Here is a 69,615-nt window from a genome sequence, read left to right as displayed (position 1 = left end):
GAAGTGTTGTACAGTGAAGCTCAAGCATCACTCTGACCTGTAAACCTGCAGGTTTGGAGCCATTAGTCAGATATTATTACTGGACCAAAGAGGAGTGAGTCAGCAGCACGGAGGCCAAAACAAAGACCAAAAATTACAGATCAGGGAGTTTTAATTTTGTAACATCAATTAAAGCTAAAAACACTGTTGCCAGTTTACTGAATACTGCACTGTCAGAAACCGGCTTATTTGACGAGCAGAGAACAGAGGCTTTTTATGTTTGTTACTTTACTTTCTCCAAATCCACAATAACGGTCCATCGCTGATAATTATATTACCGTGAACTCCATCTGATAGGATCTTATTTCTTTTTATGAGAGTGAATAAAGCTTGACAATAATAGCACACTGTAATAAGAAGATTACGTAACAAGGCACAATAACAGGCAACATGGACTCAACTGTCAGTTCACGGACCAGTAATGCCTGTGAGTACTACTGCTGGCACCAACGAGAAACCGAGTCTGGATCTCGTGCTCTGATATGGAAGTAGAGCAGCAATAAAAACTTACACTCAAGGAGAGAGGAGAGCTCAAATGTTTCACTGTAACCATTTGTATTTTGGGTTGTTTTTTTTAAATAATCAGATTTCTGTCATGAATTTGAATATTCATGTATTTATATATCGTGTGGTGCATTATCAGTAGTCAAGGATAGAGACTCACTGGTCACAGCAACATGTCGGTTAGCCTTGCCCTCATCGATCACATCCATAACCTCGTCGGGGCTGGAGACAAAACGCTCGGTACATCCCTGAGTCAGAATATGAAACAGATTTCATATCAGGAATCTGATGCAGCCCACAGACAGATTTTCACCGAAAAAGTAAAGATGTAAAGCACTACTTTCACAGACCTTGACATACGGCACCCTATTTTTATCTTCATGGACAGACAGGTTGGTCTTCGTCACTAAAAATAGAGAAAAATGAAAATGATCAGAGGTTTTTACAACTATTTCTGAATGAAGTACTGAAAAAGAAGCAATAACACGGGTGCTACATTAAATTCATTGTATATCACAGCCACAGCACTAACCATCAAGCAGGTCACGGATTTTGTCCATGTAGATTTCAAAGTAGGAAACCTGTTGGGGAAGAGAGAAAATAATGGACACAAAATAATATGAGATTTAAATGTTTTATAGCATTCAAAATTCTAGTAACAGGAGATGCAAGTTAGATTATTATTTTGCTGGTCAGAAACAAAACTACATATGTGCAGATACGAGAACACAATGGAGCATTTTTTAGAAAAATTATAAAAAAGATTTTATAAAGGCCATGTCCAAACACAAACCAACACAGTATAACATAAGAAACATAAGAAATTAACTCATCAAGTACCTTGATGTGGAATTCAAGGTTTTCATCCATAGCAAAGATGTGGTTGAAAATGTCCTCAGCGATGCGAGGAATAATACCCATCTGGTGAGGGTCGTGGAGCTTGCCCTGCAGCAGGAAGTCACAGATAAAAGTATGACTAGGTGTGAATGGGGACTTGATGCAATAATGCCATTAAATTTTCATAAAATGTGTGTTAAATCAAAAAAGGGACAATAAAAGGTTTGGGAGAAAAAAGAAAATTCTGTCCTAACCACAAAGAATCAACAAAATTTAGATGATGTAGTGTCATTAAAAAACAAAAATCCTGTGTTGGAGGAAGGCCTCACGGGTCACTTTCCAGTAGTTGTAGTAACATTGAAATGAATTTTAGTAGTGTAAACTGTGAAACAAAAGTGCAATGTAAACTCATGTTCTATATGATGATCACAAGCACATAAAACTACCATTGATAAACAGGACAAAAAATAACCACTGATTCATAAGAAAAACGTTACAGTGGTTGTAGAAAAACACTTTCTGAATATTTTTTTGTTAAATGTTTGCAGCACACAGATTTCCAAACTTGACTGACTGGTTAGATACAATGTAAGTTCATTTGAAGAAACTGTTTATTGCTCTGAAAACTGCACCTCCATGGTGTGAGTCTTCCCGGAGGAGGTCTGTCCGTATGCAAAGATAGTGCCATTGTAGCCACCCAGCACATCTATGAGTCAAAAAACAACAACAAATGAGACCGCAGAACAGGCATTTTTAAATAATTAAAAGTATTTTGAAGTGGGTTATTCATCCTTACCCTTGACAATCTGCTTGGCACAGGTGTTGTACACCTGCTCCTGGGTGGTGTTGGTTGGAAACACTCGGTCAAAAATGTAGGACTTCCCCTGTGAAGGCCGTGAACAATAACAAACAGTTAACAAAAGGCCACATGAGAGAATGCAATTGTGTATCACCAAACTGTGTTCAAAATTTCAGTTCGTAAGTAACAATTCAGAAAAAGTTCAGTATTTAATCTTATATGTTTTATTTCTTCTACAGAAAGTGTGGTTACCTATTATGTGATTAAACTAACAAGGCTACAATAATGACAATCAATTCAAAAAGTCCTGCAATTGTGATACTGTTAAATAATTAGAGGTATTCTGACACAAAATCTATAAAAAAAAATATACATTTTTGAAACACTTTGATTTCTTTTCCAACAGTGAGTCATCTGTATAAGCTTTGAGAAATGATTTCAGCCCTGAGAGGTGTTCAGTGACTGACTGAGGTGTCTGATGCTTGAAACTTATTGAGTCATGCCCACATGCCTGACCATGAAAATACCAGTAATAAGATCTAAAATGGGTCACTTTTAAACCTTTAAAAGTCATCCCTCTTCGGAAAATGCATATTTATTTAACAATCCAACACAACGTATTGCTGTTGTTGTGTGAAAACATAAAAAAACTATCTTTCTTTAAGGTTTTGAAAAATGTCTCGGGATGATAGCACGCTTTCAAAATGTTTGGAAAAACTTAAGAACACATTTAAGCTAAAAACAAGTCTGTTTTTTTAAAAAACTTGAAAACTTATCAACCAAGTTTTAAAAATTTACAAAACAGCCTTGATTTTAATTTTGACAAGTCTTTAATTGAGCCAAAGAGCCACAGAGGAGCACGTAACCCATCTCAGGTGAAAACATAAAAATGTGTTGATAATGAGTTGTTTTCATATGACATGACATATATTTTAGGGAAGCTACACCATTTCAATCTGGACATACAGGTGTGCTGAAATAGAGCTGCTACCGTTTTTATCGATGGTTTGTTCAACGCTGCTTTTATCTCCCTGACAGTAAGCACACAACAAAAGAAGATGATATCAGCACAGAGTGAGAAAGCTCAAGGCTGTTAAAAAAAAAATGCTCCTTCTCCTTTACCAGCTTAATATCTAACGACTTCAAAGAGACCAAAGTCATATGAAAGACAATACGGACCTTTCATTAGCAGCCGAGCATCCAGTATGTTGCTATTACCAGCTTCTCTGCAGTGCTCACAGGTGTAGCTTGTTAGTCCTGACAAGCTGTAACACTAGCATCTGTGACTCAGTGGCTTTTCTCATAGAGGATAAAGATAAATGAATACTTACTTCTCTGCTGTATTTTAAAATCTGATCAAATGTTTTGTTAGTATTTAATAATTACAGCACCCAGTTTTTAAGGGCTGCTATAAGATAAACACAAAGCGTATCTCCCAAATTGTCGAACTATTCCTTTAACAAAGTTAAATGATTATTTTAATGCTCAGTAAAAACATATCACATGAGTCTTGGTTCACTGTCAAAGCCTCATGGGTGCTGTATCTGTTAAATACTGACAAAACAATTGTTCTGTTACTGCTGTTAAGTTTATTTCCCAAAATGTTCCTTGCTTTAAAATGACAACATGATCAAAAGTACGATCCAGTACAGTAGTGGAAATCAATTAATTTAGAATATGAGCAAATAACTCCAGGAACATGTTTTCGACAAAACAATGCATTGACTTACAGGTGCACAGATAGTTATGTGAGGGTCAGGACTTTAGTGTCTCTCTACTTCTTCAGACAAAATTTCAGCGCTCAGGACTTTTACCACTTGCACACTACAAGAGCAGGTCAATAAAGACGGACAATGAAGCTCCTGCGCACTGTTTACTGAACGGAAACTTCCACAAAGCTCAGTAGAAAGTGCAAGAAGACTTTATATTTACTTAGTACTAAATGTTTGAAACATATAAACATAATGCTGTCTTTGAATGTGTATTTTCAAGAAAACATACTCCTGTTCTCCTCATAATGTATGATGTAGGCTAAATTCACAGTAATGTTTTTGTTTATTTCAAAATTAGTCCCCAAAATAGCTCAGCTCCTCCTAAAATACAAACAACCACTGTGTGACACACTGACGAGTGACTCAGCCCTGACAATCCTCGCTGCAGAAACCAGGCCGTTAAAACCCTGAATGTCACCACCCCGTCTGATACAGAGGCCACAATGCAACACAATAATGCGAGCTGCCAGAACATGAGCAGTATTAAATGTCATTAAAAAGTTGACTCATCTGCAGACCCGCCCCCGTGACAGGCTGATTTAACAGGAAGGGACATTCAGTCCCGGCGGGAGGGAGGGACGGACGGAGCAGGTACAGAAAGAGACATAAAAAATGAGGACGGATGAGCGAAGGAGAGAAAGTGACAAAAGCCCGAGAAAGAAGCAAGAGATTGAGGAAAAATTGAGACAGAAAAGCAGACAGACAGATGGACGCAGAGAAAAGAGAAAGCAGGTCAGTCAGTGATGTTCTAGCTCGCCGGATGATTATTGATCCTCTCTGTAGGCAATTAGAGAGATCAGTTTCTGACTCAGCTGTCCAATGTCATGCTGAGAGGAGAGAGGAGGGTCAGATCAAGATATTTCCATTATCGCTGGAGGAAGTTTCAACATTATTCCTCTGTTTGCACTCTACATTTGTCAGCCAGAGGAGAAAAAAGCTAACTATTCCTCTATTTTTTATCCGTCTATGTAGTCCTCATCTACTCCATTAATCTCCTTTAATCTTCTTCAGACATGAGTTGCTTGGCCAAAAATAAAACTCTACATCTAAAGAGGGACAACCAGCAACATACTGTATTTGAGCAAAAATGCAAATAAAATCGATAAAATGAATTATTAGAACTCTGATCACAGTTTACATGAAAAGCTGTTGTCATTTCTTACAGGCCGGTGTGCAGACCATGATTTAATGAGATCCATCTAAAAGCCTATGGCATTTTATTTGACCTCATTTACACTGAAGGTATTTTGGCTTCCAGGGATCAGAACAATTAAAAATTCAGTTCTCTGAATTCCAAATCTAATTGCGAATCACGTAGCATATGGCCAAGTCACCATTCTCAATCACATCTATGCAGCAAAATCTCAATTTCTAAAACCTTTTTGTCTATAATTGAAATACTAAAACAACATAAGAAGTGACAAAAATAAGAAGTGGGATTATTTCAGTCCATTTCCAGTAAAAGTCAACTTGTTCCAAGATTATTTTCAGGAAATGAGTGTCTCTTTAATTAATAATTAATTAATTAATTATTCATAGAATAAGGCAGATACAAATATATTGTAAAATGTACTGCATTCAAAACTATCACTAAAATAAGCCTACACTGGCAGCTCTTTCACTTTTGAGAAAATAAAAAAGTTTTTAAGAGAAAATAGTGTTTTCATAATGTAATTAGATGGAGATGTTTTGCAATTTTTTTTTGTTTTTTTGTTTTGTTTTTTTGCCCAGTTTTGACCAAAATCAGATTCAAGTTTCCTGAGTGAAACGCAGCATTCACAACCCATTATAGTCGGCAGCGTTGGATAGAAGCTCTCCAGCTGTTGCGCATTTAGAATTTAAAGACACTGTGTTATGGACTCTGTGCAGAGACATGCATCCAACCCTTACAAACATAAACAAGATCTTCAGAGTGCACGACGCATGCGGCATCATCAGATGTGGGTCCACCCAGCTCACCTGCGTGTGCTGCCATCATCTGCTGAGTAATACACCCGCAGCAGAGTGGGAGAGAATAGAAAGCTTGCATGTGCTGTAGGGCTGTCTCCTTCATTAAGGAGAGGTTAATTAGAGAGAGGGTAATCAACTTAAACGCCCGGTGTGAATGAATGGACCCGTCAATGTGAGCCTGGAAGATGCTTTACATTCATTTGCCTATGAAGGTTGCATTAGACGTGTACTTTGAATCAGGTTTACTCATATGGGGCCATGACTGACTGACATAGGCCAGTTTAAAACATCTGATGTTAGCGGTCCATTTCATAACATTCAAGTACGCAAAGTGCTAAAATGCTGTTAGGCAGAATTTGTATCAGTCATGCCACAGGGCGCAGACCTCAGTCAGCTGATGCAGAGGGCCAGCTTGCGCATTTTAACAACATTACGTGCATTTTTGCTTTGTCATCTTAAGTTAAAGGCAGATTTCGGGGGGGGAAAGGTGTGGTATTTCCCTGTGCTGCACCGATCATCACCCTTTCCCGCACAACCCACAACCCAAACAGACGGGTCCAGCGGAAGCTGATGATTTATTGATGGAGGGGCCTGTGTGCACAACAAAGCGCCTCCCTTTACTCACCGCAACGGCGACAGTGTCATCTCCTTGGAACTTGGGGAGAAACTGATCCCCGCGTAAAATCTCCGCCTGGTTGAGAGGGCGAAAGCGACACAGCACTTTTATGTTGCACTCCGCTGGGACATCGGCCATTGCGCAGATTGAATGAGGAGGAAGGATACTGCTTCTCTGCTGGCAGGAAAGATGCTGCTGAGGTTGGAGGCGATCGGACGCTGATCGGGGCCTGATCCGAGCGTCAAGATAAACGACGGGGAATGCGCAGAGACTTCGCCCGTCTTCGTCGACAGGACTCTGAGGGCGGCGGAGAGGGGGGACGGTTTTATCCCGACAAGCTGAGAGAGGAGGCAGTTTATTTATGCGCAGCTGGACGGTGTTTCCGTGTCGCAGTGAGGCGGCCAGGCTATATTAGATGTCAAACCGCAAAACGATGCCCTACATCATTAAAACCACCGACTCCGATGTTGCTCGATTTCCTATGTTGGTCGCTTTGATTTTCCTCTTCTTTTCAGGCGCGGTGGTGGATCTGCGTCCGGACGGTTGAAGGTGAGATGCTGCTGGAAGGACAGTGAGGTAAAGCCGCTGGTGATCGGCCTGCTTTGGTCGCCGCGGCGCTCTCTATCGGCGGGTGGAGGAAGGGCGTGGTCTGCATCCGTCTCTTTAAAGTGGTACCCAGAGCCTCAGCATCAACAGCTCAGCATCCTCATAAGCAGGCGGAAGCCAGAGCCCCGTGCTGCGGCGTCACATCCGGGCAGACGAATGAGGGCTAACTTCATCAGATTCTGTACAGCTGCCACCAGGCCCGCTGATGCAGTGACTAATCATCACAGCCTTACTCGAGCCCCTCTCCAGTGCCTGACTGTATTTCTTGGAAGGTACGAGAACCCTTTATGGGAAGGCAATGAGGACTATTGATTACAAGACGAGTTTAGGCCTCACCTTGAAAAAGCATTACAGTGTCTGATGAGGCAGGAATGATGCAGCACAATGTCAAACCCTGAAAACACATTATCACGCCGATTTAAAAAAAAAAAAAAAAAATCTCACACTTTCCGTACAATCTAGAAAAGCAGTCATCGAGCACGTATACAGTACATGAAGGCTGCACAATACCCAAAATAGAAAATGTAAACAAGAAAACTGGATAGTTATCTGCATTAAAACAGGTAACCTGACAGCAAATAAACAGAAACAAAACCCAACAGAACTGAAAACATAACATCCTTCACTGGGGTAATAAACTGGTTTTGTGGGTTTCTGAAGGTCAATAACGCTGCACTAATAATCGATAACTTAAAACACTGTTGTAGTTGCCCCTGGATTTTGTCATTGGCAGGGTAACACGAGTGGAAACCCAACACTTAAACCTCTACTACACCTGCTCACAGGTTAGGAATGACTAACTGCAGTAAACGGTTACTGTAACTCTGTTGTCCTCAAGTAGGCTCTCATTGGAACTCCTCTTGATTTATTGTAAAATTTGTAATCTTATAATCACTTAAACAGGGTACAACTATGAGACTTTTTTTTTTTTTTTTTTTAAAGATATCAATTACTACAAACGGATTTCCTGATACATTTTGTCCTAACAGCAAACAATGTTGTGCAACTGTCCAATATAATCCTTACTTTACCTGCGAGAGTTGAAGGCAAATTCAGATACTTACAGTATAAACAGCATCATAAAGTTGCTCACATCCTTCTGAACAGAAGTCAACACAAGGTAACTTTTCTGTAAATAGTTTAATATTAAATAAAAAAGACTCCCATATAAAAAAGAAAGCTACAGTCCACAATTTAATCGTCTTTTTAAACATAAGTTGAAAGCAAGGGGTAGAATGAGAAAAATACTTAATTACAATTCCCAGAAAAATTCACAATTCATTTTTTTCTCTCGTCTCTTTCTCTAACAATATAAAATCAAAATAAAACACATTAACTGTACATATGTACAAATCTCCAAGTGTAGAAATTGCATAATCTGCTTTCTTTTTCACTTTTCTTTTAAAAATTTTTCTTTTTTTTTTTCCTTCTTTTTTTTTTTTTTTTTTTTTGTAAATACAGCTAGAGATGCCAGTACTCTTGGGGCAGGGAAGTGTGTGGAGGAGAGCTCAAACAGTGATATGAGACAGAGGGAGGATATTACTCCAAATCCACAGTAACACACGGACTCAATAGATCCAAGTAAGACATTATCGCTCTCTGCATTTAGGTTTTCCAGCCATTCGTTCATACAATCAAAGGACAAACTGTACTCTCTATTGACTCAGGGTTTTTGTAAATGTTCCATCTCAAAATTCAGTCCTTTTTCCGGATATTTATCTCATGGCTGGAGGGTGAAAGTTTGGGTGGGTGTTATGTCAACAGATAATTACATAGTCTCCATCACACCACAGTTACAAGTAGTTCTTCACAGCGATAAATGACACAGCATGTGAAATGTAAGTGGGTTATCAAGGTGGGTTTTTCTGAACTGTACCAGATTTGGTGTGGACCTCGCAAATGTCAAAAAAACTGGGTGTTGTCAGATTCACTCACATAGTTTTCTTGGTCTGTTGGGAAACAGATGTGTTGTGACATGATTCAGAGAATTGTACGAAAAAACTTCATTTCTAAGTTCATAAAATTATTAGTGATATACAACCATTAAGGGAAATCTCACAGGATGTGGAATCAGGATATTTATAAAAAAAAAAAAAAAAATTAAAAACCAAAAGTGTGACAAGTGGTTGATGTAAACTGGCTAAGGAACCTGATAGGATGAACCACATTATTTCCTTGGCTTGTCCCATACAAAAGTTATTTCATAGAGAGGAAAAAAAAACATTACAAAAAAATGAAACTCAAGTCTGTTCCTTCTTATATTCTCTTCCAGCACCTTTCAAAACGTTTTCATGAAATACAACCGCTGTGTGTCTCTTTATCTTACTAACAGACAGGGTCTCGTTTACTAAAATGAAAATGAATTCAACTAACGGTTGGACAGTGAGGGGCTCAGCAATAGCACTGTTGTCCAACACACACTCAGACACATAAAAAGACACACACATCCATACACCTACAGACACACTTTCAACAGAGAGCATCGTTCAAGTAGATGGGCTTTATCCTGACTCACAGTTATGCACTGATGAGAAGAAAACAGTACTCTTATTATTTTTTGTTTTCTCATTGACATAATTCTAACACCAACCATAATTAACAGATCTCTGATCACAATGTCAAGCAACCATTATTTTGTGAACTAGACCTAAGAGAAGACCTAAGTGAAGAAGTATCCACAAACTCTTCTTTTTTTTTAAATTTATTTATTTATTTATTTTTAAACTTTTTATAAATTAATTTTTCAGACTAGATCTCTCTCCTATGTGTTTTTCATAGTGGTTGCCATAACAATGGTTGACATGACAACATAATATTAGTGCAGTTGAATTTAAAAAAAAATTGCTAAAGACTGGGGACGATGGTGGAGAGATGGGGGGGGGGGGGGGGGGCATCTAGCCACCTTTGATTGGTGAACAGCTCTGACTGACAGCTCCCTCCACCAATCACTGCCTCTGAGACCTGGCGCCTCGTCGCCTCCTGCCGCGGACTGACCTCTCAGGCTTCAGCAGTGCTGTCTGGAAGAGAGAGAAATTGCATTCACATCAGTCTCATCTCCTTTCTGGCCGCCCAGTGGTGGAATGACTTTACCACTGCATTCAGAACTGCACAATCACTCCCAGATTCCCAGCCTTGAGCAGAAACCTTTCCCTGTAGCAAACCCTTCACAGCTGGAGTGCAGAGTAAACTACAGAACACTGCCCCTCCGGTTTGCACAGATTCAGTGTCTTGCTTTCGCTGTTTTAGGAATCTAAACTAGAACCCCACTGCTTTTTGAGGTTAAAGGTTCATTCTCGACCTTGAAAAAGCAATCTCACTTCAAGGTCAGTTTAGGATTTTTTTCTCAACTGCTGTTTGGAGGATCAAGAATGTACCTCAGCTTTTTAGCCAACATGGATGAGAAGTCCTTAAAATGTTCAGACAAAAATGGAAAATTGGAACTCCTGCGTTTCTATGACAAATGGGCAGCTCAAGCTGCTAATGAAGGTCATGTGATCTTTATTAAAAAAAAAAAAAAAAAATTTTCAACTGCTGCTTTTGGATTTTTTTTTTTTTTAAACTTGTGAAAAAGATTATTGTTCTTTTTTTAAATTTAATTTCTTTGTGCTACACTGGGATTGCTGTGGTTTTTCTTCACTGCACTAACTCTGAGTTCCCTTGGCACAGGCAAATTAAAGCACTTTCACTGACTGTTACGTTCGTACAGTATATGAATAATCTAAGGGGGATGGTAAAGCAGCAATTTGATGATGTGAAACGGTCACATGATTCTACTGCCATGCTAGCAGCTATGAGGCTGTATTATGCTGAATGATGATTTTAGTATGCTAACACGCCCACAATGCTAATATGCTAATGCTTGGCAGGTTTAATATATAACATGTTCATCGTATTAATCTAATGTGTTAGCATGCTAACGTTTGCTAATTATTAATAAAAACAAAGTAAAGCTAAGACTGATGAAAACACCTTTTGCAGGTATTTGGTTATAAATACTGGACAAATTAAAACTTGATGGCACTAAATGAAAAGTCGAATGATCACCAAAGTGATAGCAATTAATCCTGATGGGTCTTTGGATGTGTGTACCAAATTTCATAATAATCCACTCAATAACTTTTGAGGCATTTAACTCAAAACCAAAAATGTCAACCTCATGTTGGCCCCAGAGGAAAAGTAAGGGGATCACCAAAGTCAATAGAATTCATCATCTGGGGACCATGAATGTCTGAAGAATATTTAATGGCAATCCATCTAATACCTGTTGACATATTTTAGTCTGGACCAAAGTGGTGGAGTGATTGACTGGCCAGCCGGAAGGCTGACCATGGCTAAAAATATGTCAAGCTGCTGGAGAGTAACAACAGCATATTCATTAACAGCCACTGGGGGTAAAACCCACCGTGCTTTAAAGTAAGACTGGTGGCTTGGAAAAAGTCTGACTCAAAGAGTTCAATGATACTAATGAGAGGTAATCAACCAGTGCTGCTGATAATTAAACCAATAGATCTGAGAGTCACTCAGGGGAAGCTGGGTCTTACCGTAGCCTTGGTTTCCTCTAGTGCTGTAGCATCCATGTCTCTGAAGTCTTCTAACACATTCTGTAGCCTAACAAAGTAAGAAATACTTTAGTACTCAGTACAGCACGATATAGCCAAACACACATGATAGGACAGTTGTAATGAAGCATCAGCGAAACTAAAAGCTTGTCTAATGTATTGAAGATTACAGTCCAAGCTCTTGTGACCTGAGCCATTCTGATTTTTACTGAAGATTGATTTATCCAGGTAAGTCCCCTGTCTAGTACATGTCTGGGAAATTAATCGTTAACAAGACAACTTACGTTTGTTTCCTTTTCCTTCCTCTTCTGGCTCCACCCGCTGTTCCTGCTTGATCCTTGGGAGGTAGAATCAGAAATCACATTACAAAAATATCATAATGAAAGCATCTATCAGTGATTTAAAATGTAGCCACTCAAGTACATCACAATACTACAGCCCTTTATTTTTAAAGTCTTTGGTCCATACAAAGATCCAAATTCTGAAGTCTCAGCAAGGTGATGATGCAGTCCCACTTTGTGATATGAAATTGTGCCTGATTTTTGAAGAAAACAGAAGACCCAGACACTCACCCTTCCCTGTTCGGTGTGCAGCAATGTCCCAGCTGTCTCCTCATTGGGCCTCCCACTGCATCCATCCCTAGGACTGAGGTACCCTGAATGGGGAAGATGCCCCTGCCTATCCCCCCCTGCCTCCACAAAAGGGCACGCAGCTGCAGCAGGCCCAGTACAGTCTGTCTTAGCCTCCTCCAAGTATATGGGTGGCATAGGAGGCTCTGGGTGGGTATGTCCCTCTACTATGACTGGCTTCCTTTGTAAGGGTGATGTAGACCCGTCCTCAGTGGGTTTGGGTGTCCCCTGGGCTGGGGAATGGGCTGCTGCTTCCAGGCTGAGTCGGGATAAGTCTGGGTTGCGGAGGGAACAGGCCCTACGTGGACTCAGGGAGACTGGGGCACTTGCCTGCGGCAAAGTTGGGACAGGGGTGGACGGGGTATGGTGCTCCACAGGGAAAGAAACTGGCGGTAAGGCACAGAAGGGTGAAGTGGGGTCAGATGGCCCCAAGTGGGCTCCGTCTTCCTGCTCTTTAGCACTGACTTGGAGGAAGGAGGTATAAATCGTGTCCATGAAAGAGGTGTAAGGATCGATAACAGACCTGCCCTCAGATTCTCGCTGGGGGGGTGGGGTGGGTTCTTGGGCAGGGGCCAGAGCTGGAGCAGGACTGGGGACCACATCAGGACTGATCTGACTGGCTGGAATGTCTTCCTGTGGGGCAGGGCTTTGTGTTTCCTGCATTGAGACTGGCTTTTCTCCCTCTGAGGGCGGTGCAAGGTTTAGCTGGAGGAAAAGGAAAAAAGTTCAGTTCAATCAGGCGGTCAAATATCCCAAAATAATATTTTTTTTTCTCATTGGTGCAAAACAATCAAAAGCAAATTATCCACATTTCCTGACATCAGTATATACTGTGCAAAGCTGGTAATAAGCCACAGACAATTTATAACAGCCTTTATCACTGGGTATCTGCCAATACAGTGTACGATCCAATGTATCTGACTCATTGAAATCACAGCTATAGAGTACTAAATTTGGCACACCTTTTTTCACAACACACTTAAAACAAATACTGAAGGACCTGGTTCAAAACCATTAAGTTTCCCAAGCTTAAATTATTGATTAGATATGAATAAAATTTTAAGTGGGAGAATTCAACTCGTAAAACTGATGTGATGCAATCTGCTAGAGAGAAGACGTCTCACTCTGTTTGAGTGGTTGGACCTGCAGAAACACATGCAGTTGTACTGTGGTGTCACAGAGCAGAGGTTCTTCCCTCAACAAAGATATCTGACTGAATACAGATACCAGCTTGCAGAGAACACTTTAACTAGACAGCAGACAAGTTTCAGTTTGGCCTGTCATTTGGCTGGTATGACCTGCTGCTGGAAAGATTTAGCATTTAAACCTGTAAAAGTGAGTCATTGCGGGTTAAAAATGGGAAGCTGCTACCTGCATATTTTGTAAACTGCTCTTTGCTAATGAGAAAGAGAGTTGGAGTAAGAGTTTAGCAAATCCACATTACATTATTTTTCCAATCTGGGAGTCAGAATTCAAGCATCACATACGCAGGTGGGCACAAATACATTACAAATACAAAACATACAGTCACAAACTCTTAATTTTCACTCGCATGTGCAGTGAAATGCTCCAAGTGTAGAGCCCAGCAGTCATAAAGGAGAGCAGTGTTGCAACACTAGCAAGCTGAGCTGGACAAAACAAGCTACAGTACAGTAAAGAAAGGATCTGATTTTGACTGGCTTTATTTCAGCAAATACCAATCCTTTATATGCCCACATCAGCCCAGATTCTGATCTTTAGGATCGGCTGAGGACATCTCTAGTTAAAAATTCAAAGCATCATTGAACAATCCAAGTGCATGCGTCTAAAATATCATCCCTTTTTAGGTGGGAGCCTACTGATATACTTTATCTGCTAAGCTATATCCCAGTTACCTACCTGTATGTTATTGAGCAAGTTGATGGCCCCATCAGGACCCTGCAACAGAGGCATGCCCAAAGCAGAGGTTTGGACTGGGGGTAGGAGGATGGAACCTGCTCCAATCCCCACCATGTTATGGAGGCCTGTGATGCCAGAAAGATCTCCTACAGAAGACACAGTTCGTAGATGCACTGATATAAGGGCTTATTGCTACAGAAAGCAATGTTTTAAGTTTTGATACTGAGAACAGATCATGTATTCCTGACTTACGGACTTTAAACTTGAGGAAAAAAAAGTGTTACAGGGTTGGCACTAACTCACCTAATACAGCAGGGTTAAGCAAAGTGGGAAGTAACTGTTGGAGGATGGGGTTGTCCTTGCCTTGGAGAGATAAGGGTATGAGTGTGTCAACACCAGCATCAGTAGGTACCTGGAGAGTAGAGTAGAGGAGAGGAGAGGATTTGAGTTTCAAGAAGAAAAAAAAAAAAAAAAAAAAAAAGGTAGAGACGGGGCCAGAGAAATACAGTCAAGACAGACAAATTCTTGTCTCTCTCTGTCAAAATAATAATGTTTCCAAAAATATGTGTATTCGCTACTCAAATACCTTAAGACAGACAGACTATGACCAACCCAAACTATGTAGTTTGAGGAGGGCTTCATTTAAAAGTAGTTCAGGGAAAAACATTTTTAGCAGTGAATTTTCTGTGTTTTTGAGATAAGAGACTAACAGGGAAAAAACAAAGGAGCAGTTAAGGAAATGGGCTCAGGTTTTTCAAGGGAAACTAGGAGGAGCTCAGAGGAAAGAGTTATAGGAGACAGGAGAGCCTACCTGAGGTTGGGTATGTTGGGTTTGCTGTGCAGGAGCTAATTGGGTGTGGGGAGGCGGGTGGAGCTCAGCAGAGCTCAGGGCAGCAGTGAGCAAGGCTGGGCTGAGGGGCAGGAAGGCGGCAGGGGGAGGAGGAAGAGTGGCAGGAAGGAGCAAAGACTGCAGGGCTTGGAGAGCGCCCTCAGCTCCTGGAGGAATGGGGAGAAGGCCCTGGGCGACCTCCAATAGCCCTGGGCCTGGCAGGGTAGATGGATCCAGGAGGCCAGAGGCCTTATCCAGAGTGAGGCCCTCCAATGTGGTGGGGATCTGCTGTGGATGCTGGAGGGGAACTTCTAAGCTGACCTGGCTCAACTGACCCAGCCCAGACAGAGGTAACAAAGGTGCCTGGTGTTGCCCGAGCAACAAGGAGGCCATAAGCAAAGCCTGAAGGCTAGGTTTTTCCGTTAGCCCTAAATCAGCTTCCTGTCCTGTGGTAGGGGTTGAGGCTGGGGGTGGGAGTGGGTTCAACAGGCCCAAAAGGTTCAGAGGCAACTCCCCTTGGGCACCACTCAACAAGGGCAACAAGGGAAACAGAGGATTGTTTATCTGTTGTTGCTTCTGTTGTTGATCCTGGTTTTGCTGCTGTGTCTCTTGTTGTTGTATCAGTAACTGCTGCTGCTGCTGCTCTGATTGCTGCTGCTCTGCAATATTCTGTGGTGTTTGTAGTGTAGCATTGGCAGAGGGTATCTGTGCATGTTGTCCTCCCAACCACACCCCACCTAGGGGCAATGAAGCAAGGACTGTAGGGTCCAGGAGGGATGGTAGACCTCCTGTGGATGACAGCAGCTGAAGCAGCTGCTCTTGGTTCATGAAGGGGAAGGCCTCTGCCAGAGGTAAAGGAGGGGTTGAGTCACCCACAGCTGAAGGGGTGGGGGGATTGTTATTATCCCCAAGACGAGAGGAGATGGCGGGCCCAGGGCTGGTGGCTGCTGGAGGTTTGGCCACTGTGGTGACCTTTGGGTCCACACATCCAGGCTCCTCTGGCCCTGCAGAACGAGAGACATGAATAATTCACCTCTGCTCAGGGTGACTCATCAAGTAATAAACCAACCTTTTTTTAACACAGGTTTTAACTGTGATGGCTGCCTCTTGGGCAGCAATGAGTGCTGATAGTTAGCTATAAAACAGCATTAGATTCACAAGCTAGCAATAACCATAGAGGGTGCAATCATGAGAAAAAAAAAAAACAAGTATCCCTTGCCCTGAACCATTGTAAGACACATGGGCATCTGTAAAGCCTGATTAAGGCTAGGCAGAGCTCATGACCATACACAAAACTAAGCAAACTAAGCACTAAGCACACTTGTATGAGCGGAATTTTTCAAAATCTTGATATCTTTGTAGGTACATTTTCAGTATATTGCAAATCTCTACAAACCATATTACTTCTATATGAATTCATAAACTTAGATTATATCTTCAAGACTAAAAACATACTTCAGACTCACAAATATCCTCACCTGCTGTGTGATTTCCTTGGGAAGACATCTCAACATCAGTGGTACGTTCGGAGGAGCTGCCCTCCCCCTGTGGCACAGTGGAAGATGCTGCGAGAAGGGCCAGGACATGGTTGCTAAGATCAAGAGGCTTTGGGGAGGTGGATATTGCCATAGAAACACTGTCTTGAGAATGACTCAGGTCAACTGATGTTGATATGCTGTTATTACTTATTTCCATTGCCACAGTGCCCTCTGGTGAGGCTTCCTGCAAAGGTGCCAAGGAAACAGAGTCTATTGTAGTAATGTGATTCTCAGTTGGTTGATGCTTGTCTGAAGTAGTTGGAGACATATGCTGAGATGGGCTGCTGCTGTTGTGTAAAGCTACATTTGAGTTGGACAGCACTGCTGAAGAAGGAGAGTGTCTTTGTAGAGGGCTTGATTTAGTAGACTGAGGGTGTGAATGAGACTGCAGTGATCTGAACTGAGAGGAAGTGGGAGGAGGAGAAAGCGGCTGTTGCACAGAGGGCAGAGAATTAGTGTCATTGGTTCGGCAGGGTGACCGACTCTGGGGGTGCCTGACGTTAGAATGATGAGGGGGAGAAGAGGGTGACAGTCTGGGGCTCTGTTTAGTAGTGTGTCCACCTCCTTCAACAGATACAGACCCTGGCTGAGCAGAAGCAGAGTTGGATGCTGAGGCTGCGGCAGAGGCCTGCGCATTCTGCACACTGAGCAGGTGTAACAGAGCAGACAGAGGCTGGGTTGGAGGGTCCAAGCCAAGAGGTGTAGGTGTCAGGCCTGTAGTGAAATCCAGAGCCTCATTTTGTCGAGAAGGCCTGGAAAGATGTGCTGTCTGTCGAGGAGCAGGGTGCCTAGGCATCTGCCCGGGGAGGAGATGATGATGGGTTTCCAACATGACAGCATTCTGGTTCTGCACAGCTGAGGTAGAGGAGGAGGAGGAGGAGTGCCAGGAGGAGGGGGAGGAAGACGAGGAAAGGTTGATAACTGTAGCAGAAACAGCTTCTCCTGGTGGGGTCTTCTGTGGCCCATTAGCCAGCTGCTGGGTGTCTCTTAGCATGCTGAGCACTGTCGGAGATCGCCGTTGCCTCTTCCTGTGCGACGCGTTGCGCTCTGCTGTGGGAGGCAGGTGGGGCAAAGAGGAAGCCAGAGACTGGGCCAGAGAGTGGGATGGAGGAAAGAGGATGGCGGAGGCTGCTGCAAGGGAGGGACGGGGAGGCCTAGTAGGAGTGATGGAGGAGGGAGGGTGGCTGTTATGTAAAGTGCTGTTAGTTACCTTTGTTGACTGTTGCTGCTGTGCCTCTTTCAAGACCTCCAGGGAAGAGGGCAAGCTCACTGCGTTGCTCGCCATATTGGAGCTCTGGCCCTGGGTTACCTGGTTAGCTAGCTGAGCCTTGGCAGCCGCAGAGAGCAAGTTACTTGCAGGGAAAGAAGCTGAGTGCAGCATTTTGCCCTGATGGCTGTGGTGGTGGTTCAGAAATGGCCCCAGAGGTAAATTAGAGGGGCCTGCGGAGTTCAACCCAAAACCTGGTGATCCGGCACTGGAAGTCTGACTCATGATACTCTTTGAGGGCTTCGAGGACAGAGCATGAGGGTTGCTACTGCTTTGGTTGGTCAGTAAGGAGGGGTTATTAGGGTTTAGGAGGTGGTGGTTATTAGTGCTGCTGTTGCCTGAGTTCTTAAACTGCTCCAAGATATCTTCCAGCTTGTACTTTGGGAAGTGGGGGCTGGGATTTGGGGAGCCAACAGGGAGAGGGGAGTGTGGAGAGGAAGGAGTGGATTTCCTCCTCTGAGGCAAGTTACTTCCCATCTGTCCTCCTCCTTCTGCTGCTGTTGAGCCTCCACCCTGCTCAGAGAGAGGGGAAGGAGAGGCTGAAGGGTGGCGGGTCCGCTGGTGAGGAGAAACACAGTTCATGTTATGGACAGAGGGTGAGAGAGAGGGAGACGGAGAGAGGGTGGAGCCTCCCACAATGACACCATGAGGATGACTGGCGTGAGTCTGTCCTCCTCTTCCTCCTCCACCAAAGGTCATAGGGGAAGAGGGAGGAGGTGAAGAGAGGGGCCCTAGCCGAGGAGAACCAGGAGTCTCTGGGGTTTTGGGTGTTCTTTGACCTTGACTGACGTTTTGAGGTGTGGGAGTGCGGGGTGACCTCTGGACAGCGCTGTAAGATTGGAATGAGGAGTTGGATGAAGAGGTGGAGGACGCAGGGAGAGGAGGAGGATGGTGAAGCCTTCTTAGAGTATCTAAGGGATGGTGAGAGTTTGTGCCTGTGTGAAGGATGGGGGAGGAACCATTATAAGGGTAAATAAACTGGTGGGGGGATTTGGGGCTGGCACAGGGATTTGAATGGAAGTTGTTGTGGGGTCGAGCAGGGACTGGATGGAGTTTGGGATGGTAAATGCCACGGTCCTCTTCTTCCCGCTCCACGAGTACCCCCTTTGGATCACGGCTGTCTACTCGACTGCTCACCTCTGGAAGTGGAGACACACACACACACACACACACACACACACACACACACACACACACACACACACACACACACACAAAGCTTGTTACTTAATTTCTCTACTTTCATAAATGGTCTACTATTTAGTTTATAAACTAATTACTGCGTATGAATATTCTTTCATAAATCACTGACTAAGTGAGCGCTCAGGAAAAGCTTGTGATGTTTAAATTTGATGCTTGAGGTAACTGGTGTTCAATCTCTTCACCATGCAGTGTGCTATGGAAATACTACCAAACAAAACCTCTCACTTTTATCAGCTGGTAGTTTTAGAAAAGTCTGTGGAAGCACAATTGGTGTCGAAAAATTGCAACACAAAAATATGGCACCTTCCCAGTAGATAATACTCGGTAAAAAGTGAGGGGAGTCAAATGCAAAAAAGGGTGAGAATTTATTATGCTTAATATGTGCACAAATAAAGGTATTTAATGGCATGAAAAACAGATAAGGCTTGGATCAGCAGCTACTCCCCTGGAGCCCACATACTTTCTGGATGATAAATAACTGCATACCTCAATTGTTCATACAAGTCTCGCACATGGTCATGAGGGTTGTTGTTGAATCTAACGGTTGGGCACTTGGTGCATGTCTGTCTGATGTAAAAATCAGTCGTAGAGAGAACTCTAACGACACTGTACTTAAAACAAAAAACACCCCAGTTTGTGGTAATTGGCAACATTCTTTTCAGACAAATAGTTTCACTCACTTGAGGAATTCATACACTTCTAAATCCACATGTAAAAGCTGATGATGATAATGTATTTGTTATTTTCCCAACAACTCATCTGAGCAAACAAACGCTAAATATCTCCTTCTCCCAATGTGGAAGTACATTACTGCTATTAAAATATCAGTGGTTTCAATTCTGTGTTGCTGACAGCTGCTGGACTGACTAGTACTCGTTTTTTTTCAATCCCACACCCACCTGCTCCCACATGATTTGAGACCATCATTGCCTGCTCCTACAGATTCCTGAAAACACTCCTGCCCAATCCCATTGTGATTCTGATCACACGCAATCAACTGTTTTTTTTTTTTTAATTCAAATCGAAAATCTGTCTAGCCCTTCCTACAGGGAAAGTAAGACGCATACAGCACTTTTGTGGATTTTTCTTGAGGCAGCAGGATCTAAAAATGTATCTAAGAATTATTGATCATTTCACTGTTTCTCTGATATCTAATACTAATTGTCATATTAACAGACACAAACCAGAAAGTAAAACGTCAGACTTCAGAGTAGCAGTGATGGTGTTATTGTTTAAAGAACTGATTTGGATAAGGGATGTTAAACTTGTGTAACTTGAAATCTTGTATCCAACTGCACAATTAGTGTGATTAAGCAAACAGAGAGACAGCAATGAGAGAGAGAGAGAGGGCAGAGCGAGAGACAGTTTGTGGAAGAAATGTATTTGGAGGCATGTGGTTTACTGGAAGATAGAGTATTTACAATATAATGACAGCCTCTCATACTTTCATTAATGAAATTTCATCTCTAATTCATCCCACGGTAATGACGATACTGACCATGCGCTCCCACACACATTAAAGTAAATTTGTGTTGGGTCCTGTAGGAGCTTCGAGACCATAGTCCCATTGCAGCCCCCGACATGAGGTTACCATTGTGCGCACAGCACACTCAACCCCAACATCACAGATCAACAGAGGTCAAGATTTTGTTACAATCTGACAGACATGAAGTGGAGACACCTTACAGAGAGACATCATCCACACCAAATTAAAATGAGCATTTCCTATGTGATGCTGATCAGCATATTTTTTAGTAAATCTGTAGAATTCAGTATAGAGCAGTTATTTCAACAGTTTTTATTTACAATTTATTAGAAAATGTTTGATATTACAAAGCTACAGGAGTAGCACGTCTCATTTGTAGTGTGTTTCAATTCTTCAAAGTTTACCTGGATGATGAAGGTTGGCGAAGGGCAGCTGTGAGGCCTGCATACTGCGACACAGAGCAGCCATCGCTACCACTTTCCTGCGGTGGTTACACAGTTTGGTCATGTCCTGCTCTGTTTTGCCTAATGGCTGGCTGTACTGTTCCACCTTCACTCCCACAGTGAAGTTGAAAACCTGCAGGAAACCAGATGGATTAGACGGAATTCAAAGGGAAATCTTTTCCGACCGTTAATTAAATTTAAGACAAGTAAAAAGGCACCAGTGGGGGTATTTGACACTCATGTATGCATACTCACACAAGGATCGCTGCTTACTGTGCCTGAAAAAATGACTCTAGAGTAAAACTAACCGACCACACTGGTCAAATGAGTTTGAAGAGGTTAAAAGGTCCTCACCATGTTGTTTAAATATTCGTATGTCAATAAGTGCACAATGAAGGGGCCATAGTTTGTGGAGGGTAAATACGATAGCAGTAGTGTTTTAATATGTATTCATAAAGCGAGAGCAACTCCCACATCAACAAATATACAAATTTATAACTTTTAGACCGGGTTTACCTTCTGGATGATGAGTGGACACTCAAGACCACATTTGCAGGTGCCATCAGTCAACAGATAGGTCTTGACCTCCTCCAGAGAGGACAGGGCAGTGCCACTGGGACTACAGGAGGATGGCAGCAAGAAACTGTTACAGCAAACTCAAAGCAAAATCGACAAGGATATGAACAAAGATTCAAAGGTTCAAAGCACAGCAAAGTTCTCAGTTGCAAACCTGAACACATAGAAGATCTCCATATTTGAAATCTCACTGAGATTTGAGGATTTGAAGGATTTAAAGCCATCTACAGGGCTGCATACACATACTGAAAAGATGTTTAAAGTGGCTCTTAAAACTGTCCTGCTGTAGTAAAGAAACTCTGAAATTTAGCCAAGTAAATTAAAATGAGAACCAAATTTAGAAATTAGAAATGTAGAAAGAAAGAAAAATCAGAAAAGTAGAAAGATCCTCTCTTAGATCCAGCAAATCTTTATTAATAATAGATTAGGTTTCTGTAATATAGCCCCAAAACTTTCAGCATACATCAAATGTGATTAGACAAAAATTCTCTGAAACTGAACAACTAAAGTCAAGTAGCAAGAACAGATTACGCACAGTCCATATATTATTTGTGGTGATGACGATCCTCATCATAAGACTTATTGTAGTAGTATAGTAATATAGTAGAGTTGATTTGAATTTTATTTCAGCTCCCCGTCTCCTTGTCATCTCCTTTTATGGTTTATTTGAAGAAACTAATTTTGCAGTTACTTGGGTTGCTAGTTAACATTAATGACTTAACTGATCACAAATCTAGATTATCGCCTATGTATAAATGAACTGTTGTTACATTATGTAATGAAATATATGCATTCAAATCCAAATAAACTCTTCTACCTTGAGCTGGCCAAGGAAAATAAAGCAAAGGAAAATCTTTATTTTGGGGGGGGGGGGCATCTTTTATGCAGTATTTTAAAAACAAATCCACAGAAGCCAAGTTCATCTTTCCTGGTAATATCCCTCCATATAGGTTGTCAAAACCAAATTATTTAGCTTATACATACACACACACTCATACATGTACACATTAATAAGCCTTGACATCAAAATCATCTCTCAAAATATTGATAGTCTGCATGGGTTTTTGTTCAACTGAACCAACACACCTGACATAGATCACCTGACCGCCCTCCACTCTCCTCTGCCAGCCGATGGGGACGTGTATTGCAGTGGTTTGGACCCCATCCTTGTCCCCACTGACAGTCTCACTGCCTCCCATCATTTTGTAGCTGCAGCCTGCCAGCACCTTGGAAAAGCAGCTAATGTCAATACATCTTTTTTAAATGCCATAAAATGAAGTTCAGTTTATTTAAAGATCCAAGACTTTTACTTTAAAATGTTACATATCCCTTTTGGCAAAAAATCCTTTTTCTGTATTTAGAAAATCAATGTCATTGTCCAAAATGTTTTTTTGTGTTCTTTTTTAAGTTACGGGCTAAAGATGTCTTACAGTGTCAGTAGTATTCAATAATGAATTTTACTTTTGTAATCTTTTCAATGACATTTGATTGTCATTGTAGAAGGGCGCTTTACCACTGCTTATGAAGTGTAAGTTTGTTCCAAAGAGAGAGACCAAAGTCAGCAAGGACTCCCAAACCAGCTGAACTTCTCTTAACAATGTATGTATACATTAAACTATATTTTTTTTGCATGTAATCAGTAGTAGTATGTTCTGCCTCAGTAGGAGTCACTAAATAAGTAAACACATGCATGCATAAAATGGATGAACAAATGTTTCTGCAGTGACGTCTAAGGTATATCAATGCTCTAATTAAAGCAACCTGCATGCCAAATGTGAGGGCCACATTCATCTTTTTATACAACACCAAATTTCAACATCTAACATCAAATGTTACAAAATTTAACCTTGGCGCCAAGATGAAATCAGCTTAGGTTTAAAAGAATCATAAATAATGCATTCAGTAAGGGCTTCTAATTAAATGTATTGCAGTACTTCATGTCACTTACTGAGACTTCACTTTCCAGCTGTCTTCTAAATACCCAATAGGCCTGGCAAAATGCCTGACATTTACTATCCTTATGTCTGTGCTCCAGACAAGTCAAGCTTCTTCATAAGTTTGTCTCTAACATTTAAAATCCAAAATATGATTTAAAACTGTCACCACTGGGTGTGGCCATGGAAAATGAAAAAAGACTTTAGTGTACTGTCAAGGTACAGTAATAATAAAAATAAATAAAAAAATAAAAACTGAAGCACGTTTTGCATACCTTGTCATCTTTGGGAAGCCAGGATCTGTTTTGGCTAGGGTATCCACTGTCCAATGTACATGCTGGTGGATTAGAAGCACGCAGACTGCCAGTAAAACCTGACTTGATGCCCAAACGCCTGGACTTTCCCCAGCTATGAGGCAGCTCCTCAACTTCGAGGATGACTCCTGCAGATTTTTTTTTGTTCAGTTCACATCAGAGTAGGGACTTGGATGAAGATGGAGAGCCTATAAAGAAAGGTGGAGGTGGATTATGTAATCTGACAGGGAGAACCAGGGTGAATAACTCCCGCAGTAAACCATTTGCTGCAACTGATGTGATCCAGGCGTACGTTTAAAAAAAAAAAAAAAAAAAAAAGATTACATCAGATGCATTACGTTATTAAAAAGAGAAAACAACTTCAGAACAAGCTACTTTGAAGTGGGAGGGTGTGTTTGGATAGGCCCGTGGTTTACTGGATGTTTAGCTACAATATAAAGCAGCTGCCTTTCCAAGAAGCCAACGTGCTACCAACATGGACGGAGCTTGAAATAAAATCATGAAGGAACTGAGTTCAGGTCAACATATCTGCAGTGTGCAGCCACCGAACAATATCTCCTTAACTAAACGGCAGCTAGCAGCTAGGCTAACAGCTAAGCTAACAGGCTACCTTACTTTGTACTGTGTTGCGTGACAGCTGTCAGGCGCACAAAACACTCCGCTGCGAAACTCTTACGTGTTAGCTACGGTAAAAAGAGACGAGCAATGCACAATACAGCTTCATAAAAGAAAAAAAATCCATAAATGTGGCCACCAGATTGCCTTTACTTACTTACTGACAGGCGTTAGCTAGCGTTAGTGTTAGCGGGACCTGTGACCCTCTCTCTGCCTGCTGGCGAAGTTTTGGAGTCTTGGCTTTTCTGGGTCGCGGGAGAATCAAGAGTTAGCTGGTTAGCTAACGGACTAACCAGAGAGTGTTTTGAAAACGGCTGATACTTTAAAAAAAAAAAAAAAAATCCTACAATAAATCCTTCCGCCGTTCAAATCACGTATTCGCGCGATCAGTCAGCTCTCGGCGTTTATGCAACGTCTGCCAGTCGGATTTAAAAACAAAGGGCAATAACGCTTCATTTTCCTGCGCCTGGGATGTCGGTGCTAACGCCAGCAGCTAGGTTAGCAGAGCTAACTGACTGAAATTTACTTGATTGTGGAGAGTCCCGACAACACTGGAGGATGTCCCGCTTACGCTGCTCAGCTATCCAGCCGTCACTTTGCTCTCTGTTCTGCTAAACCGTTTTGCACCCAGATGTATTCCGGCAACCATAATAACGACCTATGTAATCCCAAATTCACAGTTGCCCACTGTTTTTTTTTTCTTACAGATTCCGAGGAAAAAAAAATAATGGAGTTTTCTGTCGGGCATGCGCTCTCAGTACCCAGGGAGTATTGTACCCGACATGCACCGGGACCTTTGTAGTGCTCCAGACAGACATGAGAGAGGAGCAACCTGATGGGCTGCATAATGATATAATAATAACAGGCCCGGGTTACGTGTCTGCTGCTCACAGTCATGCTTTCATGCTCAGCCGTTTGCACTGAATTTCAGCTCCGAAAACACATCGTTTATCAAAATACAGAAATAACGTGTAAACCATGTCCATAAATGCGTATTTCAAAGTGGAAAATGTAAAAATGCCATCCCAAGAGCTCGCCCTTTCATTCCCTGTGTAATGCTTCCATGCGTACCTTAACGTTGCATTATTATATACACTCAAGTGGCAGTTTGTTGGGTACACAAACTAAAACAGTCCTATAATAAATCCTTCGTTCATGAAGGTTATATTCAGTTTTTTTTGTAACTCTTTCAGAGAGGCGTTGATTCAACTGTATGATCATTTTGGAGGCTGCAGTTTGCGCTGCTGTTGAACTGTATTTCATCATAAGGAGAATGGTTTCTGTTATTTAGCCTACCCTCATTGATATAAATGGGGCGGACGAAGTAACAGAAACACCTATCAACATAACACAATATAATTCAACAGCACCGCAAACTGCAGCCTCCAAAATGATCATAACGTTGAATCAGAACCTCTCAAAAATAGTTTCAATACAAACTGAACATTATAACTTTTGTGAAGGTGGGATTTATTTAGGACTGCTGTATTAGGCTGCACTTGTTTTAGCTAGGTGTACCTAATTGCCAAAATGCCAATTGAATGTATGTCTGCCATGGAAGTTAAGTATTTGGCTTATTTGTGTGTGTTTGGCGTTGTCTGTGATTAACACGACTCATTAAGCATACACTGATTATGGTAAAGGCTGAAGTAGATAACCTAGTAAAGCCAGCAACTGCCCTGGGGTTCCAGACCCACAGAGGGCCCAAAGCAAGGACAATTACTCTGTGGTAATTTGATAAACATAAAACGTAATTACTAATAAATAACTAATAGATACACAATGAAACAAGAAAGGACCCTAAAATGGTTAATCTGACCCTGACTTGAATGGCCTGATGATGTTATTTAGCCTCTAGCACCACCACCAGGACAAACTTTCAATTTTCAGGTGAGCCATTCTATGTAAACACACAGCATTTACACACATTCACGCCTCTAACATAGAAGAAAGGGGTCACTAAAATCCCTGATGTTAGTGACCCCGTGACTCCCCTCCTAAGACCACCTCAGGGTCATGGTGACTTGATCAAATATTCTGTCATCTACCCATAGTAACACTGTCTGAGTGTGAAAGTGTGAATCTGTAGACCTGTGCCAGCTACTGTTAAAGCTTTAAGATCTAACTGAAGAAATAATCAGGATGAGTTATTACAGACAACAACACTTCCACTCAACTCCTTTATGAAGTAGTTTAGGTGTAGACAGTAAAAATACAACAGGTCCTGGTCCAGTGTAAGGGCACAGTACAATATTGCATAACCCACAAACAGGGCAGCAGCCAGGGTTTTAGAAACACAGATGTCATGAGTAAAAAACCCCCCCACGCAATGCTAGCCTCCAAAACAAAGCATCACCTCCCCCTACCCCCACATTTTATAGCACACATGACGGCGTAATGCTGTGTCAAAAACAGTAAAATAACAGTGACTTCACCAGTAGCTGCGTCTTGCTTACAATGAAGCATAACCACAATAATTCATATGCACAGATTTAATACAGGACTGACGTGAGTTATCAGATCAAATCTGCGCCTTGTTCTTGCTCTCCATGGGATAAAATGACAAAGACAGTTAAGCAGTTAAGCATTATGAATGCCTTAGTTTTTCCATGTGGGTGTGTGTTTCTGTTGTCTTGGAACAAGTGGGGCAAGGGGAAAGAGGTGAGTATATGTGTGTAATGAAGACAGAAGGAGAGAAAGTATCTGATTTCCCCTCGTCATCTGTGCTCTGTCCAAGGTCCCCAGCTGTCGCAAACACTCAGCTTGACACATGAGTGCTCAGCCTACTAAGCACACAAACACACATGCAAATACACACACAAAATTATTGATAAGTACACAAATACAGAGATATGCTCACACCCCAAGCCTGAAATCACTTTGGAAATCACCTGGAGGGACTATAGGGTGAATAGAGAAAGGGGTCCAGGGTTTTAACACAGAACCCCGAGGGCCTGCAGTGGGAAGGCAGGTTGGTCGGCTGGTTTGTTAGACTCAGGTCCACCGGCCATACAGCACTCCAGTCATCGCCAGCAGGTGAAGGATTCATTCACAGGGACTCACCAACACAACAGGTTAGAAGTTTCTTCTGTGTGATCTGTGTGAATTTTTTACAACAAGCATGTTCCAGTAGAATTTTGAAGCATGGGCTATTCTACTGAAAAGTGTGTTTGCATGACAAAAGTGTGAAAGTCAGTTTATTTCAATTAATCTCAGTGGGACAGTTACGTAAAGCTTTGAATTACTAGTTGAACAATTGGCATATTGGCAATGTTTTTATTCGCAAAGACTGATTGTTATTGCCGTGAATTTTACTCTTCTTTTCCTGACTGGCAGCAGCACCCAAATTTAGCTTGGATTAGATCAAATTTCACAACCCTGGAATAGTTTGGGTCCAGTGGACAAGTGCATTCAAACAGTATGTGTGTGTATGGATATGCAATAAGTGCACATCTACATGTAACTTTTTTTTGTCATGTGTTCATACAGACACGAGAAAAACATCTTGTACATCTGTACTCACATGTCTGTTTGTGTCGCTGTGTGTGCCGTGTCTCAAACAACAGTGTTTGTGCTAAACTACTTCACATCATAAATACTATATGAAATTCTGTTGTGTCACAATAAGGTATTTTTCATTATCCTCTTATAGCGGATAAAGGGTGGCGAAATATCGTGCCTATATCTATGCAATGCATTTTGACTGAATGCCATGTGAAGGCCAACATCCATGCATGACAAATATACAGTAAATAATAAATATCACCTAATTTTCTGCCTATATATTTCATTCAGTTTTGTTTAATTAGAAGTGTACACATATGTGGTGCTTGTTGAGTTCACCCACAATGGCATCTGATATGGGAAAATGATTGTCTTTCTTAAATTAGATAATTTAAGAAAGAGATAATAAAAAGAATAAATGCTATAAACTAATGAATAAATATATAAATATCTTTGTAGGCGAGGAAGCACTGACATTGTCCACCCAACACCATGGACCAGTGAGTATATTTCCTGAAATCCGTTCAATTAACTCTACAATACAAAAATATTGCTAGCCCTACTTTGCCTACCTGCACCTCTTCACCATCTCTACAAGACTCAGTTGAACTGTTAGCAAACTAAATGTTGCAACAGCCCAGACTGAAAAGCACATCATCATCAATTATCCATTTCAGTCTATATTCACATACGATAATGATCAAGCAGCTCTATGTTCATTTGACAAAATGTATCACAGGAGTCTCCAAGAAGAAATAATCACTCAACTATTTTAAGGTGGAATGGCAATTTGATGCCAACACAAAGCATGTCAGTTACATCAGATCTCTCCGTGACGTTATCCTGTGGAAACCTTGTAACCCCAACAACCTTTATGTTCACATGTCCTGTTTGAGGATCACATGTTCACCTACGGACAAATATGAAGTCGAGCATAAAAACCAAAGTTAAGACTTTGAGGATACAAAATTAAGTAAATTTAACTTAAAGCAGTCATATGTAGCTACATGATTGGATCTTACTCATTACTGTTTTTTTTTTCTTCGTGTGTGTGTGTGTCAGGGAGGATGACAAAAACTCAGTGGATATCCATGACAATCCACCAGCTCCTGACAATGTAGTGAGGGAGGACGGAGACACCGTGAGTGACAGGACCATGTCAACCCCTCCACCCCCACTGTTAGCAATGCCATACTCAAGCGGTTCAAAATAGCCACCAGCTGGGACAGGAACACAGTGCAGCGTCAATTGGAAAAATATGAGCTCTGACTTAAGTGTTTCTGTCTTTCATTCCCCTGTGGCTTAAAGAAACACTGCTGGCTGATCTACAAAGGATTATTACTGTAGGTTTAGGTAGAAATGTGATCCTGTAGATGCGCAAAAGAAGAAGACGAAGCTGAACAACAGAATGCAGATCTTGTCATGAACGTTTGGACACATTGTTAGAATAGTGCTCTGCAGTTACGGTGAAATCCAATAGAAGTGCATTTAAAAAAGGTTCACAATTCAATGGCAGACCTCACTCCGTAGGACTTTGGCAATTTGAAAATGTTTAAAGAATACAGAAATCAAACAGACTCTTGAAAGGTGATCTGTTCTAGCGGACACATTTTTTTCACACAGCAAATTTCACAGAACAAAACTCGATTTGACATATCAGGTATCAAATGATGAAAATATGGCAACAAAACTAGTAAAGATTTCACTCAAATTAGACATTTAGTCACTGCCCCTTTCTATTGACCATGATACACAGGGAATGTAGGCAAATGATGCCAGTATTTCAACATTTTGACACTTTTTTACATAAGATTACTACATTATTCACATGAACCTAGTCCACATCATCATATTTTTTCTCCTCTGGAGGCAAAGCCTCAGGGGCAGCATTGAAACAATACCCGTGCATTGTGTGTGTTTTTTTTAATGGCTGTCTGAGATATGTCTTTTGTGTCTCCAGGTCTATTTCATATATGAGGAGGAGGTGGAAGTGGAGGAGAAGGAACCGGAACCTCCTCCCAACCCAGCTCTGCGGGTCAACGACAAACCCCACAAGTTCAAGGACCACTACTGCAAGAAACCCAAGTTCTGTGATGTCTGTGCTCGCATGATCGTCTGTATGTACTGGAAATTTCGTTAAGAAAATATATGCGCAAACATCCACAACATAATATTATATTTTCTGATAAATGTTATGTTTTCTAATTATAAAGCTTGATTCTTGACTTCTGACTGGCCCCACAGATGTCCCTTTGTTTATCTTTCAGTGAACAACAAGTTTGCTCTGAGGTGTAAAAACTGCAAGACAAACATCCACCATGCATGTCAGTCATATGTCGAGTTCCAGAGATGCTTTGGCAAAATTGTGAGTCCTGTTCCCTCTGCTGTCGTGCTCTGGGAATGGATTTCATTCTCTGGGAAACAACAATATCTACAGTACAGTATCGTAGGCCGCTACAACTTATGCATTGTCCCATTACTTTGCCCTTGGGAAGACAGATGTTTATGACTAAAACTGGTTGGAAACATTCAAATGTTCTCTTTTTGTTCCCTGTAGCCGCCTGGCTTCAGAAGGGCCTACAGCTCCCCCCTGTACAGCAGTGACCAACCAGATTCAAGTGAGTCCACTGAGTCCTGAATGACAGTATGTCTCATGTATATCTCGGTTTAACCTTATATTCTGGGCTGTAGCTAACATTAAGGAGACTTAAGTCATGTCCTCGTATTTTTTTTTCTAACAATTAGTGAGGTTTTGACAACGTGGAGAGTTCAAATGCTACAGTTACAAACTTGTTTGTGAGGACTGCAAAATAATACAAAAATAAAGGCTACCTGCTGGTGCGAAGAAGACTTTGAAACAGCATTTTGACCTTCAAGTTGTTTTTTTAGAAATGAAAGCAACTGAATAGTTAACTAAATAAATAAAATACCATTGTCCAGTGCAAACCCTTTATTGGTACAGATAGATACATGATATTCTTTAACAAATAGGCTTTACTCTTTCAGACGACAATTTGATCGCAAAATATAAAATATAAAGGCTGTATCCCGGATTTTAGAAATCCAAGAAATCTTTGACCAGATATCACTTTTCTGAGGTAACAAAATATGGAGATAATTGTCTGACTAACTAGTCTGTCCTTGACCAGACAACCCAAACCGGAACGACCCCGTCTTTGACACCCTGCGGGTCGGTGTCATCATGGCAAATAAGGAGCGCAAAAAGAATGAAAATGACAAGAAAAATGTGAGTGTACAATCTATTTTTAATCAAGCCGTCCCTCACACATTTGTTCACTGACACCAGCAGAAGAAACTGTTCAAGCATTAATTCAAGCAAATACAATGTTATGAAATCATGTATTAATAAGTATATGAAAAGTGATATTTGAATAGAGTGGTGATTTTAACAATGTTTTGTCGTCTAGATGATGATGATGATGGAGGAAGAGGAAGAAGAGAACCAACAGCCCAAAGAGAGTGAGGAGGGAGGAGAAGGTACAAAGAAACTAGACAATTAGATGGTTAGGTGTTCTCTGTGGTATATACTAAGTATAGTCATAAAAAATAACATTTTGTCTATAATCCTATTTCCAACAATGGAATTAAATTAAAAAAAAACATACATCTGAGAAAATGTGCTGTGTTGTGAAAATGCAGAAAAAATGTTTAAGAAGTCACAAATTCAACAAGAATGCTACATACCTACAATAATAACGATAACACGAAACGTTATGTTACTAAATATAAATCCTTTACTATGAAAAAACAAGGCCTTTGTTGGTGACGCTGATATCTGATGTTTACACAGGGAAGCCTGATGATAAGAAGGACAAAGGAGGAGACAAAGCAGATGATAAGGTAAGAAACAGTACAGATCATCAGTCTTCCTCTCAAGAAGCTACTCAGAGCAACTAATGCCGTTTGCAATATCGTACACGCACCTGTTTTTGTTATAAATCAATACCAGTTGTCATAGCCAGTAGCGTATGGGCTGTTTCGTCTACAGAGTAAGGGCACATTCTCCCAGTCCCACTATTACCTGGCTCTCTACCGCTTCAAGGCCATCGAGAAAGACGACCTGGACTTCCAGTAAGTTTGAAAAAACACAAATAACATGCAATGATTACATTCAGCATAAAGCATTTATTCTTTAATTTATTCTTTTAAATCTACCTTCATCTTCAATAATCGAAGACTTTTTTAATGTTGAATTGAATTATCAAACGAAAAGGCAGTGATGAAAGGCACTGACTGTGTATGTGCGTGTGTGTATCAGCCCTGGTGATCGGATCACAGTCCTGGATGACTCCAATGAAGAGTGGTGGAGGGTGAGTCTAGCTTCTTGATTATCTAAGCTTTAATTTGAATCTTTAAATGTGCCGTTTCAGTCTGTAGTAAACCAACTTTAGTTCTGTCCTCCTGTGCTGAGGATGAGCTCAAAGTCTGTTCACTCTATTTTGCAGGGAAAGGTGGGAGATAAGGCAGGCTACTTCCCCACCAACTACCTCATAAAAGTGCGTGCTTCGGAAAGAGTTTACAAGGTGACACGCTCCTTTGTAGGGAACAGAGAGATGGGACAAATCACACTGAAGAAAGATCAGGTAACTGCACAACTGTGTGTGTGGTTGTATGGATACAGTAACTGAACAACACGCAGCAGATTCCTAATCACATTTTTCACAAACACTGTGAGATGTTTTTCATGTGTTGGTGTAACTGCTGCTCACTTATAAGTTAAACCTGGAAAGATATCTGCCGGTAAAGTTTTTCCTCTTCTTTGGAGATCACTGGAAGTAAAGGAAGTATTTATTATCAAAACAACAAACATGTAACATCATCACATCAGCCCCCTGCCCTTGTATATTGTTAATCTTATTAATGTTTTACCATCAAAATGCCCGCTAATCCTGTTGTACCCTCAGTATCAGCAAATAAAAATGGTGCAGGGTGTATAAATTAATGTGTAGAAGCCTTTGAGAGTGTATTGAGTTAACACTGACCACACTGTTGTCACTCTGAGTTTCAGATTGTGGTGAAGAAAGGAGATGAGAAAGGCGGCTACTTGAAGGTCAGCACTGGACGCAAGCTGGGCTACTTCCCTGCTGATCTGCTGCAGGAGATCACTGTGACATAAAAACCATGATATGCAATGAAAGAGCCTGCAACACACTTTAAATATCAGCACAAACTTGGGCAAACTGTTTGGGAGATCCTCCTGATCTTTCAGCAATGTTCTATATTTGTTACCCAAAAAAAAAAAAAAAAAAAAAAAAAAAAATTGGCTCTTATTGTGTCCATCACTGCAGAAGTGTATTTGCTGTGATCTATTTGTGCCTTTGACGCAAAGAAAAGCGCAAGAAAGAATAGATTAATTTGATAGCTTGAAACAGTGTTTCATTGATGCTTACATTTATAAGTTGGAGAGAGACAATCAGGTGATGTATTGATTTGTTGTGAATAGCATAAAAATGAAAACGGTCAGATGCTTTAAGTTACTACATGCTGACTGTACAGTAGCTAGCACCGAGGACAGGTAGAGAAAACCTGGATAGCCTTGCAGAAGATTATAAAGCAATTCATGAATTGATATGAATGTAGACATATAATAAAGGCTTAATGTAAGATGAAACAAACGCATCCATGCATTTCTAAATCAATGTGTCAGTAGGGTTTTTAAAATAAAGGACACTGAGAGCCTCTGTTACATCTCACAACAATACAATGGGTGGCAGATAAATGGTGATAAGAGGTGGCAAATGGGAAACTGATTAATCAAAATGTAAAAATAAAGAATCCCTGTTTAACTTTCAGAGTTTTTTTTTACTAAGCTATATTGTTAAAATATTGTTATTGAATTTAGCTATTTAATCCCATTTAATGTTACTGTTAATTTACATTTCACTGTTTATTCAGCTATGCTCTAAGAATCAAGAATTTTTTAAATTGTATTAATTTAACTGTTTTAAAGTGTGAGTATTTTACTATGATTATTATTGTCTAACAAAATATCTAATGACTTGTTTGTTACCATTTGCGAGGCTCTCTACGTCCTTTATAAAAAATAGAGGCTCCAAAGCTATTTCAACATGTACATAGCTTTATATTAACAAAGGGTGCAAAGACAATCACCAAAATGGGGTTTGTACGTAATTTCACGTGCCCCTAACAAACTGTAGGAAATCTGTATGAAACAAAATGTGTAAAAAACACTGCTCCAAATGGCTTCAAATGTTTGCACTACAATTGCAGATACAATTAGCTGAATGCTTGAAGTACAAATGTTTCAAATATTAAATCTGAAGTGCACTTAAAACTGCCTTTGAAACTTTCTTTAAATGTTTCCAAAAGGCATCATTGTATTTAAAAGAAAAACAAACAGAGAGAGATGCAGAGGAACCTCTCTTGATGCAGTTTCATGCAGTGAAATTTTGTATTAAATGATATGCTAGATTTCTAAAAATGATTATTCTATGTCACATAGGTTAATGTCCCTCACAAGTAATTCTTTCGGATCTTGACTCCAGACTTTCTTTGACTGTTATTTGCATGTTGGCTTAATAACCTGTTGAAGCTAACCTTGGTCAAAGGTTATGATGGGATCTAATTGCCTTTCACTGAGAAGTCATGCAGCATGTGCAGTGTAGTGAAATGATATTTGCATTGATATACTTTTTTTCTCCATTCTCTCATTGGCATGTGCTTCCTCCCTCATTTTGCCAACAATTTAATGACGACTTTAAGGGAACAATAAAAACAAACACAAACAAAAAACACAATCTTCATTGTGATTTTTTATTTCAACGTCTCTACAAAAGTATACAAATGAAAGGAGCAGCGTGTAGGATTTAGGGACATCTAGCGGTGAGGTTGCAGATTGCAACCAACTGAATACCCCTCCCTTACCAAGCGTGTAGGAGCAGGGCTCATTCTACACAAGCTGATGAAAACACAACGACTCATAGTTCCAGGTGATTATACACTAATGAAAACAGAATTATATATATATTATATTCCATTTCTGTCAATAGATCCCCTTAAATCCTACAAACCGGTCTTTTAAAAAATAAGAAGCTACACAACGTGTTGAGTATAATGCACCACAGAGTGATAGTAAAATACAGCCAAGATGTAATAATCCAAAATAATGAAGAAAAAAAAAAAAAACTGCATTGACAACTTAATAGTGCTATGAGTTTCAGATTCAAAATAATCCTTGGCCTCTGTGGAAAGATAGAGAGGAAGGTCCTTGTTGACAGTCTGTATTATTTACAGACGGGTGACGGGTGTGAAGAATGATGTGACTAAGACAGTGCAGTGTGTGATGCCCACTACGGTCAATTACAGGTTTTTGGGGAGCATGCATAAAATCCTCCTCAAGCCAGTGCAGGACATTGTACCATCTTTGCTGACCAGCATGAAATCACTGGGTCGGAGGTCAGTGATTTTGTGCTGCTCTCTGCTAGGTAGTTCTCCGCTAGTCCTGACGATGTCACTGTCTTTGACGAAAGATGCTGCATGATTTGCTCTAAGACTCTGCATTGCACCTCAGAAAAGGCTTGTTGGCTTGCTGCTGGTTCCCTTTGATTCTGGCACCGCGACTGATGAAGAACCAGCTTCACCTGCTGAGGGCACGATGTCCTGCTGCAGAAATGCCTCAACCTCCACTGCCAAGGCAACTTTTAACCTTTCAAAATCCAGCTTGCTGAGCAGTGCCATCGGCAGGATCTTAAATCTGGGGTCCAAGAGAGTGGCTTCAAAGTAGGTGTTGGTGGGCCTTTCAAAGACGCATTGAAAGTGCTCATCAAGGTGGCTCTAGCCTCAGATCACTCACATCCTTATTTGCCATAAGTTCGTTCAGTGCAGCCCTGAGGGCCTGGATGCGTGGAATCACAGAGAAAATAGATGGTTCTTCTTGGCACGCTGTGCGTGTTGCTTCCTCAAATGGCTCCAAGACTCTGACTACGGCCTCCATCAAAGTCCACTGATGCCGTGAGACAGAGCCACGCAGGTCCATCTCTGTGGACTTGGCAATCACTGCCTTCTTCTGCTCCAGCAAGCGCCACAGCATCAACATCACTGTATTCCACCTGGTCGGCACATCATGAATTAAGCCAGCCACAGCGAGGCCAAGTTGCTCCTGTGTCTCATGCAGCTTAGCCACTGCTTTGTCTGACACATGTACGGTGTTGGTAAATCTGTCTCGCAGTGTTGATTACACTAACCACACCGTGGCAACCTTCAATAGCACCTGTTACAATCAAGTGTAGGGGGGGAATGCATCTAATGTTTTCAAAGCCACTGTCTGACATGGCCTTCACCATATTGCAGGTGTTGTTAGTGACCAACGACCGAACAGTGAATCTGCGTGGAACCGTAGTTTGCCGCTCCTCAGCAAAGACCTGGACATGTTGCAAGATATCTGCTGGAGTGTGCTCAGTATCGATGACCTTCATGTTGAGCAATGCACTGGCACGTTCCCATCCCCCGATATATTCTGTACAATCCAATGTCCTGTAGGCGACAGGTAGGAGCTGGTCGAGAACTTTCTGGTCCAAATATCAGCTGTGCAATGCACAACACTGCCCTCAATGTTCTCAAGGCTCTCTTTCACTTTTTTCACAGTTTTAATGATCTCCCAATAGCTTGGGCAGAACTTTGATGCTGAAGTGAATGCCTGCGAGAAGTGTGTAATGAGGTGCCACCAGATTCATTAGCTTGCAGAATCCTTTGTTCTCCACAAATGAATATAGCAAAAGATCCATGTAAATAATTTCACCCGCATTTTCAGTGAATGTCTGGGTCGCTTGGTAGTTTGGTGAATCGAGGGCCTCAGACTGGAAATTCCTCCTTTGCTTTCTGGTGGGCACGGTGTCCCCAGCTTCTTGTTGCTGTTAAGTGGCAGCACATTGTCACAATCTGTCAAGTCTTCGGTCTTTACAGCATCATGAGCATCCCTGACTGGTCTCAACTGAGGACTTCACTGGCAGGGTGACCTCTGACTATAATAATGATCAGCAGTTCACAGGATAAGAAGATTTTACACGTGGACCTATCTCGGCTGCTTGAGCTGCATTCCCTCTTTCTCTGGTCTCGTTCCCTTAACATCAACAACAACAACAACAACTACAACAAAGCAACAAGTTTTATTCAATCGGTGCAGAAGCGCTCCTCTTACTCCTTCACCGTCTTCACAGGACGGACGGCTGCGATGCAACTTTGAATGTCAGTGATGTTCACGATATATCCGTAAACGACTACAGAAAACCTTCTCACAGCCTGTGGCAAAGATAGAGCATTCATATTAGTTATAATGGAGATCGACATTTTGTTTTTATTTTCTCTGTTTTGCTGCTGCTTCTTCTTCTTCTTTTTTGCAATTTCCCGCACTTTTTTTTTTTTTTTTTTTTGCGCCGCTGGGGTATTTCTTCCCCTCACTGGCGGCTTGGCGAAATGCAGCCACTCACATCATGTCCAACCCACGGGTCATGCAGTCCTATGTGTAGCTCAGCGTTTCACGTTTTGAATTCGCTGTCTGATATTCCCGAAAATGATGTTTGTGGACATTCATTATTCATATTCATATCATGTAAAAAAAAAAAAAAAAAAAAAGGTCTTCGGAGGGATGCGCATGTACACTATGTTTCTGCTGCCACACCCGTCTGCTTACATATTTGGCATTTGTGTCACTGAAACTGAGAACCAACACTCCATTCTAAGGAAAAAACTCGGCAAACCCGTGCTTCTAACTTTGACACTTCCGGGGTTCATGACTAGACAAAGGTTTTTTTTACGATAAGTCGGTATGGGGCACACTGTGCGGTGAGCCGTCATTGTAGCTCGGGTTTATGTCGAAGTGTGCGCCCTACCGTGGTCTTAGGTACGCAATACAAGTGAGTCGGTTCCCGTCCGCTTCGGAAAGTGTTTACTGTATTTTAAGTATCTTGTACATGAGCTGGGACTCTTTAGTGTTTGTTTAGAGATACCTCGGACGGGGTTTGGCTCCCGAGAGAAAGACGAGATACGCAGGTGTCTAACTCCTCCGCCGTAGACCCGGAACGCGTATCGCCACAAGTACACACAGACTTGCTGGGGTGACACTGGCACATGTGTCGCCTCACACCATTGCACGGTGAAGTCCCAGTGTCACGGACCAGCAGATCTCCCAGTTGTTTGTTTGTATTTTACACCAGTAGGAAGCCCCGCTTTCGCAGGGCATCAAAAAATTAGATATAACTCTTATTGTTCCTCTCCACGGAAATCTTTAGTAAAAGGCGAAAGATTTATGCGATTTGAAGAGAAACAAGAGTGTTCTGCCGGTTGTCGTCTGCGAGGCCCACCCCATTCTCTGCCCTAGCGTCCTCACTTAGGTTTCAAGGTGCAAAAAAATAAAAAATACCATTACTGAAGTGGCTTGGAATTCAGATATATAAACTATAACCCCACTTTACAATGGAGTAAACCTCCAATAGTTACACCAAAACGCTGCGTGTGACACTTAAATGTAAACAGCTTAGCTTGTAACTGCCATACGTGCGCTATGCATTGTGGGATAAAGGCGACCCATGGCCACGCCTCTGTTTTTTTTTTTTTTAAACGATCCCTTCTACAATGGAAAAAAATGTCTTTCCATTTCCTCTCTTCGAAACGTTACGTGAGCTTTGAGTAAAGCGAGGACGTGAAATGCTTTTCCAATTAACTGAAATAGTTGCTGTTCTTCAGCTACTCGCAACTATTACTACGCATGCGCACAAAAGAGCTTTCTGCCAAGATAGTACTCCGCTCAACCCCTGCTATCGGGTTCAACACGTCCGTATCGTGAGAATATATCGGGTGTTTAACTATTAGATAATGTATTTCTATTTGGCTGCATACTTTATGGCAGCATGTTTTAATAAATGAACCCCCCCCCCAAAAAAAATCTACTCTTACTTAGCTTACGTTCCCCATTCAGCATTTGACAACGAAGACATGGACTAAAGTAACGATCTCTTAGAGCAAGCGGCCATAGTTTTACTAATGTGGTCTTTTCGAGGGGCCACTCCAGAGTTTTATGGCTGACTTTGGCACTTGTAGCCAACTCACATAGACGCGGGCCCCATAGCACTGGGGGAAAAAAAAGATGTAACGACATGTTGCTAACACCTTCTTGGGTAGTCCCCACTGTAAAGGTGATAATGACCCCCTTTATCCCAGTTTTATAAACACGGTGACCTTTCTCCATTAAGTTTAGTAACCAGCTAAGTTAAAAACACCAGTTATCTGACCAGCACATTTATCCCGATTACCTGAAAGCGTTTCTACTCTGGAATAACTTTTCACTTAAACTTTTCCCACCTACGCACTAAATATACTATGCTAAATATAAACGAACTTCTCCTATTTAGCTTTATAGATGTCGCGAGTAGGTTGCAGATGTAATAGATGACAAACTCTGAACACAACAAGACACTATGGGCACTTCAGAAAGCACAATTTACTGCCGTTATTAAAAACTCCGCGACATTTACCGCGTTTTGAAGAGGTGTCTGCAATCTCCAAAGACTCGTCTCTTCTGCTGGGTGCACAAAAGATGTTCCCTAAATCGCGGGCAAGAATGTGAATTTTAACCTTCTTCACAAGGTGCGTCTCGACTTCGTTGACCCAAACAAAAATGGCTGCCATAAGGCCACCCATCATTAAGGTATTGGTTCTACACCCTGTTAAAATCAATGTAATTATACGTTTGATGTTGTTTTGCTGTCCTTTTAAATCGGGATAGATGTTTCCAATCACTTTTATAATCCGGAGACACTCCTTGGGGCTTCATATTCATCAAGGATTACACAGAAAACATGTTAATAAACTAACAGCCAGTTTAAAATGTTGAGGTGCTTGAACCCGTGGAAGCATGAAACTTTACGTGTTTCTGTTTTTACACAGGTTCTCATTATGCTTCCTCGTTTGAGACAGCTTGTCTGGTTGGTTAGTACGCGCAGTGTTTTTGCTGGCCTGAAATTACCCTCCCAGGCTGAGGCAGTGGCAGAATCTCACCAGACCTGTCAGTGATCTTTACATTTCCCGGAGAGAGCCCCTGTCACTTCGTCAGCCTCCCAGTGGCTAAAGCATGCGGGGGGTCGGGGGGCTGTCAAACTGTGTCCGCCTGAGGGCGCCTTTCGCCGGGTTGACGAGGCATAATAAGGGCCGACCAGGTGGTGAAAATGGGCAGGGAGGCAAGTGAGGAAAGAAAGTGAGGGAGAGAGAGAGAGGGAGAGAGAATATTTAATGTGCGACATTGTCTCTGTTAGAAACGTTACTAATTAGTCTAAAAACTAACTCGAATTATTCTCCCTTCGTTAATTCTTACTGAACACAGTTTACATGAAGCTATGCTTTATTTTAATTTTCGGTCATGGTAAGACCAGTTGTGTGTGTGTGTGTGTGTGTGTGTGTGTGTGTGTGTGTGTGTGATGGGTGGAGAGAGGAAGAAAAGATGGGGAGAGAGAGAGAGAACTGGTGGGAGGGAGAGGCAGCCATGAGCCGACTATTCACTCCAGATCTTGATGATTTTTGAGTCTCTCACTGCGGAATGTCCTCTCTTCTTTTGAAGAGAGTGGAGGCTTTAACTCGGTAAATCACCACTTCTTCACTCGGGCAGATTGCCTCTCAAGACACTCTCTCCCCTGCCGACTCTCCGGGCGGAGAAACGTTGCTGCGGCTGCTGCAAAATGAGGGCTCTGCGTTTGAACTTTGCCATCACCTGTCTGTGGCTTCTGCCTTCAGCGGTGAGTAAGATCAGTTGCTCTGCTCCTGAGGCTGTGCGCCTATTATCACCGTTACCATAACGTGTCGTTGGAGTTGGCACTGGGAGCTTCTTCTTATCTGTGCCGCTAGTTGGTTAAACAAATATATTGTCAAAGAATTCATCAAGAATTTTCCCACATGTTCTGGTTCTGCCGCTCTTCATCATATTGCGGCATCGATGCACAATAAAGCAGCGGTCTTGATTTGTTTCGCTTTTTCCAGCTGTTTTAAGTTTTTGTTTTTGTTTTTTCTTGATGGAGGGATGCGTCGGGGATGTGTATGAGAATCAACCAGCAACAATAATCTCTGGAAGATTTTTGAAGTCTTTTGTTACAAAAATGAGATATCTACCAAATTAGCAAATGTACACTCTCAGAAATTATTCAGATCTCAAAATTGAAAAACAAACACAAAAAACAGCTTTGTGGTAGTCTTAAAGGATAGAGGGGAACTTTACATGGTAACATTGGCCGCAGAGCCCATTCTCAGAATTATTTGAAGAGGTGAGGAGTCCAGTCAGTCAGTTGATTTGTGATCAGGTTTGACTCCAGTTAGAATTTTATTGACACTTGGCTGAGACCTCACTTCTTGGTTTCTTTTGATTTGAGGTTCGACTTGGATTTTCATATCTTCGAAATTTCCCATTGAAAAGTTTGAGATATGCTGTTTTATTCAAGGAACAAAATTGGCACTGGTCTTTTGTCCTGATATGTTGGTGTTCTACAGTCAGACTCAGAACTGAACGCTCGTATCTCATGATTTGAGAACGTCTTGGGGCTTGATCAAAGTTGACTCTTTTATTAGATGGCGAAGTCCAGCCAAAATGAATACGTACCATCTTCAAAATTTTAATTAGTTCCAGTCGTGTGGTCTGTAATTCTCTTTCAGGCATAATTGTAATTTAATCTGCTCTTCCTGTCTTTAATTGAACTTTCTTCACTGTGCCGCATGAGTGGCCGACTGCAACATCTGTAACGTTAACAGTGAAGCTGTCAGGTGAAACCTCAAAGCACCTCAAAGTGCTTTATTACTTGAACTAAATGATTGCTCAGTCTTTGTCAGTTTGAAAAAGTTTTATCACCCTGGGTTTTGAGAGACACTGTCACTTCTTTTTTTTTTTTTTTGTTAAGTCTGAAAAACCGACACATTAAGTGTCCTTTTAGCCCATGGCAAGAATCAAGAATGTTCTTTCTGACCTCAAAAATGTCATTGCAGCTCTCAGGTCTCTCAGTTTTTTCCCTTTGCAGGAGCTTTTGCACAGGTGTTGTGCTTGCATTCACTCCACCGCTGTTGCTCAGCTGCAGTCTCTGTGCTGGCATCTTGACACAGAGCCAATGACAAGGCTGTCACAGAGTGGGCTCCAAATAGGGTAGGTGAGAACAGCACCTAGTTGGAGTTTTAGACTCGTAACAATAGACACTGGAGCTGGAGCTCACTGGGTTACGGGAGGAGGCAGTGATTTGCACACAGGGCTCGGGTGGTTAGGGGTGATGTGCATCCCACTTGCTGGTAAGAAATAATGATATCCTGGGAGCTGTATATTCAGAAATCTGGTGGGGAATAACCCTAAAACTCCATCTGCCTTCGACACATCATGATGAAACTAGAAATTAAGTGTTTTCAATGAATGAATTTACAAATTAAAGTCTGACACCTGGATTCACCTGACTAGTGAGGGGATCCAATTCGTTTTGACCCTTGGTTGTGTTTGTTAACGTTGGTATATCTATGATTGTGTCTTTACATTTGTTACATTTAAACACATCACAGTGCCGCATGTCAACTGTGCAGTGAATCTCAGAAATATCAGTCATATAAACATCCTCACTTATGACTGGATTTACTGGGATTTGTGCATTTTAATAGACACAACAGCAGGTAGCTGCCTGCCTTATAATAAGCTGCTTCATCAGTCTGAACATGCAGCTAATGTTCACAGTCGCGCTTCTTTTATATTTTCTGTGTAGTGCTATTTTTTAACAGAAGGGGACAGCCAGGTGGAATTGACATTCTGAATGTAACCGATATCTCCTTCTCTGTGTGAGCTATGAAAATCAAACTATTACGGATACGACTACGACTAAAACAACTTCTACTTCTCAAAGTATTTAACACTTCAAGCAATCAGTTGCAATAAATTCTGCACTTTATACAAATGCATTAGTAGTTTGTCTCTCCACATTCAGTATATATTGGAGGAATAAATGGTACTGTTATATTTAGTAGGCAATTTTTTCAGATATTAACATTGTAAAAAAATGTAAAGCAGCTTAGCAAATCATACTGATGTGCTGCAAAATTTTTGCAAATGATCTGCGAGCTGTTCACCCATACCATATCATCTTGTATGATTCCAGGAAAAGACAAAGGAAATCGAGCTTTTACGTATGTCTGAGATACATTTATAACAGTGTATTTACAAAAATGTGAGGGACAGTAACAGGAAGGAGGCCAATGTGAATGGTGACGGGGAAATGCAATGCGGAAACAGTTGCAAATAAGACGTCGACCTGCTCTTCGTATGAAATAATAACCTGACAAGGTGAATCCAGGTGAAAGCTTAATCCCTTATTAATTTCAAGTGTGTAAGACAAATCAATTCAAGAATGGAAAGGGGATGAGGTGGAGGAGAAAAGGGATTTTTTTTGTTTTTGAGACAGCTGAGACATGTTCGGCTGAGAGGAAGCTCAACATGGAAAAAGATGCTGTAAACGGTTTGCATATTTTTTACGTTTTCATACATTAACTACTATAAATGTATATCATTTTATTGACTCTCTGCAGTAATTTCAATAGTGACCCATGTGTTGACTATGTCCCTCTCTCTTCTAAACACAGATTAATAAACCCATAGATTCAGTTCATTATCAAGGTCGCACTGAAAAGAGGATTGAGAGTTTCAACAAGGGAACGAGAGTATGAGGGAGGACAACCAAATTAAAATGTGTTAATGACAATATGAATGTGACTTTGTGTGTGGGTATGTGCATGTTCCTTCCTGTAGTCCTTGCCTGAAGGAGCTGACCTACAGTATTGATCACAGTCAATTTCAAGTTGTTCTCATTCACAGGACCTGACATGTCAAAGCATAATTATTTGAATCAATTATCTGCTACCTTGTAGCGTAGCTGGGGTGAAACTGTCCTTCATTTGCTGTCGTGCTGGTGATTCAAAGTACTTTCTCTGATCAGTCTTGTCACTTTTCATAGTACAGAGCTAAAATTGATATGATAGAGTCTATCTGTGAGTAGCTATGGTGAATGTGGAGTAATATAAACTCAGGTATAGTGTTACAATACAGTTACAATTTTACCAAGGAAACATGTCAGAGAAGTATATTGGAAAGTAAGTGCAGTTTTCTTTTGTCCCCTTGAAAACTTAACTGGCCCTGTCTGAGATATCTTTTTAGTCATTGCATTTCCGTTGCATTTCCACAGACAGTGTTTCTGTGCTGAGCTGCAGTGAAGGGATAGTAACACAAAGAGTGATTTTGAAATTCTGCAAGAAACCTGTTTAATTTGTGTAACTCGGACTGCCGAAGCCTGATGTCAACTTCGACCTAAAAAAAAAACATGAACTTATCTTTTATTGGAAAACATTTAAACTATAGATCAGGTTATGACTTATTACTCAGTAACACACTTTTGTTGTCCCCTCTTGAAATGAAATGGAACAAGAAGTTTAATTTGCATAATAAAAAGACAGGTTCTTAAAAGACAGGTTGTACAGATACGCATGTAGTGTTGTAGTGCTGCTGTCACAGGGTACTGAGCATTTTTTTTCATGCTGTACTCTGAACAAATTCCACCAGTTGCACACCCATTAATATAAAGTAAAGTCAAAACATGGTACGTTTTTCCTTTTATTCTCTCCTTTTAAGGGTTGGTTTACTCTAAAAACATATTTTCTCACTTATCTCTAGTTGTATCTGGCCAAGCAAACAGTTAAGTTTAGAGATATCCAGTAGGATTTTGTTTGTTGTGCTTATAGCACAGAAGAAATCACCAACAACATGTCTTACCAGTGTCCCCATTCCTCTGGATAATCCACAGAAGACACTGTCGGCAGTTTTGATAGGGACAATTTCTTTGGTAGATAGTAGTTCAAATGCAAACTGTTCACAATAAGGTCTCTGGATTATACAGAATAACAAAGACACTTTTTTAGAAATAATGTTTAACATTTTTGAAATGTAATTATTCAGTTCTGTGAACATCACAAGAAAAATTCTCTTTACATCTAGAATATTGGGGGGGGGGGGGGCCAGAATCTAAGACACAGTTATCCCAAAACTGGAAAAGTTGAACCAAAAGGTTGACACAAGCGATAATAAAAAAAAAAAAAAAGGAAGGCAAAATATGGGTTTTTTTTCTTATTTTTGAATTGACCTTCTAAATGAGAAGAAAAGAGTGCTACAAAATTTCATTGTCTTTCATTAATGTTTTGCTCTGTGCAGGTCCAAGAAACAGCCAAGCCCTTGGACTTTCAGAGCCAACAATGGATGGAGGAGGAAGGAGGAACAGGAGACGCCGTGGTAGCTGCACTGAAGGTTAAACATATCTCCAAAGATTTACAGATCATCTCCACCAAACACAAAACACCTGCTTATGGCTCGCTCGGCCCGTACGGATGGCCACAGAACTTCTCCCAAGCCCAGGATCAGTATCTGTACCACCCTCCTCCCAAATCCAAATCTCCTGCTAAAACATCCCCAAAGGCCAAGAAGATCCTGGGCTGGGGTGATTTTTACTTCAACGTGAAAACAGTGAAGTTCAGCCTCCTGGTGACGGGCAAAATCGTGGACCACATCAACGGGACTTTCAGCGTCTACTTCCGCCACAATTCCTCCCATCTGGGGAACATATCCGTCAGCATCGTCCCACCCTCCAAAGCCGTGGGATGGGAAGTTCTGGATCCTGCAACTCAGAGCGCTCACGTCAAAAACTCAGTCCTGGTTCCGGACATGATGTCTCAGTTCCAGAGCCCCACGCAGTCCACCAGCTCCACCCCTCACGGCCAGCAGAAGCAGCAGCAGGACATGATGATGGTGACCGAGCAAAACTGCCGGATCGAGTACCAGAGAACCAACCGGTCCAAGAAGACCAAGCCCTGCATGTACGACCCGGGGCAGACCTGCTACTCAGAAAACACCCAGTCCCAGGCAGCCTGGATCTGTGCCAAACCCTTTAAGGTTATATGCATCTTTATCGCCTTCACTGGCACCGATTACAGGCTGGTGCAGAAAATTTGTCCAGACCACAACTTTCAGACAGAGCACAACCAACAGCACTTTGGATGATGGATCAGCGAGGCTGACAATGAGACGTCAAACACTGACTTTTCATACATCCTTCAAAATCACGAGTTCAGTTTTCAAAATAGGTTTGAGATTGACTGTTTTTCTACGCCGTTAAAAACACATTGTCAACATATCACTCTGAGTGCAGTTTGATTCAAAACTTGTGATAATGTGTTAATAGCAGAATGTGTTTATGATGAGTTTTAGAATGTGAGCTTTGTGCTGTCTGAAACCAAACCCATCCAATGAAAAGCTCCATGTTGTGACTTGATTCATGATATAACTTTATGTGTAGTGTTGTATGAATTTTGTTTTCTGAAAATGCATTAATAGACGTGAAGACTTTAAATCCAAAATGTGATTTTTTGGCTCATTAATAAAACAAAATAGATACAACTTTAGGGACAGAATCATCTGTAGTTTTGGAAACTGACTTCAAGAGCTTTTTTCTTTACTATAAAATGAATTCCTAGCTTGTTCAATGCACAGTAGCTATGTTGGATTAGATATTTCTTCTTCAAAGACAGGAACCAAATGATTTATAGATGTAGTCACTTTTATCAGTGATACATAGTACGCATGTCCTTTGCTCCCTCCCAGTGCTGTTTTTACTCTCACCCTTTGCACCTTGAAAGTGTTCTGTTTTCCCAGCCCTCTGCTGTCACAGACATGCTTTATTTGTCATTAAGGCAAACATTACGGGTGAGTAAATTTGTTTAATAATGTATTTAGTTTTGAGCTTTTAAAAAAAAAAAAAAAAAAATACATGCACAGATCCCTTTGTATCTATATTAAAAGTTCTTTTCTCCCGCTCCTAAGAGCAGTTGTGACTAAATCACTTATTATCGCAAACTAGGTCAGTCTTTTCACTCCAGGTCACTTAATCCCTGATAGAAATGTCTGGTTTGAAGATGCACATTGTGTACGCTATATTTTCAATTTGTCTGTTTGGTTGTATAAGTGTCAACGTGTGTGTCTAATAACTGTGATTATCTCAGGTTGTCAAAACAGAAAAGAGCACCACTGTTTGTCCCAGAATATTTTTTGTGTTGTTGAATGAAAATTGACTGTACAGTCTGCGCTTTATGCAACACTTAATATAGTCAAGGCTTAGAAAACATAATGAACACAAAAGATGAAAGGAGACTTGCTTCAACACATTTTTATGCTTGAAAAGTAATCTGTGTATTAGGCCAAACTAACACATAGTTATGTAACTATCATGCAGCTACAAGCTGCCTTCAACAAACAAGACCCTGATAACTATGTCACTGCGTGTCTTGCCAGCCCACATTACACTTTTCGTGTCCAAGGTTTTCCGAAACTGCTCCACCGAATTACACGTTTGGTTTTTCACTGCCTTTCATTTAATGGATTGTTTAGAACATCAAAAAACACATTATTCTAACTCCCCTGTTTCCAAACCCCCAGTGCAAAGTATTATAATTTTGAGTGATCAAAGTGTTTTTGTATAGGCTTACTCTTCATGAGCCTTCCAAAAGACACCAAAGGAGCAATCTTGGACAACAACAACGAAACAGAACCCTTCAGAAACTGTTCAACTCTGCACAGCTTATAGCACAATGGAGAGTTGCATCAGATCCTGTGAATTGACGTTTATCTCCTCAATAAGGTTTTCTAAACCTAGAGCAGAACTATCTCTCCAGGGTCTTCCCAAATCGAACTTACATATTATTTACAGTGACAAAGAACAGTTTTAAAACCACTATTTAAAAAGTGGATATTTAGTTGTTGACTGTGATGATTCTTGTGTGTTTATCCACCACCCCATGCTGCAGTCCCTCTTCCCCAGGGTTTCAGGATGTGTGGGCCCACATCGCCAGATCACTGTGGAGTCGTGCAGGCGAGGCCTCAGCAACGCCAGTGGTTGGACGGGACAGGAGAGCCTGGCCCAGGATGACCCAGAGATGTGGAGCCTCCTGCAGCAGGAGAAGGACAGGCAGTGCCGGGGACTGGAGCTTATTGCATCAGAGGTAAATATAAAAAAGAAAGGGAGAGAAGCAGTGGACTGGATGTTTTGTGTTTCATGGTCTGTTTGATCTATGTCACTCACAATTTTCCTTTACTATTCTCATTTAATATTAACTTTTTATAAGATTACTTAGTAAGCTTAGTTAAATTTAAAATCATTGATCTTGCTTGAGTCAAACTGAAACTGAAAATTGAACAGAGGGTGGAGGGTAATTGTAAGTAGTGAGACAATATTGGAGAGTTGGGCTGATCCCTTTGGTTATTTTGCTGATTTTAAATAAAGAGGAAATAACTATTTACTGTAAAAGTTTCCTACATAGCCCTGAAAAAACAGTGCTCACACAGTAATGGGACAAGGACAACAGGACCTCAGATTCATTTTAAAAGTTCACAGTTCAACAAGATTTCTCAGCGTTTTCACACAGAAGCAGTCTCCCATTTCCATTGATGTGAATGGCCCAACACTGGCTATTTAACCTGGCTGGTATGACATATAAAAGGCTGAACATGGTTTACAATAGTATACATAGCACAGTTATAGAGTTACTGTGAAGTTACTGAATGTTTACTATAATCGGTAGCCTCTTAATTCCTGGAACACATGTTGGCAGCGTAACCCTGCGCAACCTTCTCAGAAATTGTTCCTGCTCTTCTCAATCACAAAGTGATTTACAAAGTAATTATGAACCTTAATAATTGCTTTAACTTTTCTTAAGGTGATCAAATTAAGAAAAAAATCATAGAAAAGAGACCAGAATTTGGAACGGCCTCTTCCATGTATTATCTTGTGGGTAAAAACACTCGATAACAGGTTGTATGTTAACAGTGATGACCCGCGACCACCAGTCAAAAGGAAAGATCAAAAGTGCCTGTTTAAATGTTTGTTCAGTGTCTTGCGTCATCTAGAGTTTTTGTGTGAAACTGGTAATGGAAAAACAGTTGAGTATAACACATTAACTCTTCAAAGGTTTTCTGTACAGCATTAATAAAAGGCAAAACACGTTTTCATTTACCACGTAAATTTTTTCATTCTTTATTACCTGGTTGTTCCATTCAGATTGTTGGTAGATTAGTTTTTCCACAGTATAATTTCAGGGAAAAAAAACTACAAACATATAATAAACATTTAAATTTCATACAATAGTCAACCATGGTGGAAATTTAGGCTTCTCCTGTGTACAAAATTCATGAAAGCACCACAGACTAACAGGGATAATTCACAGTCAGTGAATATATTTAAATGTGAAAATCATCTGTGCAGTAAAAACAGGATGTGCAAATTAATCACTAAATAGTGAGTTTGCAAGGTGGATCATTATATGCATGGTGATTGGTTTGACAGATGTTTTGTTCAAATTCTTGCTGTGTATCTTCTGTATGAAAGCAGCTGTTCAGGCTGTGAATATACAAGACGTTACTAATTATCATTTGTGCTTTTCTGTGGACAGAGGTGTTGAGGATGTCGTATGCGAGACAGAAAGCAAGAAAAGCAGCTCGAACTGCAGAGGAGCCTCCTTCAGCAGTGTAACCGCCAGTCACCAGAGCTGTCGTTTCTAGAATTTAACTGTTTTCTTCAGAGCGTTCGCCAAGATTCCCTTCCCATTTCCCCCCTTGCAAGTCACTAATTTCATCTAAGTGGAAGCTGGGGGGAAAAGAGGGGCGCTTTCATTCTTTTATTCTCCAGCAACTATTTATCTACAGTACTATTAGTCACTGTGACATCTAAAAGATTCTCATCTTCTTGTGCATGTGCTGTCAGTCAGTCGCTGCTGATTCCCAATAGAGAGCCCCTGTTTTTTTCTTTGGGAACACAGTCAAATGAGCCCATTAGGTTTCCCCACTAATTTCTGCCATCGATCTCCACAATTAAAGTTGTGACAGAGGAAGGGTGACCGTGGAGGTGTGTGTGTTCGTGTGTGTCGAGATAGTGTTCTGAAATGTAATAGAGAGAGTTTTATGTCACATGGGAGGGCAGGTTTTAAATCCCATTGGAAAGATCGTGGGATCTCTGAGCAGCGAGAGGCTTAGTATAATAACAAGGCAGAGGGGGCGGCTGAGGAAGACAGAGAGAGAGAGGGCGGGAGAAAGAGAGGGAGAGAGAGAGAGAGAAAATATGTACAGGAGTGAGAGTGGGAGAAAAAAGACTGAGACAGGACGATTTTCTGCAGGTCCGTCTCTCCTCTGACCCTCAAGTTTCTTTGGGAGGTTTGACACTGTGCTGAAACCCACAGGGATTCAGTATTATTTAGATTCCTCTCTATTAATCCCCTAATTTGACTGTAGTACCGCTAATAGTTTAATCATTTTAGATAAGCTAATTTAAATAATTTTGCAGCTTCCAGAAAAGACTGTGATGAACCTTTTATAATATTTATGCAACATATTTAACTGATTTAAATAGCTTTGATTATCCTTCTCTGACTCTGGAACTTGTCTTACTGTATTTATAATTGGTATTTGCAAGAGAGTTGAACTAAATTACATACTGGATAACTCAAATTGACTGTGGTTATACTGTGTGGGTGGCCTTGTTGAAAAAGAGAAGAGGGTTCTGTCGCCCTTCTCCAGGTAAATAAAGGTTATATTTGGATGGTGACAGTGTTCTGAATATATAAGCATTAAAAAAAAAAAAAAAATAACAGTGTGGCTCTGGATCTTGACACTGTGCTTGTTTGTCCTGTCAGAACTTCTGCAGCCGTGCAGCGCTTGAGGCCCAGGGATCATGTCTGAATAACAAATACTCTGAGGGATACCCAGGACAAAGGCAACTACACAGATAATGCACTTTCCAAATTATACATTGCATGTGATTTAAGATTGTGACAATAATTACCCAAGATATTTTAAATAAAGCCAGTGAATTGGACTTGGGACCAAAAGGTTGCCAATTTTACTCCCTTACTAGAATGTATATGATGCCATTCAAAATAATATGATACAGAACTTTACAACATAATAAACTATTATATGACATAATAGGACTTGATACAATATGAAACAAAACCATATAATACAATACAATATGATATGATATGACACAATACAAAAATGATAAAGCGCCATGATAAAATACAGTGTAATATGATATGATATTACACAACACAATCCGATAAAACAGGATACAAAATTACACAATATGATGCAATACAATACAATACAACACAGAGCAAAAGGATATGATACAGTACAAAATTATACAACATGATATGATATGATACAATACGATACAAAATGATACATTTTGATTCAATAAAAAATGACAGAATATGATGCAATACAAAATGGTATGATACGATGCAGTATGACGTGACTCAATAATTAAAAATTATACACAACATAAAACAATGTGATACAATACAATACAATGGGAGGTGCAGGAGAGAAGTGAATGAATGACACTGGCTTTCCCACCACTGTTAATGTGCCTTTTACCAAGGCATTTAAGCAACTGTCAGCTCCCATGTGTGAGTATGAAGTAGAAAATATACATTTACAACACTTGAGAAATAATTTTAAACTATTCTTGATTTTTCACTATTTTTCCTGTCAACTTTTAATGGATGTGACTTGTCTATCTCAGGTACTATGGTGGTGCAGAGATCGTAGACCAGATTGAGCTGCTGTGTCAGAAACGAGCGCTCACCGCCTTTGGTCTGGACTCAAATTTGTGGGGCGTCAACGTCCAGCCATACTCCGGCTCCCCCGCTAACTTTGCGGCCTACACATCTGTACTGCGGCCTCATGACCGCATCATGGGCCTGGATCTGCCCGACGGAGGACAGTGAGTGAAGATTTTACTATCTCTTCAAGCCAGAAATGCTTGAATATATACCTTCAGTATTTTTTAGTTTGTCGTCTGTGGAGCAAGCGATAATGTGGAGCAAGCGATAACTGTTTTTCAAAATGTAATGGATGTAATAAAGTTACCAAGACAATAAAAATAAACAAATGCGGAAGGCCAAGAGAAGAAGAAACACATACATTTGAAGGAATACTTCTAATTATATCTGCTATTTCCACTCTTGATTTTGCTGGTTTGTACATAAAAACCTTCTCTTTCAAAATTTGGTAGAGTTTTCCTAGAGTAAACAACTGTTTTGTTATGGGGGACAAAACATATGATAACTCTGATTAGTGGTGCGATAACTAATAATAATAATAATAATAATATCTTGTAAATGATTCTTACAGGATTTTACATTAAAATTTTAAAACAAAATAAGTAATAATTGCTGAGTAGTAATAATGTGATCATATGCCATTACTGGGAATTCGTAACAATGAATTATTACATAGTTTTATTCAGTACATTTTGATGGACATTTTATTAAATGTCTGGCAGTTGTTATGTTATTAATTGCTACAGTTTTGTTAAATTAGCCATGAAATGGTTGGAGATTTTGCCTGTGTAGTTTTGACATTTTCCCACATGAAACTGGATGTTGTTAACGTCAAGAGGCGCTCATGTAAATGACACAATGTTAGTCACGCAGTCTAAATTTGTCACATCATACCACCCTCTTTGAAAGAAATATATTTTACATGCTTTAACTACAGCAATGGAAGCTTGGGAAATTTAAACAAATCAACTCCTTACATTACCACTGCAGGTGATAGTTAGCTTTATGAATGCAGACCTGCACGTTTTATATGCCAGACACTATGTAAAACTTATATGGTGGCTGGTCTGGAGTTGGTAGTACAGTACAGAATGAGAGCAAGAAAAAATATATGAAAAATAAGCATTAAAGAAAGTATATTTGACATATGCATAACAATAGCAGAATGATATACCCAGTGGCACAAGATAAAAACATGAAACAGCATTTTTCTAAGATCTAGTCTTTGCATGACCAGACAAATACGTGCACAAGCCACAGTCACTACAGATGAGCTGTAGATGGGAGGAAGGACTAGAGGAAGGGTGGAGGTAAATATTCTGGTCAGATGGAAGAGAAATCCGGAGCTAGAGATGTCAGAATAAGTTCACAATGCTATAGAAAACCTTGTATGAACCCTCACCTGTTGAACTTCTGAGATGCGTGCTCTACTGTTATCAATCTAATTTTTTCTATTCCACAACATTTCAGCCTTACCCACGGCTACATGACAGATGCCAAGAGAATCTCAGCCACCTCCATCTACTTTGAATCGATGCCTTACAAGCTGGATGTGAGAAATAATTTGGCTCACTTTTAGTAAATAGAAATTAAGATTTGAATCAAACTTGTCAAAGGGAATCTGTAAAGAAAAAGAATGCTGAAGCTGAAAAGATATCCGACTGTAGAAAACTTCTCTGTGACTCCTCCGTCTATCCCTGTCCTCCTGTATCATCTCAGCCCAAAACGGGTCTGATAGATTATGACCAGCTAGACAGGATGGCCCGACTCTTCAGACCTAGACTCATCATAGCAGGAACCAGTGCCTACGCTCGCCTCATCAACTACGCTCGCATGAAGAAGGTACTTCTTATGTCAGGAATTATGTCCACCATGTTGTTTTCTAAAGCAGTAGTGGTACAAGTAGTAGTAAAGTAACAAAAGCAGGGGGGAAAAAAAAAATCAATAAGCAGCTTATTAATTCCCCAAAACCAAGAATGAAAAAATATAAGGACAATAAACACAGGAAACACAAAAAGAATGATAAATGAGTATCTACAATAAAACAATATTTCCAAAAGATTGAACATAGGAATGACTTTTATCACTTAGTGTCTCTGAATGTGTGTGTTTCAGCTGTGTGTGGAGCTGAATGCCTACCTGCTGGCAGACATGGCTCATATCAGCGGCCTGGTGGCAGCAGGGGCCGTTCCCTCACCTTTCGAACATGCCGACCTGGTCACCTCCACTACCCATAAGTCCCTGCGTGGAGCAAGGTGACAACCTGGATGCCGTGTGTGAATCTTTTTTTTTAATATATATTTGTTACAGGATAAGTTTCGACTTATGTCAGGTCAGTTTATTAAAATACTGTGTGTGTTATATGTACCATGTGAAAAAATAGAGTTTATTTACGTAATAAGCCGTGCAGGACCAATACTGTTTATTGTCAAATCCAAAATTCAAAAGAGGCATTTTAGGCTGGCCTTCTTTCTCTCTCTGCTCTGCAGGGCTGGTCTGATCTTCTACCGGAAAGGTGTGCGTTCTGTGGATAAGAAAGGTCGGGAGGTGACCTACGACCTCCAGGACAGGGTGAACTTTGCCGTGTTCCCGTCACTTCAGGGAGGACCTCACAACCACGCCATTGCCGGGGTGGCCGTCGCCCTCAAACAGGTCCAGATACTTTTTTTATTAAAAATCTCCAATAGCCTGAAAACTCAAATAAGAGAGAAAATCCTTAGGGAATATACTCTGCAGAACATTTGAAACTCCGACTTATTTTTAAACTCATACATGAGCTACTGAAACTAGCATGTCCTAGTCGCCATCTGGAGTGTCCTGATATGGACTCTCTCAAAAATAATTTCTGTGTCTGCAGGCTTCCACTCCCATGTTCAAACAGTACATAGCTCAAGTGCTGCTGAACGCCAAGGCCATGGCTAACGCTCTGCTGAAGAAAGGCTACACCCTGGTGTCAGGTACCGAAGCAAATGTTTTAATGATAAAGATGCAATTCATTCATTCAAGTCTTTTCTTATACATATACTTATGTACAAAAGACGTCTGTTTATGTTTTGTGTTTTTTTTTCACTGACTATGGAATTCGATTTAGCATTTTGCTAGTAATATTGGATTTCTGCCTCTCACAGTCCCTGACATAGTTGCTTTTGGATCACTTCTTTATTTGCTCCAACCTAATTTGCATTCTGTTCTCATGACTTTGGAAAAGTTCGCTTAACCTTCTCTTGACAGTTGAATCGGAAAAAAGCCAATATTAAGAGGGATTCTTAAAGAAGTGATGATAGCTTTTATCACTGTGTGAATAAAAGTTTGAGTCGAGAGTGAAAGGAAACGGCAATCTATCTCACCGTTAGACAAATTAACCCCCGAAACTCAACAAATTTAATTGTATCCTAATCATTAATTTTGCACAAAATCTCTCTCCTCCTCCTCCTAGGTGGAACGGACAACCACCTGGTCTTGGTTGACCTTCGACCTCGCGGGATGGACGGGGCTCGGGCTGAGAGGGTCCTGGAGCTGGTGTCCATCACCGCCAACAAGAACACCTGCCCGGGAGACAAGAGCGCCCTCACTCCAGGAGGACTTAGGCTGGGTACTCAAATAAAAACATAAAAGCTTGTGCATGAGGTGTTGGTAAATGGGTTATTCTCGGTGAAGAGCTGCAAGACTGGAGGTTGTCTGGGCAGAATCTGTGAACCACTACGTTTTCCGACCTGTATGATATTGGACCCTTTCTTCTATGTCTGTCTGTCTGTCTGTCTTCTGTGATGTGTCTCTGTTTGCTCTTGTCTATCTGTTTTTTGTATGTGTGTCTGTCGGCCTGTCAGTCAATCTGTCAGCATGTCTCTCTCAATAGCACCAATCTTAACCTCTTTACCAACTTTAACAACAGTGATCGAACTAATATTGTCATATCTTTTTTTTTTTTTTTTTAATTCTTACCGTTCTTTTATCCACCGTCACTTTCTTACAGGAACCCCAGCTCTGACCTCCCGACAGTTCAGCGAGGCAGACTTTGAGAAGGTTGTGGAATTTATTGATGAAGGGATTCAGATCGCTCTGGATGTGAAGAAGAAGACTGGTGAGAGAAGAAGAAGCTACCTTGTTTGTGTAAACTTTTTGTTTACTCAGTGAAAATGGGGGAGTGGTGTGGTAGACACACCGGGGTGACACATAGTTTGTTGAAAGAGCTTTCCAGGGATGATGAACACTTGATACGGTGTTCAAAAGTGACATGATGATGTACACCAAAGGAAAAAAAACAGTAACTGTTAAAAGTTTTTGGTAGGTTCAGTGTTTTATTCATTTTTGTCTTATTTATACATGTACAACATACTAACGTTAATAATTCTGCTTGCAGTTAGGGACTGTATGAAAATTATTAAGGGGGAGTGGGGTTCAGAAAATAGGTAGGGTTGTAGGGATGTATATTTTTTCTTTTTTCTGAAGGGAGGTTAGTCTAATTCCACTTGTCTTCGGCAAATATGAGAAAATTTTTGTTGCATTTACATATTTTGGTTTAAATTGGAGCATACCATCTTAAATTTTTTGCACGCTTTTAGTTATTAATGGCAACATGACTTGCATCAATGAATAGTGTTTTATTACTTTGAGTTATTGTGGGGATGGGGTTGTAATTTTTGTCTAAGTTAAGTTGAGGGTCCAATGACAATATTAATAATACAAAACATGATGATCAGCCCCCCTCCCAACTCCAATCATTTTTGTACAATCCCTAACTAACATTTTTTCAAGCACATTCTCAAAATATTTCAGGCAGAGTTATATACGACTAGAACCTAAAGCTTGTTGTTTTGCTTCCTCTGGCTCCCAACAGGAAACCTGGCCAGCTTCAAGTCCTTCCTGTTGGAGGACCCAGAGACAGTGTCGCGCACCGCAGACCTCCGCCAGCGGGTGGAGCTATTCTCCAGGCCCTTCCCCATGCCGGGATTCATTGACCACTGACAACACCACAGGCAGAAAGGCAGTTTCCCCATCACCTCGTGAACCCACTGGATCCTCTAGACCTCCTCTAATGTAACGTGGACATTTCTGCCCCCAGTCAAATTTCCGTATCAACTCATCACATTATATCTGCCAGATAACATGAAAAGTGTAATATGATGCAAATGTATCAAAGCCTGATAAATAAAAAAGTCACATCATACACATTTCTGGCTAATGTATCAAGGCTCTTCATAATAACATCAGCACTTAACTTTGCTCAAAAGAAAAAGATATTATTAAGTGTTGAGTGAAATTATAAAATAGTCAAATAATTCCAGTGTCACACATTTATTAGTTTTTAATGGCTCTAACAATAATACTAATGGTAACAATAATGTAATAACTTACTACAAGTTGTGTTATATTTACACCACATTATTATATTTATAACACATTATAATGTATTAATAAGCAGATATAAGTGTTTATTAATGTATTTGTCAACAACTATAACGCATCTCGTGGGAACCTATGAAAGGAGGCTGTTGTATAAAAACCTAATGAATGATGATATAGTAAAACACCTAAACATGTCCTTATATCCACTTACAGCCACCTTATAATGTGTTATAAGTCTTTTATTAAGTATTCATATACTACTAATAAATAATACATAAGGAGACTTACAGTAAAGTGTTACATTATGTCTTATGCTTTTTATGAAATGATACCACAATAGTGGGATGATGTTAAATGTGCAGCAGGTTATCACATCCGCAGGTTTAATTGCATTAGCATCTCATTCAGCAGAACAATTTGTTACTCTTGACTTTCTACTTATTACAGTACTGGGCAAAATTCTTAGAGGACATTTTGGGAAATGATTTTTGAAGCTACTAGATATGGAAACTGATTTGTTTTGAGAAGACAAGCGATGTTGAGGTCGATAATGGTGATAATTTCCATTAAGATGAAATAATTTTTAAAAAAGATTTTTTTAAAATGTTGCACAGTACTGTACATTATGTGGCAGCTGATACGTCAACGAGTTTTCACTTCACATACAGGAGAGCTAAGAAGGACTTGAAGTGTTCTAGTGTTTTCAGGTATTTGGCTCTTTGTCACTAAGCGCTCTTCAGAGCCCTCATTGGTGTCAGGCTTTGTCCCGGGCCCTGGGAAACTCCCAGCAGCTGTGTTGGGAATTGAACACACGTGATGTTTACAACCACAAACCAAAAATGGGAAACAGTTAAACCACGTTAACATTTTTAATTGACGTTTTTAGGCTTTTTTTTGTAAAACATACTAACGTCACCTACTTTACCCTCACTTTGATTAGTTATTGTAAAGGATTTGTAATCTTCTTAATTGCAATAAAAACTCGAATGTTTAGTTTAAAAACCGAAGTTTGTATTATTTCAGAAGCTCTCTGTTGTCACTTGCACTGGTTCAGTTTGGTATGTAAACCTGCTGCTATCTAACTTTTGATAGAGAGGCAGATGATTTACAGTCGAAGGAAGGCGGAGACGCTTCAGGGTTTTATAAACACTGATCCGTGTTAAGCTGCTGGCATTTCCTCTGGTCATTTCCTCGCACTGTCAACTTCAGGGAATAGTCCAGAAAAAGAATATGAAAGCTGATCTCTACACAGAGACAGAGATATGCAGAAAGATGGTTGGAGCCGAAGCTTCACACCCTGAGAAAACTTTGGATGTCACCAAACAAAGACCATCTTCACTCACTCTCCTTGCAGAAGGAACAAAACCATGTTTATTTTTGTGATACTGTCTCTTCTTATGTAATACTGCAACCACCCATTACATAATGCTAATATACACAGACAGATCATAATATACATGGGAAGATGAGAACATTATGTAAAACCAGCGTCCTTCACTGTCCTCACAAAACCGTCAGAACTTGGGTTTCTGTTTATTTAATGCTTCCTCTCCCACTGGTTCTCAAATTGCTGCAATCAGATCTTTATACTCCCAGCAAGATTAAAAAAAAAAAAAAAAGAGCCAGACTCCTCTTTCTTTCACTCTGGGATGAAATTATTAAGTTTGCCGTTATTTTATTTCGATGTTTTTTTTTCCTATTCCAAGAGGAACGTTTCCTCTGAGACACAAAGTGCTTTATAAAGCAGCACTAAACATAGACAACTGCTGCTGCCTAATGGAGCGCTTAATATTTAGTTCACTAAAGAACTGAATGGACTTTTGTTTTGTGTCAGACTTCCTCAGTTTTTTCAGTTAAATGTTATTGCTTCAGTTTCTGCCAGAGGAATGTGTCCCCTCTGCAGAGAGTTGCCGGCTGAATCACAGGTCAAAGGTCAGGGAAGCACTCAGCTCTGTCGTCAGAAAACACACACTCGCACACACATGCAGCATCACAACACAAATAACGACTCATCTGCTTCATCTCTGTGCCTGTTTCTCATGACCTGACAGCTCCTTTGACACAGCCTGTGTGTGTGTGTGTGTGTGTGTGTGTGTGTGTGTGTGTGTGTGTGTGTGTGTGTGTGTGTGTGTGTGTGTGAATTTTAAGGCTTTTAAATGTCGTCTAGGGAAATCATTTGATCCCTCATTTTCCATCGTTCTAGGTCACTAGCCCTCCCCTTATTGCTACAACAATCCCTGTGGTGTTCAAAAGAAGGATGGTTTTTTTGATCCTCGTGATTCTTATTCTCTCTTCATTCCTACTTTTTGTTGCATTATGGGGAGGAAATCACAGCCGGCGCTGAGATGAATAGGAGTGCAGAGAGCCGAAGGAGAGGTCTGAGGTTTCTTAAGAGGAGGAAACAGGAGTCTCACCTTCCCTGAACAAAGCTGAGAGATCCTGTAAGAATTTAAGAGTTTGTTTATCGGAAATAGTAAAGGAGTTACTGAGGAAGTTAATAAAGCAGGGAAGAAGGGAGGGACAAAAACTCTATGTCAATATTTAATAAGACAGCGGGAAATATTCTCAGAAATCGGGACAATTTATGCCGTCCAGTCTGGGACCGACTAATCCTATGGTCTGCTGAGAGTTGCCGCACATTGATATTCATTTTAACATTACTCCATTTGCAGTATATTCAGGGTATTTTTGATTCAGCACTTCGTTCACTGCTCAGCATCATCTTCGAAAGAATAAAGCAAGAGTGGCAGAAGCAGAGTTGAATGTGAAGCCAACATGTGAAAACAGTGTTTGTGACTGAGATTTGGTTACTTTAAAATCTTAACTTTTAAACTGTTTATGTTATTTCAGTCTGCAACAACTTTCTTCTTCTCCAGTGGTACCTGGAAGTCGGACTGGTGTGTGTGTGTGTGTGTTCAGGTTGTACACAGTGTGCTCTGCTGTCATACATCAACTCCATGCTGGGGGACTGTTCAACATCCTGCCGCTGCTGTTGTTGATCAAAGACAAAGGGCTGCTGTCAAACACACAGGTGCACACACACAGAAACGCACGCACGCACGCACGCACGCACGCACGCACGCACGCACGCACGCACACACACACACACACACACACACACACACACATACACACACACAGTCCACTAAATGTGGTTGTACAATCACCATTCAGGCTGCAAAGTGACAGCTGCACTGCCAACAGATGAATCTGTTCCATCAGAGTTACTGATTATGTGTTTTTATCTTCGGATGTGGAAAAAGATCTGTATCGGTTCCATGCAGGTGTCTAAGTAAAGTCATCTATCTGTGTGTGTGTGTGTGCACTTGTTCTTCCATCTTTGTGATCAGTTATAGACCAAGTCATAGCCTATGAGTTATAGACCTTATGGACTTAGGACATTTAGGTTTCAGGTTAGAGGGTTTTAGGTTAAGGGTTAGCGTAATGGGGCCAGAATCAACATGAATGAATGAATCAAACATGAATCAGACAGTTTATTTATTGAAAGAATTCAGCTCAGTTTATGCATTTCTGCCGTTTTTCATAACTTACACCGTCATTGTGGAATCTAGTGGCTGCTAAACCTACGATCATGTGACAGTTATGAAGAAACACATGCAGTCCGGTCACATTAATCACATTGATCTTCAATGCGATGCGGCAGGCCAGTGTCATTTTATGAGAAGCTGGCACAGTTAAAGCTCCACACTCGAAGAATATACGAGGAAACACAAGCCTGACAAGCTGCGGAAGAAGACAGCACTGTGTTGCATTTAACCTTCAAACGCTGAAAAGAAGAAAAGAAAGCTTAACGAAGCATGTCAGAGTGTTTGCAAGTTTGAGCTCCTTAATTACAAAGTATAAGTAAAGTATACTAATATATGCCCGGAATAATCAGAGAAATTGATTCGAATTTCTAAAACACAGCAGCATGGTTAACAAAATGGTTCTCTAGTATTAGTAGCATATTAGCGAATCTAAATCCTTTATTTACGATACATTAGCAAAACAGACCAGGAATATTTAGACATAAAGGGAGCATTTGCCTACGTGTGTCATATGTCTCCTGCATATGTTTTAAGTATGTAGAAATGTTACATATTTAACTTTTTCAGTTTTCATGTGTGCCCTAAGGATCCGTTCGCTGAAAATCCCAGTCTCATTAACAACGTCAAGGGCTCATCACTAAAGGTTTAAGGAGCCCCATGAAGGATCCATTTCACCTTCCACCCACTATGAGGAGGGGAAGAGGAATGAATCTGACCGTAGATCAGGATTTTTCCACTCTGGGTTGTGAGATTTAGAACTTAGGTCCCTCCTTCTTCAGGTTTTTGTAGTCGGTGTTGATGGCCACAAACTGGGAAAGAGGAAGAAGAAGATCAAATTCAACAGAAGCTTCATGATTATAATATCTGCATCCAACAAAAATGTAAATTACAGTTAGAGTGTCGCCCCAGTTTCCTAACACTGAATACTTGTATGTTCTGTATTACCTTGTACTGGTATGTGGGGTCAAGTTTATTCCATGGTTCAGGATTATTGGTCTTGTTCCAGCTAAACACACAAACAGATATGCACAGAATTGGGATAAACTGGCATCACGTTAGGCTGTTTAGGAATCTGATATACATGAATAAAGCTCCCATTTTGCAATAAAAAAATAAAATGAAATAAAAGAAGCAAGGAAAACCAAAAGTTGAGGGTCACATTCAAACTCAGCACACAGTACGTGCTTTAAGAGCACCGTGCCACCACGTTCTAGTAATTTCCTCAGGCTTGTAAACAATCACTGCTGTAAAGAAGTGATGAAAGACCTGCAAAGATAAGTGCACCATCCTGTGACCTCTTAAAAGCACGCAACTGTGTCTGCTGCTAATTGGAGTATCATTAAGGGTAGATCAACCGTTTGGATAGCAGCAGGGGAAGGGGACGTCCAAGCAAGAGGTGGCTCAAGGGAGAAAAGACAGCAAGCGGGGCACCCTGTTGTCAGTAACACTCATAAAACAAATCCATCTGTTTTATTAGAGTGAAAAAATATTCGCCTGCCCTCCACACTGAATTTCTGGCTGATATGATGACTTACAGAGGTCTAATTAGACTAAAATGAACATCTCATTAATTTGAAAACAGAAATAAACAGGTGTCTTAGCCAGGAAAAAAAACATCTATTAACATGCTAATTAGCAGATTCCTTTGACACAGTGAATTTTTTTTTTTGGTTTTAGCAACAATCATACTGACATTACATATTCTTTTTAATAGCATATTATCAGAAGTCAGAGTGAAATTTGAAGGTCCTTACATAACATAGGGCGCTCTGGCCAGCCGCAACAGATAGAGACATGCTCCACCCATTCCCAAACAGATGAAGAAGAACTGGGGGATGAGCTGAAGGCAGAGAGAGAGAATCAGAGGACCGAGCTTGTTTGATCTTATAATACGTTAGTTTATTTCAACTGCGTTGATTTGTTGTTTCTGAATATACCAATAAATGTACTGAAAAAATATACAGATACTGTTTGGTGCTCAAGTTACATTTCATGCTGTAGAGCAGTTAAAACTGTCAGAAGCAACACGCCTCTTTGACTGATGGACATTTGATTGACTGAGTGGTTGGAGCCCACATGATCAGATGGAACAGACAGCTGTGATTTTACAGCCAGAGGTGGAAATGTGGTCAAATCCTAAATATGCTCGGCATTCAGAGTTTGACCTATAGTATGGAGGAAGTATAAAAGTGTTAGTGGTAGATGTACTTTAAAAGAATCAGCTTACCAGCAACTGTAAATTTCGACACACTTCACACATTACACGTTGTTAGTTTAATCCGTAAAAAAGACAATTTCTGGTTTTACTGGTCACCTGCTTGTGATTGAACCTGCATATTGTATATTGCCTGAATTTTGTTTTAGTTGTCCTGTCCATCTTTGTTACTTTCTTTCACAGGGCATTGCTGTAGAAGAGCATATGCTCGGCCAGCTCTTATATGTACCGTAAATAGAGGTTCGGTGCTAATATCAACCAACCGTCTTCGAGCTCTAGCTCTAGCTTGTCTAACTGTTCTCTATGTTTAACTATTAATTTAAAGTTAGCATTAAATAAATGTAGTGGAGCCATCCATGTAAACTGCCAGATACAAAAAAGTTTTTAGTTTTTTCATTGCCTGAGTAAATGTACACTTTGTTACTTTCCATAAAGTGTCGATAGCCATTTATGGACAGCTGTACCCTCTGCAACACAGCTGGACAAGGGAGGCTATTTTTGTTTGGCAACATAAAGGAAGTTTGATTAAAAAAAACTCGTTCCAAGTTTCCACAGAAAGAGCAATAAACTCAGAAGAGTTGGTCAAACACTCATCACTGGGATGTTTTACAGATCACCGGGAAGAAAGATGAAGACAGTGGGGAATGTCATGGACGGTGTTGATTCAGAGGATCTTTATATACCCTTGTAATAATTTTAGTGAAAGTTATTGTCATTGTCTGTCGTCATTATTGTTCTGCTGCAAGCAGCAGGTCTCAGCTGAACAGTCTGTTGCTATAGCAGCCAACATTGCACAGCGGTTTAACTGACAAGGTCACATCCTCCATTTTGTCGGAAATGAGACTAACCAAAGTAGACAGGCATCTTTCTTTTACCCCCCAAACGACCTTGCTGGAGCATTATCTGCAGGTAACCATTTTACTACAGCTCTGTTTTTGTGATTGTTGATTTGTGATTCAACATAGTTTAGTTTTTCTGTGATCAGATTTCGGCTAACCACGCTCGCCACTATACTAACCCATGGAGCTAATGTTCAAGGTCCAGGGTCGAATTTATTCTCATTCTTTCCATAGACGACAATCACTATACAGGGGAATGAACTAGCGATTCTTCAGTGCTATGGTGTACACATTAATAACAGAAACTATTTTTTTTTAAAAAGACAAAATCAAATACAAACACAGTAAAGTGCAAGTTGTATTAAGTTAAGAGTAAGGGGAAGTCAATGACTGTGTTGCTCATACAACATCCGAAGTAAGAGCCCAATTACTGTTGTGTACTTAACTCTTTTACTGTTACTCTTGTTTATTAAATTAAATACTGTGCTGTACTTGCTGTGGGGACATAATGTTGACCTGTCACTGTTGCCCGTGCAGTGAAAAAAAAAAAAAGAGCAAGCGAGTTACATATTTCTATTTTTTGTTTTATTTTTCAGTGCAACTTTCTCAGCACTACAGCTTGTTGCAGCATAAGTATTTCAGTGCCAGTATTTCCTTTTTCAGATCAGGTATTGTTTTCAGTGCCAAAATCTAAAATCACCGCCCTGGCTCCGTTAGTTGCACGATGCACAATCTAACTGATTACTCTATAGTTACATGAATCCAGTCTCCTTTTTACTGTCATAATTATTTTTTTAATTTTGTTATCTCGTCACTTTCTGATTCGAAATCACTATCATTGAATTTTCACGTCCAATACTGTTTTCACGGTTTCAAAAAAACCTCAAAGACAATCGACTATCTTCAACCTTTATGGGACCTGTCTTCAGCTCACTGCACACCTATGAACCTACATTCGTATCGAGGGAAGAAGAGTTATAGTCCACCACCTGCCCACTTGAAAAATTTGAAAAAAATCCTGATTTGCTGGTCATAAAAACCAAAGTGATGCTGGCCAGAGAATACTCTTGTATACAGTGTGTCTAGCAGCTAGTACCATGATGGACAACAGTGACTCCTGACACTATGCGTGCTGAATGTCTCAGTGAATATGCAAATGTAAAAGCGCCTTCCTGAATTGGAAATGGGCAGATGCAGCATTTTATGAACTGAGGAGAGGAGCTGTTCAACTTACTATCTCAACTCTGAGAAACTCTCCTCTGAATCACAAATCAGCTGTCAACAATAACACCAGGGTAACTATTAACCCACTCTAAATTCATATGAAGTGAATTTATTTTATACTCCAGCTGAGATTTACTGTGGCCTGCTGTTGGACCAGGCTTAGTGGAAACTGCACACTGTATTTGACACCACTTGAAATGTAGCAGGGTTGGTCTGAGCAGCTGACCAATAGCAGCTCTGGGGATTAACTACTGGCCTATTGGCTTTTGCTCCATCATCATGTTTTTCTGCAAAGTGTGTACTTTTACTTTTGATACTTTACATTTTGCTGATAGTACTTTTACTATTACGCAGGACTTTTACTCAGGATGAAATATTTACGTTGTTTTATTGTTTTACTCAAGAAAAAGATCACTGGAGAAAGACAACCAGAGAGAGAAAACCAGCCATTGATTCAGAGACAAAAACGATCATTTTTCCTGTCAGCTGAAGATTTCAGCAGCATGACTGAAACTCTGTCAAACTCTGTCCATCTGTCTGCCTGCCTGTCTCTCTGATTGTCTGTCCCTCTGCCTCTTAGACTTTCTGCTGTGTGACTCTGCTGTCTGTCTCCTTACACTACACTGAAATCAGCTACAGCATTAAATTCAGTAATTTTTAGTAACTTGATCAAGGAGGCTTGTTGAGACTCACAGGGATTTGCTCCCTGCAGCTTCTCTCTCACTCTATCTTACAGCCTGTCTCTCAGCCTGTCTGTCTCTCAGCCTGTCTGTCTCAGATGATAGACCGTATCAAGGAGCTTTGGTAGAGTCTCATAGGGATTTCCTCCCTGCAGTTTTTCTCTCGCTGTATCTCTGTCTCCTGGGAGGCTGATGACAAGAAGTTAAAACTCTGTCACTCCGCTCTCTGACAGCAGAGCTGGTAAATAACACAGAAATATCCTGTCCCCTGTAGCGACAACTCTCATTTTTGAATGTATTTTATTCCAACCACTCATTTTTTAAATGCTTGGATTTTTGTCAGTTTAGATTTGGGAGGTTTGTTAAAGTCATGGGAGGGTTTTTAAGGTCTTAAGCCTCTCTCAGTTTGACTTGATTTCAAATGAGCCACTGAAGCAACTTAACCTACTGAATTAATGTTAAAATAAGATGAGACAAAATTAGATTTAGATCCTGTCTCTTGGTTTGATTAATTAATTTACCAGTACCCTAAATATACTGCTGGCAATCATCAGGTTTTTCTGCTACTGTATTTTATTGCAAAAGGGCTAAAACTGAATTAATAGTTATTTCCAGCTAGCATTTTAATATACAGTATAATAGGCTCGATTCATTGTGCAATATTTTTTTAGAAATCTTAGAAACAGAAATATATCAGGATGTGTTAGTACCAAAACCCAAATTTTAACCTGAATTTAAGAGCTTAACCAGGTACAGGAGCTGCAAATTAGCTTCAGCTTTATTTTATTATACTTTCATCAGCAAAATTCAAGAAATTTGGCAATGAAGAGACTTTGTTTGTTTGCTACTCAAACTTTATCTACATGTTAAAACATTTTAAATGTGAAAGCAGGTTATAACAGGTTTGTCAAAACATGAAAGTAGTAAAGAGAAACAAACAGGAATTAAATGTAGATTACTTACGCCAGGGTGCCTCTTAGCATGCTCTACAGCTGTCCGAAATATCATTGCTCCAGCTTATAGAAATTTAGGAACTAATTATTCAAAGTCAATAATTCAGACCCTTGTTATCAACAACCACAAGCTCTGCACAGCCCTCCACATGCAGCATTTAGACCTGCTGCATGTGGAGGGAGGAGGGGAGGAGGGGGAGGAGGGGGAGGAGAAAGAGGTCAATTACATCTGATTACAGCTACTTCTGCTCCCGGGTTGGGGTTATTACAATGTGCTGGATACTGTGTACCGGTTTATGTTTGAACAAGAAGGTTCCTTCCTTGTAAATATTCATTAACGCATTACTTAAATCAGGGGCTTCAATCAGAAGAAGTTGAGTAAGCTCCTGCAGGGAGCTCGGAGGCCTTTTCTCCCTCACTTCCTTCCCTGAGTTTAAAGACTTCTCAGCCCTTTGGGGTCTGACTGGAGTAAATAGTAAAACATACAAACACAGTGTCCCTTTAAAAGACACCTGGGAAAATATGTGTCTACGGACCTCATCAGTTGCCCAAATCATGTCTTTAAAGATACCAGTGCAAAAAGACAGTGTATACACGTCCCAAAAAAACACAGTTCAGTTGACGGCTGTTGAAACGAAGAGAAAGAAAAGGAAATACCCTCACACAGGAATGAGGCTCTACCAGGTTGAAATGGTGCTGCAAATAAACACAACATTTCTCGGGGTGGGGGGTATTTTCTTTCTCCAAAATGGAGTCCTAATCTTGAGAAAAAAAATAATATAACACATATTACAATACACAATATAACAGCTGAAAACAAAAACACTTGCACGTAAGTCTGTTGTTTTTCCGTGATGCTATCATGTTGCCTCCTCTTCAAAAGCACTCTGGGAAATTGTGCCTTTTTCATCCACCCAATGACAGATTCTCCGTCTGATGATCTTGGCAACCGAAGTCCACCGGCACTCCAAAACATAATTATGGACCACAATCACCGTGTTTGTATCTCGTTAGGACTTCAGCACATTAGGCCAGTCAGCACAGTGGAGGACCAGAATGCAGAGTTTTCAGCTCCTTGACAATGAATTGCAAATTAAGTCTCAGCTTTATTTTTTTTACTGCTCATGTTTAATATGTCGAATCAATTAAAGGAACATTGTCGGAGCAAGTGCTTTACACATGGTTCAACCTGGAAAAGCTTAGCTCAGGATGACTATCAGCTCTTAACCCAGCCAAGAATCCTCATCTGAAAGGGTCACAGCTGAAAACCATGCCTGAGGAGCACAATAAAGATGTCACCTTCGCATTAGCGCTTGTAAAACTATTAGTTCAGTTTGAATTAAAGGGGGCGGATGTTTTTCCCCCTTTTTAACGTCTGAAGTTTTCATCCTGTTGCACAATCTCCGTAAACGATAACATAAAACAACCAGTGGGGTCAATGCGACAATGCTTTGCAGCTACAAAAAATGTACTGTTGTGTTTTGCAGTCCTTGTGCCACTGATTGATACTGACATTAGAAAAACCCCAGATGTACACGTAACTGTACGCTCACATAAAAGAAAACCTCCTGGCCTGTTTAATGGACCTGTGTCTATGATTCATTGCAGTCCAGTTTAATTGGAAGGTTAAACAAAAACAATTCAATTTGGCCAAAAGAGCACTTTGCTTTCAACTTCTCAGATGTTTTAATATTTCCCAGGCACCACACATCTGTCCTCAGATAATAAAGCAGCACTGTTAAGGTCACATGAGCATCATCTATATTTATAATTCAGAGTGGCATTTATGTATTTTTTAAAGTTGTAGGGTCAAAATGGTTTTCTTGGAATCAGCCATGAAATTTGCATAACGTATCACGGATAGCATTGAACTTTAACTGAAATGAAGAAAATGATCATTTGCCAAACTGGAGCTACATGGTTTCTCATAACAGCACAGATTCATTCTAATGACTTCATCAGCCTCAGACGAGGTGTCTGCAGACGGTGATAAATCCCAGAGTGAGACAGGACCATGGTACCTCCAACCTGTCAAATCAGTGTGTGTGTGTGTGAGAGAGAGAGAGAGAGAGAGACAGAGACAGAGAGAGAGAGAGAGAGAGAGAGAGAGAGAGAGTGTAGTATTGGCAGTCAGATCTTTTGCTAATGAGCTCCTGGAACTGTCTTGTCTGCCTCCACCATGTCTGACCAAGACACACTTACATGTAGAATGTGTGTGTGTGTGTAGGTGTGTGTGTGTGTGTGTGTGTGTGTGTGTGTCTGTGCACGTGCGTGCGTGTGTGCATGTGTGAGCACATTTAATCAGTTTTTCACACCTGATCTTAAGTGATACCCTATCCAGGATCACCTTTACTTTACCTCCTGTCGGGTTGACAGGTGGCTCTGAAAAGTTTGTAGTTGGGTTCAAGTCACCTACAAAGGATGCCAAAAGTGACAAGTTTTCACAGTAGTAAAAAAATATGAAAACACCCACAGAAACTTCTCTAACTGTTCCTGTAGCATAGTTAACTTTTCCACAGTCAAATCAAATGCTTAGTATGTTCAAAATAAATCATTTTTAAAAAAAATATTTGGCTAAACACACTGCTGCTATATCACCCATAGCCTTATTTGAACCTTCAAAGAAGTGGAACACAAATGAGTGGACAAAAGAGAAGTGGATTATGCTGCAGAAATGGTTAAACGTCAACTGACAACACCCTCTCTTCTTAGTGAGGGAAACTACACACTTTTTATAGCCACCTTTCAAAGTAGAGTGTTTTATACTCAACAAGAGAAAGATTTTGACTGGAGTATCCCTTTAGCAGAAATACCAAGTTGTACCAAAGAAATGAATACCATTAAAATAACAACTGGCCATCAATGATACAGAGACAGCAGCTTCTCACAAACTGTCCATGCTCTCTGTCCAGGCAGGAAGTTTCAGGTCTGTTAGGGTCATTCAGCTTATGATGTTGATGCTTCTTGTGCCGATCTGTGAGCTTCTCAGTGAGAGCACTAAGTCACTCTGGCTGGACGGCAACCAGCACGTCTTTTGAAGAAAACGAAGGCGTGAGAACAAGATGTTTGAGGGTCTATGGAAACTCTAGCTCGGGAGTCAAAAAACTCTAATGGGAATACAGAGTTTTAAAATTGTGAAAATGTATGTGCATGCAGACAAAACTGGTTGAATATAATAATATGAAAGCACAATTACGATCATGTTATAGGTACTTCAA

The 69,615-nt window shown here is 40.6% G+C and overlaps 6 protein-coding genes and 1 non-coding gene across 15 annotated transcripts in view; 3 read left to right on the top strand and 4 right to left on the bottom strand.

Annotated features, from left to right (window-relative positions):
• kif5aa (kinesin family member 5A, a) overlaps window positions 1-3,462 on the bottom strand; it is an 18,474-nt gene extending 15,012 nt beyond the window's left edge. For both annotated transcript variants that reach the window (XM_040153593.1, XM_040153594.1), the window contains exons 1-7: window positions 3,359-3,462; window positions 2,177-2,264; window positions 2,013-2,086; window positions 1,384-1,488; window positions 1,076-1,124; window positions 894-949; window positions 704-791 (exon numbers count right to left, since the gene is read on the bottom strand). In XM_040153593.1, the coding sequence (XP_040009527.1) occupies window positions 704-791; window positions 894-949; window positions 1,076-1,124; window positions 1,384-1,488; window positions 2,013-2,018 (304 nt within the window). In that variant the 5' untranslated portion in view covers window positions 2,019-2,086; window positions 2,177-2,264; window positions 3,359-3,462. The remainder of the gene's footprint in view (window positions 1-703; window positions 792-893; window positions 950-1,075; window positions 1,125-1,383; window positions 1,489-2,012; window positions 2,087-2,176; window positions 2,265-3,358) is intronic.
• A 6,545-nt stretch (window positions 3,463-10,007) lies between these two features.
• Window positions 10,008-25,171, bottom strand: LOC120803827 (proline-rich protein 36-like). 5 transcript variants are annotated; one of them, XM_040152782.1, is made up of 14 exons: window positions 24,742-24,914; window positions 24,552-24,639; window positions 23,741-23,967; window positions 22,618-22,757; window positions 21,472-21,574; window positions 20,917-21,088; window positions 16,497-18,962; window positions 15,001-16,022; window positions 14,493-14,601; window positions 14,190-14,335; window positions 12,255-13,016; window positions 11,967-12,019; window positions 11,665-11,731; window positions 10,008-10,140 (listed from the first exon to the last, which is right to left on the bottom strand). In XM_040152782.1, exons 4-14 carry the CDS (start codon window positions 22,731-22,733, stop codon window positions 10,069-10,071), a joined length of 5,088 nt encoding a protein of 1,695 aa, XP_040008716.1. In that variant the 5' UTR covers window positions 22,734-22,757; window positions 23,741-23,967; window positions 24,552-24,639; window positions 24,742-24,914; the 3' UTR covers window positions 10,008-10,068. The 5 variants fall into 5 exon arrangements, with proteins under 5 accessions (XP_040008716.1, XP_040008715.1, XP_040008718.1 ...); XM_040152781.1 differs by lacking the exons at window positions 24,552-24,639; window positions 24,742-24,914 and adding an exon at window positions 24,921-25,171; XM_040152784.1 differs by lacking the exons at window positions 24,552-24,639; window positions 24,742-24,914 and adding an exon at window positions 25,100-25,155.
• Window positions 25,172-27,203: 2,032 nt separating this feature from the next.
• LOC120803297 (SH3 and cysteine-rich domain-containing protein 3-like) lies at window positions 27,204-33,179 on the top strand. 2 transcript variants are annotated; one of them, XM_040151634.1, is made up of 13 exons: window positions 27,204-27,468; window positions 28,358-28,398; window positions 28,961-29,039; window positions 29,859-30,015; window positions 30,166-30,263; window positions 30,456-30,516; window positions 31,048-31,145; window positions 31,327-31,396; window positions 31,710-31,759; window positions 31,908-31,990; window positions 32,178-32,229; window positions 32,365-32,502; window positions 32,928-33,179. In XM_040151634.1, the coding sequence occupies exons 2-13, from the start codon at window positions 28,391-28,393 to the stop codon at window positions 33,033-33,035; spliced, it is 1,002 nt and encodes a 333-aa protein (XP_040007568.1). In that variant the 5' UTR covers window positions 27,204-27,468; window positions 28,358-28,390; the 3' UTR covers window positions 33,036-33,179. The 2 variants fall into 2 exon arrangements, with proteins under 2 accessions (XP_040007568.1, XP_040007567.1); XM_040151633.1 differs by having other exon boundaries at window positions 30,166-30,344.
• Window positions 33,180-38,096: 4,917 nt separating this feature from the next.
• LOC120804583 lies at window positions 38,097-38,210 on the bottom strand. Its single transcript, XR_005709460.1, has one exon. It is a non-coding gene; the product is annotated as a U5 spliceosomal RNA (small nuclear RNA).
• A 2,230-nt stretch (window positions 38,211-40,440) lies between these two features.
• LOC120804132 (neurexophilin-4-like) lies at window positions 40,441-46,365 on the top strand. The gene is made up of 2 exons (XM_040153355.1): window positions 40,441-40,662; window positions 45,138-46,365. Exons 1-2 carry the CDS (start codon window positions 40,606-40,608, stop codon window positions 45,978-45,980), a joined length of 900 nt encoding a protein of 299 aa, XP_040009289.1. The 5' UTR covers window positions 40,441-40,605; the 3' UTR covers window positions 45,981-46,365.
• A 116-nt stretch (window positions 46,366-46,481) lies between these two features.
• On the top strand, window positions 46,482-57,907 carry LOC120804294 (serine hydroxymethyltransferase, mitochondrial-like). Of its 3 annotated transcripts, none has more exons than XR_005709429.1 (12): window positions 46,482-46,682; window positions 47,780-47,974; window positions 50,657-50,736; window positions 51,553-51,753; window positions 53,063-53,144; window positions 53,312-53,434; window positions 53,708-53,847; window positions 54,082-54,244; window positions 54,450-54,549; window positions 55,029-55,184; window positions 55,566-55,876; window positions 56,430-56,505. XR_005709429.1 is itself a non-coding variant. In XM_040153660.1 (12 exons), the coding sequence occupies exons 1-12, from the start codon at window positions 46,560-46,562 to the stop codon at window positions 56,555-56,557; spliced, it is 1,599 nt and encodes a 532-aa protein (XP_040009594.1). In that variant the 5' UTR covers window positions 46,482-46,559; the 3' UTR covers window positions 56,558-57,907. The 3 variants fall into 3 exon arrangements, 2 of the variants coding, with proteins under 2 accessions (XP_040009594.1, XP_040009595.1); XM_040153660.1 differs by having other exon boundaries at window positions 55,566-55,673; window positions 56,430-57,907; XM_040153661.1 differs by lacking the exons at window positions 46,482-46,682; window positions 47,780-47,974 and adding an exon at window positions 50,528-50,540 and having other exon boundaries at window positions 55,566-55,673; window positions 56,430-57,907.
• Window positions 57,908-60,419: 2,512 nt separating this feature from the next.
• ndufa4l2a (NDUFA4 mitochondrial complex associated like 2a) lies at window positions 60,420-66,533 on the bottom strand. The gene is made up of 4 exons (XM_040151880.1): window positions 66,408-66,533; window positions 62,241-62,326; window positions 61,432-61,492; window positions 60,420-61,295 (listed from the first exon to the last, which is right to left on the bottom strand). The coding sequence occupies exons 1-4, from the start codon at window positions 66,450-66,452 to the stop codon at window positions 61,239-61,241; spliced, it is 249 nt and encodes an 82-aa protein (XP_040007814.1). The 5' UTR covers window positions 66,453-66,533; the 3' UTR covers window positions 60,420-61,238.
• Window positions 66,534-69,615: the final 3,082 nt, after the last annotated feature.

Source organism: Xiphias gladius, chromosome 18, assembly GCF_016859285.1.
Source record: "Xiphias gladius isolate SHS-SW01 ecotype Sanya breed wild chromosome 18, ASM1685928v1, whole genome shotgun sequence".
Lineage (NCBI taxonomy): Eukaryota > Metazoa > Chordata > Actinopteri > Istiophoriformes > Xiphiidae > Xiphias > Xiphias gladius.
The sequence above is the reverse complement of the archived record's forward strand: the minus strand, read 5'-3'. Positions and strand labels throughout refer to the sequence as shown.

Bases quoted from the DNA above. Each gene is read 5' to 3' on its own strand.
- LOC120803827 (XM_040152781.1), bottom strand. From the start codon at position 22,733: ATGATGGGAGGCAGTGAGACTGTCAGTGGGGACAAGGATGGGGTCCAA. The intron at 21,575-22,617 runs GTGTGTTGGTTC...ATCCTCCTGTAG, and splicing joins GGTCAGGTGATCTATGTCAG to TCCCAGTGGCACTGCCCTGT. The intron at 11,732-11,966 runs GTAAGTTGTCTT...TTACTTTGTTAG, and splicing joins GGAAGGAAAAGGAAACAAAC to GCTACAGAATGTGTTAGAAG.
- LOC120803297 (XM_040151633.1), top strand. The intron at 30,345-30,455 runs GTAGGCCGCTAC...TGTTCCCTGTAG, and splicing joins AATATCTACAGTACAGTATC to CCGCCTGGCTTCAGAAGGGC. The intron at 31,146-31,326 runs GTGAGTGTACAA...TTTGTCGTCTAG, and splicing joins ATGAAAATGACAAGAAAAAT to ATGATGATGATGATGGAGGA.
- LOC120804132 (XM_040153355.1), top strand. From the start codon at position 40,606: ATGAGGGCTCTGCGTTTGAACTTTGCCATCACCTGTCTGTGGCTTCTG. The intron at 40,663-45,137 runs GTGAGTAAGATC...TGCTCTGTGCAG, and splicing joins TGTGGCTTCTGCCTTCAGCG to GTCCAAGAAACAGCCAAGCC.
- LOC120804294 (XM_040153660.1), top strand. From the start codon at position 46,560: ATGTCCTTTGCTCCCTCCCAGTGCTGTTTTTACTCTCACCCTTTGCAC. The intron at 51,754-53,062 runs GTGAGTGAAGAT...ACAACATTTCAG, and splicing joins GATCTGCCCGACGGAGGACA to CCTTACCCACGGCTACATGA. The intron at 55,674-56,429 runs GTGAGAGAAGAA...GGCTCCCAACAG, and splicing joins GGATGTGAAGAAGAAGACTG to GAAACCTGGCCAGCTTCAAG.
- ndufa4l2a (XM_040151880.1), bottom strand. From the start codon at position 66,452: ATGATATTTCGGACAGCTGTAGAGCATGCTAAGAGGCACCCTGGC. The intron at 62,327-66,407 runs GTAAGTAATCTA...CTCTGCCTTCAG, and splicing joins ATGCTAAGAGGCACCCTGGC to CTCATCCCCCAGTTCTTCTT. The intron at 61,296-61,431 runs GTAATACAGAAC...CCTCTTTCCCAG, and splicing joins ACCCCACATACCAGTACAAG to TTTGTGGCCATCAACACCGA.